The sequence below is a fragment of the Populus alba genome, chromosome 4, assembly GCF_005239225.2.
Source record: "Populus alba chromosome 4, ASM523922v2, whole genome shotgun sequence".
In the NCBI taxonomy this organism is placed as follows: Eukaryota; Viridiplantae; Streptophyta; class Magnoliopsida; order Malpighiales; family Salicaceae; genus Populus; species Populus alba.
The window spans coordinates 16,439,984-16,496,786 of NC_133287.1; the positions used below are offsets into that span (position 1 = coordinate 16,439,984).

At 35.2% G+C, this 56,803-nt stretch overlaps 5 protein-coding genes, 1 non-coding gene and 3 pseudogenes across 6 annotated transcripts; 3 read left to right on the forward strand and 6 right to left on the reverse strand.

The window, feature by feature from the left end:
- Positions 1-1,611: 1,611 nt before the first annotated feature.
- Positions 1,612-5,737, reverse strand: LOC118039797 (uncharacterized). Its single transcript, XM_035046592.2, has 11 exons — positions 5,579-5,737; positions 4,858-4,936; positions 4,661-4,747; positions 4,153-4,269; positions 3,568-3,993; positions 3,041-3,447; positions 2,863-2,962; positions 2,689-2,748; positions 2,526-2,612; positions 2,182-2,310; positions 1,612-1,994 (listed from the first exon to the last, which is right to left on the reverse strand). The coding sequence occupies exons 1-11, from the start codon at positions 5,614-5,616 to the stop codon at positions 1,695-1,697; spliced, it is 1,830 nt and encodes a 609-aa protein (XP_034902483.1). The 5' UTR covers positions 5,617-5,737; the 3' UTR covers positions 1,612-1,694.
- Positions 5,738-10,878: 5,141 nt separating this feature from the next.
- On the reverse strand, positions 10,879-11,708 carry LOC118039809 (probable E3 ubiquitin-protein ligase ARI2; annotated as a pseudogene).
- Positions 11,709-11,851: 143 nt separating this feature from the next.
- On the reverse strand, positions 11,852-13,161 carry LOC140955481 (probable E3 ubiquitin-protein ligase ARI1; annotated as a pseudogene).
- Positions 13,162-18,047: 4,886 nt separating this feature from the next.
- TRNAN-GUU (transfer RNA asparagine (anticodon GUU)) lies at positions 18,048-18,125 on the forward strand. Its single transcript has one exon. It is a non-coding gene; the product is annotated as a tRNA-Asn (tRNA).
- Positions 18,126-26,646: 8,521 nt separating this feature from the next.
- Positions 26,647-28,674, reverse strand: LOC118039807 (uncharacterized). The gene is made up of 6 exons (XM_035046598.2): positions 28,387-28,674; positions 28,123-28,261; positions 27,614-27,696; positions 27,350-27,484; positions 27,140-27,244; positions 26,647-26,877 (listed from the first exon to the last, which is right to left on the reverse strand). The coding sequence occupies exons 1-6, from the start codon at positions 28,591-28,593 to the stop codon at positions 26,752-26,754; spliced, it is 795 nt and encodes a 264-aa protein (XP_034902489.1). The 5' UTR covers positions 28,594-28,674; the 3' UTR covers positions 26,647-26,751.
- A 615-nt stretch (positions 28,675-29,289) lies between these two features.
- LOC118039806 (protein TIC 62, chloroplastic) lies at positions 29,290-33,159 on the reverse strand. Its single transcript, XM_035046597.2, has 13 exons — positions 32,903-33,159; positions 32,580-32,697; positions 32,427-32,499; positions 32,300-32,339; positions 31,990-32,166; positions 31,837-31,918; positions 31,683-31,755; positions 31,477-31,587; positions 30,981-31,124; positions 30,710-30,843; positions 30,157-30,354; positions 29,721-29,900; positions 29,290-29,580 (listed from the first exon to the last, which is right to left on the reverse strand). Exons 1-13 carry the CDS (start codon positions 33,075-33,077, stop codon positions 29,529-29,531), a joined length of 1,557 nt encoding a protein of 518 aa, XP_034902488.1. The 5' UTR covers positions 33,078-33,159; the 3' UTR covers positions 29,290-29,528.
- A 3,432-nt stretch (positions 33,160-36,591) lies between these two features.
- LOC118039793 (4-hydroxy-3-methylbut-2-enyl diphosphate reductase, chloroplastic-like) lies at positions 36,592-39,809 on the forward strand (annotated as a pseudogene).
- Positions 39,810-40,044: 235 nt separating this feature from the next.
- Positions 40,045-42,598, forward strand: LOC118039796 (transcription termination factor MTEF1, chloroplastic). Its single transcript, XM_035046591.2, has 2 exons — positions 40,045-41,762; positions 42,459-42,598. The coding sequence occupies exon 1, from the start codon at positions 40,913-40,915 to the stop codon at positions 41,753-41,755; it is 843 nt and encodes a 280-aa protein (XP_034902482.1). The 5' UTR covers positions 40,045-40,912; the 3' UTR covers positions 41,756-41,762; positions 42,459-42,598.
- On the reverse strand, positions 41,907-51,100 carry LOC118039792 (uncharacterized). The gene is made up of 23 exons (XM_035046590.2): positions 50,888-51,100; positions 50,441-50,772; positions 50,239-50,342; positions 49,863-49,931; positions 49,593-49,653; positions 49,246-49,385; positions 48,931-49,120; positions 48,257-48,318; positions 47,813-47,901; positions 46,717-46,789; positions 46,559-46,618; positions 46,151-46,297; positions 45,993-46,031; positions 45,838-45,875; positions 45,147-45,233; positions 44,885-45,050; positions 44,609-44,686; positions 44,199-44,335; positions 43,727-43,803; positions 43,490-43,559; positions 43,240-43,305; positions 42,549-42,696; positions 41,907-42,307 (listed from the first exon to the last, which is right to left on the reverse strand). The coding sequence occupies exons 1-22, from the start codon at positions 50,951-50,953 to the stop codon at positions 42,562-42,564; spliced, it is 2,286 nt and encodes a 761-aa protein (XP_034902481.1). The 5' UTR covers positions 50,954-51,100; the 3' UTR covers positions 41,907-42,307; positions 42,549-42,561.
- Positions 51,101-56,803: the final 5,703 nt, after the last annotated feature.

Consider the following 56,803-nt stretch of genomic DNA (forward strand, 5'->3'; position numbering starts at 1 on the left):
TATAATTTATGTTATACTTAATATTTGCATATTTGTTACTCTTGATTAAGACAAAGTGTGGTCAAGATTAAAACATAACACTTCCAATACAAGATAACTTAGTAATATCAAGTTTAAGAATTACTTACATAACTATCAAGTGAGTCTTTTCATAGATAGAAGTGAGCTCTGAATATAAAATTCTCTTATAAGTCAGTAGTTTATATGTCATCTAACAAGTATCTGCACACTAATTTTAGGTATCCTTCATACCGTAATTTATGAGAGTAACTATTTCCTTTTATAAAGGAAGGAACATAATATACATCAATCTTAACAACTCTAATCAATGTAAAATCTTAATAGAAAATTAAGCAGGGACATTTAGGAACAATGTTTTGATGCAATAAAAATTTTATAAGTATAACAACTTTATAATTTATTATACAAAACATTCTTATTCCACAGATTTTATATTTACTCTAGATTCATTAATCAAACATAATTGAATATTAAAGATAAAGAAAGCCCTTATTAATAACAAATAGAAAATTAAGCTAGAACATTTATAAACAATATTTTGATGCAATAAGAATTTCATAATTTATAACAATTTTATAATTTCTTATGCAAAGCATTTTTATTTCACAGACTTTATATTTACTCTAAATTCATTAATCAAATATAATTAAATATTAAAGATAAAAAAAACCGTATTAATAATAAATAGATTTTATATGAATAAAATAAGTACTACGTATAATCAATCGATTGACTATAAAATATATTCACTAACAATTGAGGCTTAAAAGGTAGAGTCAACAATGTAGCAGTTCCACAACCACGTAAACCATTTTGAACTTTGAAGTTGCAAATAAAAGAGTAAAGATAAATTAGTGTAGGTTTGGTATCATGATGCAATATATTTTTAAAAATATTTTTTTTCAGGTTTTTTAGTTGACATCAGCACATTAAAATCATTGAAAAACAGTAAAAAAAAACATCAATTTGATTGTTTTAAAGACAAACATACTTTTAAAAATATCTAAAAATAAAAATTACCACAATTTCCAACAAATTCTATTGCAACCACAAAGATTGCAACCAACATATATCTCATTCCATTATCCTTCCTCCAATAATTTAAGAGTTCACATTTAAGAAAAAATAATAATTAAAATAAAATAAAATAAAATAAGCACGGATAGAGATGGTGAAATGCCATTTGAAAAAGTATCAAGATACTTCTTGTAAAAAAAAAACCCTCTGCTGAGACATTCCCATTTCAAAATGGTACACAATATGGATAAATATTACACAAAGTAGAAACAACCATGCTATGAACTTTTGCTTCCTTTGCATCATGTAGATAAGAGAAGTGGAATGACAGACAGCCAAATCACAAGAATGCTGCTCTAAGAAGATTGCTGATCATACAAGCTCAAGCTATAGAGTATACTTTTTTTCTGATCTGGCCTTCAGTTTGATGGATTCAAAGCTCATTATCTTCAGCCCATTTGATCATCATTCTTCTTAGATAGACGCTTCAATTTGGTGTCTAAATCAACCTGGCACCACCTCGTGTGCCATAGATTTTAGTTATGAATACTCTGTCATTCCACATTATATATATATTGCAGACATAAGTTGAAGAACAGCACTGCTTCTTAGCTCCAGCTCGCGGAATCCCACCCTTGCTGATGGAAATGAGATAGCTAGGCTAATTCCTTGGAAAGGAGATAGCGAAACGAGAAGTTGTGAGGAATCCACTCAATTTTCTTGCCAAATTTTCTGTACTGACACTCCTGGATTCTTTTCTTCAAATAATTGGGCAGTAAATGCTCTATCATTTCCACCAGACCAGCAGGGCAAAGCTCCAGATCCTTAGCAAAAGACTCTACAATCTTCGAGAGGAGGAGTTTCTTTTCTTTATTTACAATGAATGTTGATTGGATGTATTCTTCCTTCGCAGCTTCCAGATCCTCATACACTCTCTTAGGAGTGTACGCTCTAACCTGAAGAATCGGAATTCATCACTTCAATAAGGAGCACAAGAAGGTATAGAAAGCTATAGGAGACATAATTTTTCATGTTTGTGTTACTTTGCAACAAATCATTTTATCAAAGCTCTGATGTCTAAGCTCCGTAGAGATATAAAACAGTATTTTTTTGCACTGCAAGATATGAATAGTGGGAACATACTGCAGGATCAGAATAACTTCCTGCACAAAGTGCAAAATATAAGCGAGGTTCGGGATGATCTATAGAATAAGCTTTCCTTCCATCTCCATTCTTGAATTTTGTCTTCGTAGAAAATAGCTGTCGCAGCCACTGCATCCAGATAAAAGCAACTCAGGTCCAGTCAAAGATAACATTCCTTGAATATTCCAATCACAAATGGATTGGGACTTGCAAAGGAATTGGATTTAAAAGGGACAACAGGCTTGCTATAACCATCATTATTGAGGCAGCCTTGGTTAAAACTGAAACCAAATCGTGCTAGCAGGCAATGTTGTTAAAAGAAAGTTTCAGGGAAGCAGATTTACCGGTCCTGGACGGAGCAACCGACATCCCAGAATGGAATTCTGTATCATGTCTACACTAACTGTATGACCCCCAACGTTGTATGCTGCCTGAAACATACAACAGCTTTTAAATGATGCTATTCATGCTTGCTTCCTTGAAGATGACCAGAGAAGTTTTTCTCACCTTGAGTATTAAGGACATCCTTTTCATATTATTCTGTGGAATGCCATATACTAAATATGCCTGCAGGGCAACACAATGCAGTGGATTGCATTAGCTCATAGACCAAAAGCAAAATCAGAAAAAGGAACAGGGTTGAATATTGACAATAACATAATTGGACCTTCAGAACCTTACATGCATCACAAGTGCGTTGTGAACATTGATCCAAAAAGCTAGCTTCTCATCATGTTTCATCTTTCTAGGATTAACCCTTTCTAGCCGACAGACAAGTGACCTGAAACAGGATTAAACCCTCATGGTATTAGACCATATGGTGAAAGTGCCTTTTATCAGCTATGGCCACTGGACTCACCTAAAATCTTGTAGCTTATGTTGAATATATCTCAGCTTTTGAGTATCTCTACAAATTCGTTGGACCTTGATCATTGAGCAGTATGGTCCACTGAATTCCTTGGAGGCTCCAACGTGGAAAGGGTTGTCAAGTGATGAATTGAAGGATGAATAGTTCCCATACTGTGGGCTCCATGTATCACCATGGCCTTGTGATGAAAACTCATTTGGTGATGAAGAGATTGAAATTTTGGAGGAAACACAATCAGGATTGATCAAAGGCGGGTCTGCAAGCTCACAAAATATGGTCGAGATTCTCCTGATCATCTCCTCGGAAAGCCAGTTCGGCGACTCTGGTACGTCATAGCGAATAGAGGTTCCAAGATAATCTGCTAGACTGATTGCATTTGCAGTATCATTCCGAGCTAGCTGAAAAGACAAGGACAGAGAACCGATAAATACAAAAAATTACTATTCTTTACCGAAGTTCAGTTGTTTAGGAACCTTGCTGGAATAATTGTTAGGAACAGTTCAATTCAATCAAGTTACCTCCAACATTGACAGTGGGAGAGAATGGCATGAGTCTACTGCTCTGGCTACTGATCGCGTTGTTGGAGAAGTTCCAATAGACCGCTGAGACATTGAGGAGTGACATCGATGAATGCTGGAATCTAGCAGTTTTTCCGGTCCCCGAGTGTCATTGCGTTCCTTGGTCAGTGAAGTAAGATGACTTGCATTATCAGCAGAATGGTCCTTATCCGACATTATATCATTCTCATTTCCAGCAACTGATGGAAACATTCCTTTATGTGTGTTTGAACTCATTTTGAATCTCTCATGGTCCCTTTCATCTTTGTTTGGCAGAAATGAAACTTGTTTTTCGAATGTTTTTCTGTATAGGGAGAGAAGATATCGTTCCAAATACACCACTTCCAATTCCAAAACTGCAATTTCCTTAACCAGTTCCTTAGCAGGCTGCAATTTCAGTAAAATGAATGTCACATTGCTTTTAGATGCAGCTAGGTAGAGCATTTAAATGAAAAAGCAGTGATTATAGTGCATAGAAGTAGGTGTGTGTGTGTATATGCATTAGCAAAATGCAACTTATTATGGATTTACAACAAGAAATTTTACCTTGGGGATTGACTTATCTGTCATGATATCATGGGAAAAGGGCCTACAATTTAGTGCCTTCTCCAAGGCACGGCGTACCAGAACCTGGTCCTGCAATCGGTCTTGAAGATCTAGGATCTGCATAAGAGAGGAAACAACTTGCAGTAAGTGAAAAGCTTGTTGCATTCTAAATATCACAAATAACAAGGGCTCCTCTCTGTTTTCCCTTTTCATTCTCAGCTGTGGACATTTAAGTATGAATCAGTGAAGTGTTTTTCTTGTGCAATGGTGAATTCTGTAAAACAAAAGTCGACATGGCTTCCTCTACAGATTGACCAACCATATTTCCGGTATAAACTTGACATGCGTGACATAAAGCTAAGAGCAAAGCGTCTGAAGAGTAGTCCTTGGAAAGTAGCTAATTTTACAGGGGAGAAATAGACAGGGTTCCTGAGCAACTAACAATGCAATCCTAAAAGCTTTGTACATAGTTTACACGGTTGCGAGGGGTTTCGATCAAGATAATCACCTCTTGCTTCAATGAACTTTGAGCCTCTGTGTTAGGAGATTGCCTCTTCTTGGCTTCAATGCCATCCTCAAGCTGTCTCATTTTCTTCTGTGAAACAAAATTAACAACCAAGCAAAGTTAACCTTAACAGAAGCAGAAATACCTGTAAACTAACGGCAGAGAATTTATTTTTAACTATCAAGCGGTAAGGGCTTTACCGATTTAAGGTGACAAAACTCTTCAAAGATGTTGTTTGGTTCTTGTCTATCAGCAACAACTTTCGTTTGAAATGGATCACTGACAATGAAAAGAGCAGAAATGGTCAAGACAGATATCAAAAGACATCAATGAAGCAGAAGTTCTTCTGTTTTTCCCCTAAAACATGGTGCATCAGCAGCTCAACATGAAAAAACCTGAACGAGTGTGTGAGACTTGATGATCATTCCCTGGCTAAAAAGAAAAATGCAGTTCATGGTTTCTAAGATCACTTGCAGTAAGAGCCATACAATTAACAGTTGCTGGTATCTGTCGGACCAAAAATGTAGAAAGTATGGGCATGAAGCTGCACCAGTAGTATTATTAAGTGACAAGAAGTGAAGGTTACCAACTGTTAGCCATTGCCAGAAACCATAATATACTATAACTTGAACTTCTAGGCTTCTACCGTAGCAGCAATTTAACACTCAGAATAAATGCGAGACAAAGAATTAGCAAGAAAAGTGTTCATAGCAGTACTTAAGAAAGAAAGCTACTTATTTGTTGGCTTAAAGATGTAAAGGTATGGACATGAAGCTGCATCAATATTAATGTTTAGAAACAGAAAATGTATCAGCTGCTGACCATCCACAGAAACCATTTCCTTTATGATTTCTAGCCCTAGCATTAGCGGGAAAAATAATGATTTTAATATTTAAGAAAACAAAAAAGCTACTTAAGTACCTGTTAGAATGCTTGTGCCTTGAAACTCTTACTTCCATGAAATTGAACTGTTTCAAAGTTGAACCAAGCCGACACTTCACTTCATGCACCGAGGCAAACAATTGCCTTTAGACCCCACGGTTGAGAATTTAGTGAGGTAGCATTAAATGCGTGGCAAATACTACCAGAAAGTATTGACAATAGTAAGTAAAGAAAAATACATTACTTGAAGGAAACATCCAAAAAACATTAAATTGTTGCAGAATGAACTGTGTTTACAAGTCACTGAACCACATTGTACGGAGAGAGACTTGTCTCGCAAATGGGTTCTTGTTTTTTCTTTTCAAAACTTGAGCTAAGATTAGTGGTCCAAAGAACCAAATCTGGGTTTTAAGCAGACCTGTCCAAGCCCCCCAAAGGCCAAAATACGCAGTTGTCCTGTTAATATGTAGCACGTAACTATAGCAAGTATGATGAACATGCCTATGGATAAGTGCTATGTATATATATAGTACAATGGTAGATAGTGCTTAAAAGGGTTGTCGTTTTTTGCTAGTCCCCTGTCTTAGAAAGCAATGCCACCTTTGAAGCTTTTGGCTATGGTGGGCTTTTTGCATTGCATGAAAAGAAGCAAATGATCAGTTCATGGCTTTACCTTATAAGAATTTAAAGGTGAAGGCAAAAGGTGCTTTATGAGGGAGAAGGAGACAAGAAACAAAGAGGGAACCTGACTTGTGATGTATATATAGCAAGAGTTCATGGGATTTGAGCTTCAACAAGATTTAAACTTTGCGCTTCATGTGGCTTTTATGCCATTTAACTTTGAAAGCGTGAAGACATTAATTAACAACAAATTAAGAGATCAAGACCCACTCATATAAAATATTCAAATTATTGTGTGATTACTGCCTCATCGATATTACTTAATGATTTTGATGTCGGAAACAATCAAGTACAGTGTCTCTTGCGTTCACAACAGTTGGATTTCAACCCATTCATCCCCTGATTCAAGTACTTGCAACAGGTGCAGAGATTATACTTTAGTAAAAGCTGGGAATTCTATCAAATATGAATCCAAGCTAGCGATCCTTCGTTGATGCTCATTGACTGTTGTCTTTATTTTTCCAATCATACGATGAGAGGGTGGCTAGCTAGGGCTACCACATTCTGCGCTAATGGAGACTAACACAGTGCTGCTGTTGGTCTTTTAAAACTAAAAAGAGAGAAGCATTTTCAAAAGGTGAAGGAACCTCAAAAGGGCTGAAAGGTAGAGGTCAAAGGGAAAGGAAATACAGCAGATTGTTTTGACATGAAATGAAGGTTTAGTGGGCTAACCATCGCCTACCTTTCTTCCAGTGCCTTGGATACAACCATACAATGCTCCTTTTGTCTGGTAAAATAAAAAATAAAAAAAAAACTTGATGGGGAAAGCTTCTTGCTTTTCATTTTGGGTAGAGTGCCATATAGATGATGATTAGGGGAATAAATAAATAAATAAATAAACAGAAGAAATTGGTTGAAAAAAAGAAAAATAGCAATGTTGAAAGATCTTCAACCCAAAAAAATGTCTTAACGGCTACTCTAGTGGTAATTGTTTTGAAGTGGCACGTTTAACTAGAGTTCCAGTACCTTTATTTTTTTTTTTTTTGAAAAATATTCGGGTCGATTTATATATAATTTAATTAAATTTTATAAATTTTAAAATTAAAAATGAGATAAACCACAAGTGATTAAGTTTCTTTATTTGATTAGTGATAAGTTAAAAACACATAAATAAACTAAGTTTTGTGTTAAAAATTGACTAATGCCTTATTGCATAAAAATAATTTTTTAAAAAAATTATTTGGGCTTTTTTAAAAATATTTTTTGATTTAAAAAGTATTAAATTACAATTTTTTTTATTTTGATATGTTAATATTAAAAATTAAAAATTTTTTAAATTTATTAATATATTTTCAAATAATATTTTTTTTCACCCGTGAGCTGCTATCCTACACGAGCCTAACCACATGGGATGTCAATGGGGTCTTTGACGACTCCCATGCAACTCTAGTCACGTGCAACCAATTTCACTTTTTCTTTTTTCTTTTTTCTTTTTCAAATTGTAAATGCGTGGGTTTTGTAATACCAATACTTATCTGGACTGATCGATTGCTCCTCTGACATGGATAAGAAGCCTGTGAGATTGACGAGAGGGGGTGCCGAAACCAACTCTTAGCAAATATAAAATGTATGAATACAAGATTTAAATGAAAAATAATTTTGAGGATGTTATAAAATATAAAGTGCTTAAGAATATGTTTTTTTTAGTAATTAAATTTATGGATTAATTATAAGTAACAAGATAGTTTATTTTTTATTGTTTATGAAACTTATAACTTTACGTAGAAACTGTGTAACCTACAAAACATAACTTTTTAAAGGGATTTTAGGACCGTTATGTTATATGACAAAGTTAGTGACTTTGAAATAAATTGTTACAATACTAAGAGAATGAGCATTTATTGTTAAAAATAATACTAAGAGAATGAACATTTATTGTTAAAAATAAAAATATTTATTTTGAGTTTTAATATAATAAATACTTTGAAATTAAAAAAAGTGTGTTTGTTGAGAATAAAAATTATAAATTTTTTATCTCTGTAATTTTAAAAATATTTTATATTCTTACAACCTTGTAGAAAAGATATTTTTTAAGGGTTTAGGAGGTCTTTATATATTTATAACACTTATTAGGGTTTATATCTCTCACATTAATTTTAATATGAGATAAAATATTTATGATGTTAACATTAATAAAGGATGAAAGAAGAATATTTATTAAACATTTTATTTTAAAAGTCAGAAGAATAAATAAATAAAGTTTTATAATCCAACACGGGGTCTATAATAATTTTATAACCCTTTGTACTTAGCACACTACCAAGTCCAAGATTAATAGATGTGGCAATAAGCAGCCAAGTCTAAGAATACCGGGTCTTGTAACTTGCCAGAGTCATACCCACTTAAACTTGATATGATGCCTAGTCCAAGAATAATAGGTCTGAAAGCTTGCTAGATCTTTATCTATTTGGGCTCAGTATGCTCACAAGTCTAAGAATGTTGGCTTGTCAAATCTATATTCACTTAAACTCGACTCGTAATCACGCTCAAAAGCATTGAACTTGGAAATAAACTAGACTTGTGTTATCTGAGCTTAATATTTTACCATACTTAAACATGTTAGATATGGATACAAGCTCCGTCAACCTATAAATGAATTATCACCCAATCTTCAAATCTTTTAAATAAACAATTAGATGTGTATGATTTATTTTTAACAAAGTGACAAAAATATCGGTACATTAAATTTCTAAAAAAAAAAAATCTACACTGGAACAAACAAGGAAGCTATAAATAATACATATGGCAGTTATGAAAAATGTATTTCCCGAGACTTTCTCTCGTTTGACTTGAGTAAAAAATGAGACAAATTAAATTACTACCAAAGCCAAGTTTCAAGGATATTCTTGTTAGACGACGTATCGCTCATCTTGCATCGAATGCCCTTTATTGTTCCTTTATCATTGGGCTACATGTCGTTCGTTTCAAAGAAGAGAACTTCTAAGTTTGCAGCCGCCGACGACGAATCATTAGATTCCAGACTACATGTCGTTGACGTGCTCTCACCTCCCTCGACATTTTCTTTTGCTTTACTTTTGAGAAACGCATCCCTCAACATTGAACAACATGTACCATTTTTTTTTTCTTATGAACCAGAGCTAGGTTTTGACCATGGATCGTATCTCAAGAAGTTTCTAATTTGGATCGAGGTGACGAGTCAACTTGGAAAATCCAATCATATAATCATAGATTATAAAAATGTTAAACTTTTCAAACAGGCCATCGTTTCCACAAAACTAACAAAAATCTCTCCGTCCAAGAGCTTTTGGAGTTGATGGAGAGCAGGTTTTATTATATTAATACTCGAGATTTGCAGAGCAATGTAAAATGAGAGGTTTCCGATCTGATTTAAGACAATAGCCTCGTTGTTGAGCAAGCCAAGCATCAATTTTCAAAGGAAACTGACAGACATGCTTCCTGGATTATCTAAAACGGTGGTAGTTGCATTTATTGCTTTTGTTTAGCCCGAAAGAAAACAAAAATCTCTACAAACTCCTAAGCACATTTGATTTAGTGTAAGATACAGCCATTAATTTGTAGGAACTAGCATCGGATCTCCAAAAGATGATGTTAGAAGGCAAGTCCATCTCCCTCCCCCTCTCTCTCTCTGTATATATATTTATTATACAATCTGTTGGTGTTTTCAACCAAATTTCACGTACTGGAATAAGAATTCTCTTTTAGTGTGCTAAGAAAAAAGATTGATATATTTACTAAAAAATGATGAAAATTTAACTCCTCGTGATTTTAGCCCTAACAAATCAGAGAAGAAGAAGAACACCCAGTAACCATCCAATGTTCTTGTGCCGTACCTCTGTAACAATGGATGGAAAATGTTCTCATTGGAGGGTAAGCTATAACTAGAGATAATGGGCTTCAAACAATTAACTAAACATAAAGTTCGAATCTTCATGTTAGGATTAGATAAACTGTAAGGCTGCCGCCATGCAGGAAGAGCCTCGTGGAATGGTATTATAGAAACCCAAAAACAGACACATGAAGAAAGCAGCCTGGTCAATGCCAATGATGAAGATCGAACAGCAAAAGGCATCTTCTGTTGGTTTTTGAGCCCTTTCTCACTTCCTGTTTTCTACGATTCTGATGGCGGATTAAAAGTTTTTCTTTCTCCAAAAACATTTAATAATAAAGGAGCTTTTTTTTCATCCATGGATGTCAGGCAGTGCAATTACTAACACTAAAGTAATCAGACGAAACCTCAGATTAGGGTTTGTATAACCCCATCGAACACAAGTTGTCTTGCTCTAGTATGGAAAACCCACAACCATAAGTACAAATGTAAATATCTAGTTGTAGAATGCATCTCTTGAAAGCTACCCGAGCCTCAATTAGCTTGCCAATACTGTGTCATAGTCTATACTGGCACACGCATAAGCCAAGATCTAAAGCATAAAAAGAAGGGCATAGATTATTGGAACTGCAATGGCTCCCTACTCCATGTCAACAACAATACAAGACCTCATTCTGCGTGCCACAAGAAAAGGTTCATTGCATAAAAGGTTTGAGATGTATAACTTCCGGAGATCAAGGATTTTCAACATATAAAAAATACCTACTCATAAGTAACTTCTGGCAACACTGAGATTCACAAAATTGGACGAATCCAATTTTGAATGGAATGATGCATTTGGAAGGTACCATCCAGGAAATGAGACTGCTATTGCAGTTGAAAACCTGAGATGCAAAAATCAAATGAAAAACTTTACATGGGCATAAAGGGCATTTATACCTACTTCTGATGCCTTTTCAAAGCCCTTCGCCTTGTAAGGAGCTATATGATGGGTGCCTAGATGAAGAGAACCCAACAAATCGCTCTCAATGCATTTATACCTCCAAAGTGCTTTGTTAGTTTATGAATTACAAGAGTTTTCATAAATATTCAAAGCCGTTGTGATCACAGTCACATTTTCTGACAGGTTAATTATCAATGATAACAGATAGATTGATGTAGTGCATCCTTATCTACATAACTTTATCCTGATTGAACTGCTGAAGGGCTCCTCCAGAAACATGGAGAGTTTCCCAACATTTGACTCAAGCTGCTGTTGCTGATCCTCAAATAGATTCTGTTAAATTTCCCTTTCCTTGTTTGTCATCTCATCCTTAAAAAACTCTTAACCAAACATGTTGAATGCAAACAGGTACGAATAAGACAGAACCCTCCTTGATCTGAAAAATCTGTTGAGTCCAGTAGTCACCCAGCTAAAATCTTTGCGTCTCAATTCCCTCTCTTGGGCAACTGACACCTTGCATGGGATTGACTCCCTCAGTTTACTTTCAAACTTAAGGGAATTTGTATGAGCTTTGTGGCGGTTATGATCTGTTTTGCCCTTTAAGTTTGTTTATCTCGGTCTTCTTTGTAGTGACCCACTATTCTTGACCAGGTGTGGTCTCTACCAGTAGCTCCACACACACCCAACTGTGACAGAAGACAAGGAGAGAGCAAAATATTTATGTGACCCAACTTCATTGAAAGATATATATATATATATATATATATATATATATATATAAAAGAATAAACAAGATGTTGCAAGAATGTGGAAAATCAGTAAAATGAATCCAGAAGAGATTGGCAGTGAACCATCCTGAGTCAAGCCCAACAATCCAAGCAGATAAAAGACAGCTAAGTCATGCCAGACCATGCTGCCAGGTTTATATGAGTATTATCAAGTTTAGCATTCAATAACTTGAGAACAAATTTTTAAAATCCACATCCCTGTGTTACAAATCATATGCATCTAATTCCTCTTCTTTTGGATAAATAAGCATCAACATGCAAATTTACACATTGGTGATAGAGAGACAGAGGAAAGAATTCTGACCAAAATGACTGCCATAGATACAGCTCATAAGGTTGCAGCCACCATTTTTCTCGACAGGTTTGGGGCCCTTTGGACAAGACTTTGTATGAACCGTGATCCAGTTAACAGTTTCAAATTCATCTCTGCACGTCTTGCTCCAGCGCTCCCATGTTAAGCATGAACAAGGCGAGTGTACTTCTGATAAGCAACTGAAAAAAAAAAACCCACATGAACATTCTACCTCGCAAAATTCATTGCCCTCAACTCATATAGCATTCCCACAATGACGAACGCTTGGGCACCATTTAACCATTTTATTGTCCTCAATATATGACTCAAAAAGAAAGTGAGCATATTTCTCTGCTAAATCAGGATGTCTTATACTAACTAAATTCCTGACAATAGCTTCATCGCAAAAAGCACTACATTTGTGTTCCATGCACCGGATGCACCTACTCTGACCCCCATTTATTTCAATAATGAAGTGTTTTGTTCCATCCTTCCAAAGGAAAAATCAGTAAAAGAGATTTAATAAGAAAAAGATGCTATAGAGAAAAGAAGCTCTAAAGAGTTTAATCATGATTGAAAATTAGCATTCGGTGTAGCCCCTAATAGTATGTCAATATACCACCAATACATTCATATACTGTCATCAGTTGCTAAAGTTCCAAATATAAGTTCGAAATGGTTTTACCAACAGGCAAGCTCAATTTTTGGATCCAGGTATGAGTATCTACAACCAAATTGCATACTAACTTTGAACAACACCTAACGTCTGAAATCAATGTATTTATAGAACCATGCACATCAGAAATGATATAATTACAGCTGTAAAGAGAAAATCACTCATTAAGAATGGGTGTAATGCTTACAATCATTGCAGAAACAATGGCCACATTCCATTCTTGTGACCTTATCACCAGATATATCCTCTATGCATAATCAAAAGTTATTGTAGAAGATGAAATCGGTGGCAAATCAATGTCGAGATGTTCAACAACAGTCACAACTGCTTCAGTAAACAAGGACGATTTTCCCTCCTCCACAAGCACAGCAAGTAGCTTGTAAACATCCAATTGATAACGGATCAACAATGTCTGTGCACGGTGTTCTTTTAGTGATAGCTGTTAGGTTTGTTAGGTGTGTTGCCATTTAATGTGCCTAACATTACCATTGACCAGCAGCCTTTGTTGAAGAAGATGGCAGCCACCATTGACTGCAGCTGCAGCTGCTGGAAAGAAGAAGAGAAGCCACCATTCCTGCTATAAATAGGCACTAAGTGTAGAGAGCAAAATGAGAGAGTTGAGAGAAAGAAATATGTGAGAAATGTAGGAGAGAGTGGGCTGCCAAGGCAGCCAGCAGTAGCTGTCATTGCAGCACTGAGAAGAGAGAAATAGAGTGAGGTTGAGAGTTGCTAAAGAGGAGATGATTCCTCCTCCTCTATTGTTGTAAATCTTGTTCTCTCCCTATATAATCAAATGACTTCTCCCGTGGATGTAGGCGGTTTGCCGAACCACGTTAAATATTGTGTCAGTGTGCTTGCCCTCCGATGAGCAATTATCAGTACATCACCGGTCGGAATTCCCTACAATTGGTATCAGAGCATATGGTTTAAGTGGTGTTTGATTTTTTGCTCAAAAATGAAAGTTGTCAAAATGTTGTTTTGACCATCCCACTCTGTAGAGGAGGCCGAGACGAAGCCACTGGTGAAAACGGCGTCAAAATCGGACGTCGGACATGGCCGCACTCTCCATCACTCTCCGGTGAGGTGGCGGGCCACGCGCACAGACGCGCCCCACGTGTCTTCTTCACCCGGATGAGTTGACCCGACCCGAATACCAGTTGACCCGACCCATGTGAACAGTACTATGCAAAGGATGACATCAGCATGATGCAAGGATGACATCAGAGTACACAGTCAGCAAGGAATTGACTAGTCAACATCCATGTCAGCATAGGGGGACCCACCTGCCACGTCATCAGCCGCGAGCCGAGCCACGACGAGCCGAGTGAGCCGAGCCTAATTGGAGCTGAGCCGAGCCGCGAGCCGAGGGATAGGATCCAGTGGAGCTGATCCTACGTGCAACCGGATCTGAAATTGAATCTGAGCCGTTGATCAGGCCAGAATTGTTTTGATCAAAACGTAGCCGTCTGATGTGCGATTTGGACGATTCAAGACATGTTTCCAGCTAATTTGATCATTCCGGATGCAATGGTATGGTCCGATCGTTGAGATTCGAGACCGAAAATGGCAGTGGTGAATTATTGAAGAGAGATTGCCCGATCAGGAGGCATCTGAAGGTCATCCTGGTGGTCGATGGAGATGAAGAAGAAGAAGGTGCACATGTTTACCCAATTACATGTGCTGAACTGTTAAATGGGAAAATTTTAATGCCTTGATGGAAGGCAAAATTGGGACACTCAGGACACCCAAGATGTGGACGATTTGAGGTGTAGAGTGAAAACTGATGAAGACCAATCTTGACGAATCTAAGCACTAGTAGTCTCGCCAGATGTTGAGAAATCAGGTATAAAACCGGGATACCCCAGATCACTTGTAAAGGAAAGCCGCAACAAAGCTAGCAAATGGTTGTATATACAAAAAGGCAGTACGGTGGATAGATACGTTCTAAGAAGTTCTGTCTAGGAGATTGGGTTTTAAGCGGGACCGTTGTGACCCCTCCAAATCTTTCCTGGGAACTTGCTTAGTTGAAGGATCATCCACACAGTACTATTTTTGTATATGTAACAGTTTGTAATGAAACTGTTGAAGACTAGCAGGATGATGGCACAAAGGAACAATTGGGTTCCGTATGAGCAAGGATCTGATGGAGTGGTGATTTCTCCAAAGAAGTTAGATTCAGTGACTGTGATTTCTCGAAGGGAGAATTGATGAAGACCCTGAAAATGGAAGAGAAATACAGCAAGGGGATAAAGATTGGCACCCTATTTTGACTTGGATAAATGTTGTGACAGGATGAGCTGCTGTCAAACATAAAAGCAAAGAATAGGGAGAAATCTGGAGAACCAAAATTGCACGAGAGCACACGGAGATTGTGCAGGAGTACCCGGAGGATCCAACGAGGTACTGTTATGAGACAATAGGTGCAAGGAGAAGAAGAGTTCCCAGATGAAGCTCAGAGCAGAGACTATGTGAAAAAGTTGTACAACAAGAAGTCTTTTGTGCTCTTGATGAAGGCAACAAGCGAGGACCTTTCCAGTGCATGCAAGGATGGAAAGATGAGCTGTTGTAGAAGCACCTAATTGAGGGGGTGCGAACGCCTATGATAAAAGGCGAAGACACCAAAGAGAGTTGGTGTGGGTGGAGCTGTCAAGCAGAAAGGGATAGAAGCTCCAAACATAGAAAATGAGATGGAAAACTGTGAAGAGTGCACCGCAACTTTCTCTTTCTATGTGATCAGTGGTAGTGATCTCTCCCAAGTCCACATGGTGGTAGAGAATCTTGGAGCCACTAGAAACATCCCCTATGAAGGAGAATGTGGCCGTCTCATGATGACGAGTATAGACACCTCAGATGGAAGGTGTGTGGGCTAAGATTAGAGACTTGGTTCAGACTGTCCCATGACGACAGGCGGAGACACCTCAGACAGAAGGTGTGAGGACCATGATATGAGTCCATGTTCAGACCGTCTCATGACGACATGCGAAGACACCTTAGACAGAAGGTGTGAGGACCATGATATGAGTCCAAGATCAGGTTGTCGCATGACAACGGGCGGAGACACCTCAGAGGAAGGTGTGGGCCACGATGTGAGCCCAGATCAAACCGTCGCATGACGACGAGCGGAGACACCTCAGAAGAAGGTGTGTGGGCCATAATAGAAGCCCTAGATTTAGACCGCCACATGACGACGAGTGGAGACACCTGAGGAGAAGGTGTGAGGGCCTGGATAGAAGCCCTAATTCAGAAACGCCCCAAAGCCGATGTGATGGCTAGATATGAGTGGACAAGTGTATAGCCAATGAAGTGACTATGATGAGTATGAAGACAAATGCAGGATTGACTTTCATGGATATTGCCCCCATGCTAAAGATCAAATGAGCTAGAAGACATTTGCCTTGAACAATAAAGTGGGTGACTTGTGGAGCATTAAGACGCGACTGCTATGAATGAGCAGAGGGCATGCGCAGGTTCCGGGAACAAGTTGACTCTTGTCAAGGTGGTGAGCTCGGAGATGACATTGTAATACTCAGGAGTATGAAGATTGATATGGATCAACCTGTAATGGGCTGCCCCCATAAAGTAAAGGTGGATAGCTACCGAACTCTGTTGAGACTAAGAGTGACTCATTGAGAAGTAAGGCGTGGTTCCTAAGGTGAACAGAGGGCAGACGCAACTCCTGGATGAGTAGACTCTTGGAAGAGTGGGGAGCTCGTGATCACATTTAAAATACTCAATGACTGTCGCACTTGGGAATAGTCAGTTTGAGGGGGTGTTGTAAGCCTTGATGTAAGGCTTGATAAATCATTCCGGGCCAAGCATGGTTGATATGCTTGAAGGGGAATGTTGTTCCAGAGACAAACGTTAAACACTCTTCAGATGAGATGTGACAAACCATCTGGTTGAAGTGAATCCTTTGGAGTGAGCAAAGGGGTGTTTGGTTGACTCTGGTGATTGAAAGGTTTGGCGAAGTACCTGTAAACTTGGCTTGCAGACGCTCTCTCGGAATGGTAAGTTTGGAAGAGCTGCAGGATGCAAAGATTGTGCTGAAGAAGCAAGAGGACCAATTGCCCATATAAATGTCAAAGGAGGTGATTGTTAGGTTTGTTAGGTGTGTTGCCATTTAATGTGCCTAACATTACCATTGACCAGCAGCCTTTGTTGAAGAAGATGGCAGCCACCATTGACTGCAGCTGCAGCTGCTGGAAAGAAGAAGAGAAGCCACCATTCCTGCATAAAATAGGCACTAAGTGTGAGAGAGCAAAATGAGAGAGTTGAGAGAAAAGAAATATGTGAGAAATGTAGGAGAGAGTGGGCTGCCAAGGCAGCCAGCAGTAGCTGTCATTGCAGCACTGAGAAGAGAGAAATAGAGTGAGGTTGAGAGTTGCTAAAGAGGAGATGATTCCTCCTCCTCTATTGTTGTAAATCTTGTTCTCTCCCTATATAATCAAATGACTTCTCCCGTGGATGTAGGCGGTTTGCCGAACCACGTTAAATATTGTGTCAGTGTGCTTGCCCTCCGATGAGCAATTATCAGTACATCACCGGTCGGAATTCCCTACAATAGCAACTCCATGACTCCGCAAATCTTCCCTCTAAATCAACAAATCCCAAATGAAAATATCAATAATCGAAATTACAAGAAGACAGTTCAAAAAGTGTGATCCTTTTTTGCTTTCAGAAGTTTACCTGTGTAGCCAAGAGGAACTCTTTTGTGATCACATGCAAGAAACCCAAAAAGGGTAACCAAAAAATTACTTACCACACTAAAAAATCCAACAACTATCTACACATAATCTTTCAATTTAACCATCCAACCAAGCTCGATAAAGTTACCAATCACCGTTAGAGCTCAATTAAGCTACTAATCACCATAGTCTACTTCCTTTAGATTCTTCCTCACAAAAAGTGGAGACAAAAAAAAAAAAAAAAAACGCTAACAAACCAAAAGGCTCAATAATTTAAGCACAAAAGCACCACCACAACTTAAAAACAATCAACAGCTTACACATAAAAAATACACAAAAACCATTCATAAAAAAGGCATAAAAATTCGGTCTTTTCACACTAAAAACTAAACAATTATTGGTGGCGTTACCATTTTAGACTTTTTGAATGCTATGCTCTAACTCTAAGAATTCAAGCACAAAAGGCAAACTCTCCCAGACTAACAAATACTAAATGCAGCAACTTCCTTTCTTTGTTCTTCTTGTTATGGAATTCCCCTTCCTCTCCTCTTGTTAGATACTACCAAAAGGTAGGATTAAGAATTCAACAACACTAAGTTATGTTAATTAATTTTGCTCCAGGCACCAGCAACAGTGCTGGAGTAGCTCAGTTTGGTTTAAGAGCGTTGTGGCTGTTAACCACAAGGTCGAAGGTTCAACCCCTTCCTCTAGCGTTTTAATTTAATTTTATTTATTATCCTTGAACTTAATCTTAATTTTCTATTTTTTAAAGGCACTTTGCATTTGTGAATAGCCAACTCATTCGATCCAACGAGTAATATAAACCCAACTGGATCTGGTCCAGACCCAATCATACTCGTTAAGATCCGATCCAGTCCAAAAAACAAGTAAGTACCTTGGTATATTGAGAGGCCGAAACAATTCTGTGTTGTCATCAAGCCGAGACCTCTGTTATGTGACCGGCTGGCTTTTTTTTTTTTTCTTTTAATAATATTAAGGCTTTGTTTGTTTGCAGGAAAAGTTGTTATTTTTTTTTAAAGTAAATTCTGAGAAAAGTGCATTCTTGAAAAGTGAATTCCGGAAAAGTATTTCCGATGTTTTGGTAGTGTTATGGAAAATGAACTAGAAAAACATTTTCCAGTGTTTGGTTATGTTACGGAAAATGAACTGGCTGAAAATAATTTATTAATAAATTAATTTTTTTTTTTCAATTTATCTAATATATATAAAATATTTAATCACTTACAATAAAAAAAATAAAATCTAAAAAGTATAATGATAATAATTTTTTTATTTATATCCTATATTCATAATACTCGTATTTTATAAAATATAACTATATATGTTATATTCATATTTATAGAGAAATAAGCTTGTAAAATATTTTTTACGTAGAACCTATTAATACATTTTTTTCAATTTTTAAAAGCTTAAATATAATTTATTTTTTTTCATATGAAGAAAGCCAAATTAGTTATGATTAAAAAGTAAGAGTTAGATATTTTAATATCCCCTTAAATATATATCAAATAAGCATTTATAAATAAAAATAAATAAATATCTTACATAAAATCTCTCTTTTTTGGACTTATATTAAAAGCAGCATAAAATATTAAGTTTTTGCTTCAAAATTCTAATACATATTAGTTCAAATTCACAAAACATAAACATACTAGACCGAATTAAAACAAGTAAAACATACTTGCCAATAAAAAACATGAAATATATAAATTTTTTTATCATAGGAAATCATCTAGCATTTAGGCCTGTAAATTAGCAAGTGTTGGTTTCACAAAATTTATGAACCCAAATTTTCCTCAAATTAGCATTTTTTTGCCAAAAATACTTTTGCCAACATTTCATTTTTGGACCAAGAATAATCAAAAATGCATCAACCAAAGGAGCGATCTCCTCAAAGGTTTCAAACTTTCATCACTTTTCTATATATAGTGGCTCATTAACACTCAAGTTTGATTTTTGCTTTAGGCTTTTGAATTGCAAGGCGCTACATCTCCAATAACTTTTTAGACAACTTTTTCAACACTATCATCTTCATCCGTTCGATATCTCTTCTTATGTTGCCTCTTTTGGGTATTAGATGAAGATGTCTCTTTACCTTTTGAAGATTCTTCATATTCTCCTTCATTTTCAAATCGATATAGATTGCACTCAATGTTTCTCTTCCAGGTTGATATCCAGCATATGATTTGGCATAATTTCCGGTTGGCCATGTCTTTTTCCCAACAACAATTGTCATTGCTTCATACATATCAAGTTTTTTGTTGAGATACTTGTCATGATTCAAATTGTGCATGTTCATAAAAATTAGAATTATATAATTTTCAGTTCCTTGTATAAAGTTTTGGAAACAAAAGTAAATGTAAAAATTACATAGAATACACTATTTTATCATACCGTTACTTCTTCATCATATACATCTTTCGAAATCGTAATCATCTTCAAACAATCATCCCAACCCAAAACCACTTTTATTTTTTAAGTTGGGTTATTATTCCCCATTCTTTTTTCACAGTTTTGAGATGATTCTCCACATGCTTCTGCTCGCATGGCAACGTTGAACTTTTGACTAATTTTTTGTAGCTACCTTTTGCAAAAGATTACTTTGCTTTGAAGGTGGAGTGGGAAAAGGCTTGTTTTCCTTTAGTGCTTCCTCGACTAATATATCATGTAGCATGTGAGACATAGGCTTAAACCATGTGAAGTGCTTAACCTTTGCATTTTTCATTCTTCCGCAGTATTCATTTCTACAAAAAAAAATTTCACAAATTTATACAAAATAAAATTATATAATATTTAGATTGAAACTAATTTTATACAAAAAAAAATATACAACTACTATTTAAAGAAGAACACATGAAATACATAATAAATTATAATGAAGTCAACAAATAATACAAATTATTTAACAAAGACAATACAAAACTCAAGAAAGACATAATAAAAACAAACACATATAATTAACACTCAATTACTAGTTTCTTTGAGTGTTATAATCATTCCACATGGTTGATGCAATCATTTCTTTTTTTGTTATCCACTCCCTATTCTCTTCTCTCTCCTCTCGTTGGCTTAAGCTGATTGTTCTTCTAATTGGTTCACTTTTCGAACATATTTCTTCCATAAGAAAGTCATAGGGATCAACTCCCATTATGTGATTATGAATAATACAGCATGCAAGCACAACATTCATTTGTGTTTCATAAGACCAAAAAGGTTTTTCATCAATTGATCTAAACCGACTCTTCAAAATACCAAACCCTCGCTCAATAACGGTTTGTAATGAAGAGTGTCGAAGATTAAATAACTCCTTTTCATTTTCCGGTGAATGTTCTGTAAATTCATTCAAGTGTATCGAACTCCACGAAAATGAGTAATGATTCCTTTTCAAATACATAACAGCATCACCAAAGATAATATTTCTCTATAAATAAAAATAAAACCTATTATTATCTTTATCTAATTAGACAATTTACATGTTCATTGCATATTTGTAAATTATTTAATTTATACCTTCTGGAATTTTTAGTCCACTAGGTCTTGAGTGCATCACCTAAAAACCCGAGAATCATGTGCATTTTCCTTCCCATCCAGCTAAAACATATATATAAACTTCAAATCAAAAGTTATAGTTGCTAAAACATTTTGTGTTGTTTCCCTCTTTTCGACCCGAAAACTTCCTTGAATGTCAACAGGAACATTTGCAGGAACAGTTTGGGTACCATCAATTGCTCCCACACAATCCTATATATAAACATGAAAAAAAATAATTCTATAACCATTTTCTTCTAGATGTATTAAATTAATGCCTATATAAAAAAATATTGATATTGTTATCATACCTTAAAATAAGGATAGAATCTGCGATTATTCATTATCTCCGCGGAAACTGTATCCCCTGGGTCTTGATAAGGTGTTTGTATAACTTAAGAAACTGCTTTTAATACAATTCTAAAGTAACGATGGATAGTTTCAACAGACCTATAGTATATACCACTAATAAAAACAAATCTTTGGTTTCGACCTATAATTTGTAAGAACACAATTACTTGCTCCCTAATAGACACATTTTGAGTTGATCGTAATAGGTTACGACTTGTGAGAACATCACACAAATTATAAAACACAATTGGTTTCATACGAATTTGTTCGACGCAATGTCTATCACCTCGATTCAAAATGCTATCAATATAGAATTCTCGTTGAGCAATTGCATTTATACGTGGTTCTCTTGGTATATAAATTCTACTTCTTTCACGTTCAATAATAGCTACTCCTGCAGCTATAACAGTTACAGCTGCTCTCATATATGTTGCATGATTAATCTTACTATCCATGATAAGAAAGTGAAGTTTTCTGATAATGAAACCTAAAAAGTATGGAGAAATAAACATTCAAAAAGCATATCAAATACTTACACAATTAATATAAGAAATTATGATCAAACTAACACAATCAATATATTTGGATAGCTAGAAATACTTGTAATTCTAGATGTCATGTTTAGTTCAATTACATAGTTTAGATGTCATTGAAAATAAAAGCAGAAACAATTAGAAGCAAAAAATGGAACCCAAAGCTGACAGGTCAGAGAAAAAAACAGGGGGATCGACATACATGCATTACATAAATGACAGAATAAATGCAAAAAATGGCAAAGTAAGGAGTGATTGCACGGTGACAACTTCCCAAGCAAGTTCTGCCAACAACAAATTAGTCAAAATATTCGTTGCAAACTTTGAGAGACAGAAGGAAGGAGAATTGGCAGCTATTTCTTCATGAAAAAACTGGCTAACAGTACACGAAAGATATTGCATGAGAGTTGTTGAAAAGGCAAAGATCAGTTGCTGTTCATGCAAAAGAAACACTAAATATTTGGTGATGTATATGATCAGGTGATAATTAACGGGTCAAAGGCGAATGAAATCCATGCTTTTCTATTCGTTGATGGCCATTCCTGCTGTTAGAAAATGATTCCAAGCCTTCACAGGTAAAAGCATGACAGTACAAAATTGGTACTAAGAGAGAGACAGCAGGAGATCACTCAGCCGCGAGGCCACACCAACAAATGCCTCTCTACAACTCTTTTAACAAAAATTATAAATAATAGAAACCAACTCCTCTCAGAAAATCCAGGTTTTATCTCTAGCTCTAATTCTCAAGAAAAAAATAAGGAAAAAAACAGAAAAAGTAATTTCTTCTCTAGTTCTAGCATTAAAAATCACCAAAAGGCCAATCTAGGAAAAAAAATCTCAGACTTTCGTGGACCAAAAAAGCTTCGTATCCTCACACAAATTATATTGTACAAAGAGCAGAAATGAGAATTACATGGACATCTTGGCACGGAGCAAGATGACGATGACACACCAGCAAGAAAAATGAGGCCACCGTGGCCTCTGGCAACAGGATGAGGGTGGCACGTAAGCACAAGAAAAAGGAGAAAAGAAGGAGGCATTGCAGACCATGCAAAACATATTTTGAGGAGATGATCGATGAACACAGTAGGCTGCTAGTATGAAACGAAGGCAGGCGTTGGATTTAGACAAATAAAACCACCTGGCATGACATCAAAAGAAATTTTGACTTTAACTGCAACTAAAACGCCTACTATCCGGAGACTGATATACTGTTTTGCCTCACTCTCACTGGGAACTTCAAGACTGGCTTTCTCACGGACAAGATTGCTACTAGGATTTGACTCAAAGGAGATTATTAAAGGCTTTCTTACTCACTGCCTTACTGGAAAGACTTTTTATTTTCTTTTCTGTTTTTTCAACGCACACTCTGTATAAGAACGTGTTGGAGAATTGAGTAAATGAAGCAATTAAAAACAGACAAGTTGCTGGAAAAGGTTGGCTAAACAGGAGTTTTATCCTTGACTCATCTTAAGTTTTATCCTTGGCTAAACACGAGATTTTGTAATCAACATTCCACATCTTGCCTGCCTCTCTGCTGACTCATCTAAAGTTTTAAACTGAATTAAGAAAAAACCCATCCTCGCCGCCCCCTCATCCTCATTTTCCTCTCTTGAGATAGACCCTATTTACTTGGAGCAGCAGCCAAAAAACCCATCCCCGCCATTCAGTTTTTGCCCACCATCTTTATCATTTCCCCCTACCCATCCTATTATAAATGTCTTTCACCAATTTTAGCTTTGATTTGACCCCTTCTTGATGGGAGATCGAGAGCATGAATATAAAGCCATGCTCTCTCTTCTAAGACCAATACCCAGAAACCAATACCCAGAAAGAATGAAGAAGTGTTGTGGAGTAGAAATGTGGCGATGGGAAAAGTTAAAGATTGATATAAGATTATCAAACACACACATTAAACAAGCAAGATTTGAGATCCTATACAAAACAGAGCAGGGAATTATTCTGATTTTTTCCCAAGAATTAACAAGCTCACAAGATTTCACAATCACAATTAATATAGAACAGGGGGAAAAAAAGACAGATAATAATAGAAATATTTGAGAAAAATAATTACCTGAAGATGAAGATGATTCTTTGTTCCAATAATAAGATATAAGAAAGGGAGATTTAACAGCCACGCTAATTTTTTGAAGAGATTAGTTGTCGCTGAGAAGGAGTGATTTGTTTCCGTAAATGAAAAAAGGAAAGGAAAGTGTTTTTCCAAGAATAAAAAGCGGAAAAACACTTTCCTAATATTAAAGTTAATATTTTTCTTTGACCAGAATTTAAATTTCTTTGACTAACTTTCCATGTATTTGCCAAACATTGGAAAGTGAGGAAAATGGTTTCCAAGAAAGTGAATTCCTAGAAACAAACATGGCCTCAATATAACTATAAAAGCGTGATTTTTTTACTGTTCACATCATTGTTCACCATCTCATTTAATACCATGAATTACAATAGTATATTTTTAAAAAAATTATTTTGGTTTTCAAACTTTTTTTTTTTTTGCTCAATTCATCCTTTTTTTAACTTACATTATATCTCAATTGCATATATTTTTTTGAGTGAGGGTTTGATTGAAAGATAGATGACTGTAGTGAAAAAATAAGGTAAAATAGATGGCAGGTTTGTAAATGATTTAAAAAATTCATTTTTATCTCTCATTTTTTTAAGTTTTTTGTTAATTGGTCCCCATAAATTTTAAAGAATACATTTTGGTATCAAATTTTATTTTTCTCATTTTTATTTCTTTTTTGATGGAGGGGAGAGAGAGAGGTTGCTGGATTTTGGCTTAGAGAAAAAAAGTTTGTGTTGGGAAAGATTTAGACCACCAAAACGATCGATTTTTATGTCAATTGATTCTATATGATAAGGGGGGTATGATTAGATATTCTTTTACCTTGAAAACACCTAAAAAACATATCTCAGTTTAGGAAGATTTTTGTTTCGGGTTTTGGATCGGTTATTTTTGTTTGTTTTTTTTGGGAGGCTATGGATTGGTTTGATAGGTTCCTATGGTATTTTAGGTCAAAATCGAGTTGAAATGGATTTTTGGGTCAAAAAAACAAATAACCCGGACTTTGATTTCCTTAAGTTTTAACCTAAGGAAAACCCATATGTTAGGAGACTACACGTGAAATTTTAACTTGATCCAATGATCTGGTCGATAATTATGTTTGATAGCATAAAACTAGCTAGTATTGAAATTATAGCTCAAACCTGTTCTTGGACCCAACTTCAAGCACATCATTCTCTCTCGTCCAAATAAATTAGAAATCCTACCATATATCGTTGGAAGGGTAAAGATATATAATTTCCAACTCAACTAGAAATGAAATGAAAATCCCTATAAAGCTCAAGATATTGACTGAAAAGGAGCCTAAGGCCTAGTGTGACAATTTATCCCTTTTTAACTCTAGACTTTGCTCATTACATTTTTCTTTGACCCTGTTCAATTTAAACTTTATAATAGGTCCAATTGGTGACATCAGTTGAATCATATCATTTTTCATTTCAATATTTATATTAAATTTTCTAATTTTTCTTTCCATTGAAACTTGTTACTGATTTTGTCAATGTTTTGAATTTTAAACTAAAATTCAAAATTTTCATTTTAACTTTAACAATACTTTTAAATTTATTTACGCAGGCCATCTCCTCAATTACATATCACATCTATTATTATCATCATCTATCTGTTATTTCCCTTCTTATGTTTTCGTTACTCATCAGGATGTTACTACTTTTTGTCCTACATTTATGTGGGGTTTTACACAAATGGTTACAATAAATAAGAGAATAACTATTTATTTTTAAAAACAAGAGTGTTTATTCTTAGTTTTGATATGATAAATACTCTAGAATTAAGAAGGAGTTTTCATTGATAATAGAGATTGTAAACCCTGAACCTGGACGATTCATGTTATATTTATAAACAATCAATCTTGTCTCTTTTTGTGCAATGAAGGGTTCAAAAGTCAGTTTATTATGATAACATTAATGATGAATAAATATCCATTGCATTATTAATGAGATAAAAATATAGTAGGCTACTGAGAGATTTTTTATATATCTAGGGATATAAAAAGAGTATGATCCAAAACAAATTGGATCAGTAAAAATATCTCAAGTAAGGCACGTGAGGTCCTAGAACATTAGTCTTGGAGGGCCAGGATTAGGTTGCATGGTTGAGCTCGAGAGGTGCCCAAAAATGAGCTCAAACGCTGCACTCAAGCAAATAGGTAATAGGCGCTACGCCAAGGCTAAGCTCATAGGCGTCAAGCTCTTCCGCAGGACTGAGTTCATGATAGTTAGGCTCTTCCTCCACACTGAGCGAATAGAAGCTAGGCTCTTCTTCTTAGTTGAGCCAACTGAGTCCATTAGAATTTGTCTCTTCCCCCAAGCCGAGACCATAACGGTAGACTTCCTTCATGTTGTACACTTGTACCTATTAAACTAAGCTCTTCTCCCAAACTAAGCTCAAAAGGGCTAGGCTCTTCCCTGAAGCTAAGCCTATGACATTAGGCTGTTCACTCAAGCTAAGCCCATTAAAATTGAGCTTTTCTTCTTCTAGGTTAAGCTTATAACATTTAACTTTTCCTTAAGAATGCGGCCATAGACAATTGGGCCAAACATGTTACCCGAAACAATTGGTTCTTGGATCTTCCAAGGTTTTTTAGTCTCTTTCAAATTTGAGATTATCACTTTCTATAAGAAGCAAAACACGTCGTCTTGGCAGCATGAGGTAAATGGTCAATGGAGGCGGCATTTGTGACAACTGACAAAGCATCCACCAAGATTCAAGAATACTGACCTCAAGTTCCATATATGTTGCATAAAACTATAATTTAATGTCAAGTGGATACACAAGCAAATAATCAGCATGTGGAAGTTACAACCATTGCTAAGAATTTTCATCTATGTTGGTTCGAAAAATAAAATCTTCTCCCTCTAATTCTTCTTGAAATAGACAAATGGATGGTTTTTCATTCTTTCCACTAGACCCTTCGTCACTTGATGATCTCTTCCCCTGAAAATGTTGATTTATCAAATATAAAACAAGAAGAAATATAACACAAATCAGAAACATGTCACAAAGGGAGAGAAGCGGCAAATTGTGGAAGCGTTGAATCATTAAACAGTTAAATTCTTGGCATATCTAGAATAGCACCCTGCCTCATAAATCATACATATTAAGTGAACTCGTTGTAGAAAAACACCTGCATGCCTTACACGATAAGAACATAGATTGTCTACAGGACACAATTAAGAGCGAAAATCCCAGGACTTGCCTTCCTCAAGACATAGAAAAAGTAGTGAAATCCATCACCAAAAGTGCTCCACTCTACAGACCAAGTGAAGTCCGGAGCATCAAATAAAGGACGCCTAAAATGTGGCTGCATAAGATGGATTTCAAGTAAGAATAATGGTGCATACAACACCCACCAGTGAGTCCCCAACACCCAAAAAGAAAAAGGCAATTCTGTGTTTGTTAGTCCAACCTGGCCAAAAGAGATCGAGATAAAAATGCCATCTGGTTTCAGAACCCTGTGAACTCCTTCAAGCATTGCCTTCACTTGGGCTACTGTTTCAGGCCTTGGATTCCATGGGTCACCACTGTTGACGAATAATACATCCTTCAAAGTATGGAGAAATAGAGTAAATAAACACACACAATGTCATTAAAATCCCAGACAAGGACCAGAAGGAATAATAATCTGATCAATAAAATGTCAAGCTGAAGTTCCAACATATTGTCTCTTTACCATGGTTCCTTTCTCAATAACCACATCAAAACATTCGTCATTAAAGGGCAGGTCTAGCATGTCAGCTTCCAGCACTTTTATTTCTGATGATTGAGGGGACAAAGAAAGAAAAGCTTAGAACACCACTGCATTTTTGAAAAACAACTTCTTGTTACCACACACAGAATTCCCCCCTTCTTATCTACTAACATGTTTCACAAAGTTTATCATAGATACATTGAAACAAGTTTGGTTTTACTTGAACAACCCAAACAAGCTAATCAGATGATTTAAAATCCAGCAATTCATCATCAGTTGGTAGGAAGTAGAGACCAACAAATCTTTGATTCCTACATCTCCACAAGTTTCTTTAATTGTGTTGCATCAAAAGATTATTTCATGAACTGAATTCAACTTTCCACCATAAATTGCAGGCTACCATTCATTGTATCCTAGCAGCAAATTGCATAATTAAAAGAACTACTATTCAACGTTATGATGGCATAAACAACTACAAAGGAGAAGCAAACCTTTATACCCCTTAGCTTCCAACCGTTTCTGCATCTTCTCGACTGCAACAGCGGACAAATCAATGCAAGTAACCTCAGTAATTCCATCTCTGTACATTTCTTCACACAACTGTGAATTCCCACAACCAAGCTCCAACACCTTCAATGAACCATTCAAACTTTCTTATCGCAAAAACAAGCACAGTAAAACAAAAATTCATGAAAGTAAAAAATAAATAAAAGAACCTAACAGCAACAAGCAAGAGAGAAAGAGAGAGTGACTACAGAGGAGGTTGGAGGGATGTGGGCTTGAATAAGATGGCGAAAATGAGAGTAATCTTTGAACCATTCGTAATGTTCCTCCTTAGAGAATCTCTCGTTCCAGTAGTGAGGATCCTGGTAAGCCAGAGCAGTAGAGGGAGGCTCGGTGGTCGGCTTTCGCGACCCTTCCATTTCAGGGTTTCTCAGCTTAGGCTCGCTTTCTTCTTGCATTCTTCCTCTTCTTCCACAGTACAGAAACCCTGAACCCTAAATGCTTGGGCCTCGATATAACGAGTCCATCTTGTTTTTAGAACCGATCTTCTTTAAAAACGACCGTTTTACAGCGAACCAATCAAACGTCTAGTTTATCTAGAGAATGGTTGCCTCGTTCAACCTCTTATGTTTCATAAATTATTTTGCTAAAAACTATTATAAATTATTTTTTTTATATTTAATACGGTACATACTAATAAATACTTAGATACTATTATATTATTTATGATTTATTAAAAAAAAAATAAAAATATATTATAACTTAGCTAATAATAAACAATGAATAACTAGCTGAGCGAATTAACTACTCGAATAAATTTATTTTCAGTTTAATATTTAAAGGATATTTGAAAGTGTAGTAGGATTTTTTTTTTAGTGATTTTTACTAAGAAAAGTATTAAATAATATTTTTTTATTATTTTTTAAAAATTATTTTTAATATCAATTAACAAAACGATTCTAAAACATTAAAAAAATTAATTAAAAAAAAAATTAAACCATATTTTGGAGCATAACCTTGTAGAATTTGCTGCTGTAATTGGCCATTTAATAGAAGCAAACATTAGAGCCAGATAACACAACCAGTTAACCACAAGCAAAATCTTTTTGAGGCCTTTCATGAATGAATTGTACTTGTAAGTTCTGTCCATGAAATTACACAAGAAAGATGTCAAACTGTCGGATTGATTTTGCTGAGTTTACGTTAAATTGGTCAGGAGAATAATCATGATACAGTTAATAAGAAAAACATTACAAGTAGCATTTATTATGAAATCATAGAAAAGGATTCCGTAATTTCTGTTGCTAGCCTCTTCATAGGTTGCAAGTAAAAATGCTGCAGGAATTCTCCAATGAAATGTCATTGGTGATACTTAGCTCTGCAATATAACATTCTATAGCTTCAGTGATGGCGTTGGAGATGCTGGAGGCTTTAGGTCTTCATACCTTGAGATGAAAGAAACAGAGAAACTCAATGGCATAAGAGAAAAAAAAAAAGTGGCTTTACGAAATGACTAACCTCTCTAGATAACCATTACCACATGAAGTTTGATGGAAAATAAGTGGAAATCAGAAATCAAGCTTACATGGTATAGGGTGATTGTGGTTTTTGATTCGGCTCTGTATGATGTTGCTTGTCGATTGCTGCTGCCGTTGGAGGCGCACGGTTACCTGTCTCGGGCACCGCATTTGTGGAGGATGTTGGTATGACTGATCCCACTGGTGCAGTCGGAGACGGTGATGTGGGGGGTTTGAGATCAGCATATCTGAAAAAGCAATTAGGAGGACATAAATGACATGGGAAGATGAAATCATGAATTTGATACCTAGCATTATTTTTTTAGCAGAATGAGAAACTTGCACAGTTGAAGACTACGTGAGAGAATAAAACTTGGGTGCTCAATTCTCATTATATATCAAAAACATGTTTTGTGTGCCAGATGCAATGGCCAATCATTACATGAAGTAGCAGGAGCAGGAGCAGGAGCAGGAACAGTAAGTACTAAAAGAAGGCTTACGTACGCAGCATAAGGAGAAAGAGGCCTGGTTGTCTTCGTTTCTACTGGACCTGGTTTTGTTTCAGCTACGCCAGGTGCTGGCATTGGTGGAGTATCTTGAGTAGCAGGCTTTGATACTGCTTCTAATGGACTAGCACTTTCTTTCTTGCCACTACTGGGTTGAGTTGGAGTGGGAGAAGTAGGTGGTTTCAGATCATCGTAACTGTCGATAACAGTAACACAATCGCATAACTTAGCAGCAGCAAAAACATAAACTTTTTGGACTGAATGCAAGTTCATTTTGTCAAATGTTGTATTCCATAAGGAGCAAATTTTTTTTTTTAATCAAATTACAGACTCTATGATAATGGTCAGATTCAAGGCCCTCAACTTTTGGCTTTATCCCTCTCAATAGAAGGCCTGCATGTGACCTTCAAAGATCAGGAAAGAGCTTTACATGACTGGCCTTGCGGTTGACTTTTACAAGAACCTAACATGGAACTCATTGCAGCTACAACAAATAACAGTTCTTGATGTAGCTGCTCAAACAAGGTGGGAACATGTTAGATTGGACTTACGCGGTATAAGGAGAGAGTGGCCTTGTCACCATAGCTTTTGCCTGGGCAGGTTCCTTTTGAGAAGGAGAGCTCGGAGCCTTAGGTTCAACAATCTTAGGAGGCACAGGCTTGGGCACATCTGCTGCTTCTGGTTCCTGAGAACACAATATCATCACCTACTCGCTGTTTTTTTTCCTTGCTTTTTTATAAGATGCAGAGAAAGAAAAGAAAAGAAAAATACTAGAGCTTCGGTAAATAGGGTTGCACTATGCTTGCTACATTCAAATTATACCTTTGGTTCAACACGTTGAGATGGTATTTTTGCGAGGAGCTCATCCATAGGAGTCAATGGTGCAGTTGTCTCTGCAATTACTTCAACCACTTTACAATATGAAAGCCCACGGTTATTGGCCATAAATGCCATAAGTTCTGCAACCTGCAATATTGGGACTGCCTTTTGTAATTCCTTACTTTCTAGCATGCACCATAATTTTGGCCAGTAACTGGTAGGTTTTACATGAGATCACACCCACCATGCCACGAGGGAGGAGTAAAATGAAACATAAATTTTGCTAGCAGTCTAGAGATATAAGCTGCTTGATAAAAAAAATTTGATGGACAGAAATGGGTCCTGGCCTGAAGCAGAAAAGGTAGGTAATGTCTTTACAACCTCCCTCAAAATCTGTTCTAAAGCCTGAAGTTTAGGTTATTTTCCTTGCAGTCAGGTGGGAAATACGTCCACAAAGAAAGTTAAAGAATCTCTAATGTAAAATTTTAATGAACCGCACCTGAAGATTCGACACCAGGCCACCAAACAGGGTATCTTCCTCTGAAAGGGTGATGTTATGAGTTTCCTTGAAAGCATCAGTAGGCCTCTCCATTCCACCAGGTCTTACTATCTGAAGAGAATCTATAAATAATTAAGTTCAACCTAATATAAACTAGTATACTCATATAACCTGTGTGTCCATTTAATGCATTTGCAGGTTCTTACAGTGTAAGGAACGCCACTTGCTATGAGTGCTTCTTCTGCTTTCCTCTTCCAAATTAGGACTCCCCAAAACAAACTTAGCAGAAAAAAATGAAGGAAAATCAGCATTTTTCACCTACTCACTTGCTAATTCTCCTCCCCAAATCACTAAACTTACTTTAGAATAGCAGCAGGAAATCCGACTTTGTTCGTTCCCAATGATGAAACCATAATAAAATGGTTAACCTTTGCAGCAGTTGCTGCAAACAAGAACAACACTCATTTTTCTAAAACAAAACGCTTTAAGCTGTCAAACAGATGTCTTTTTTACCTGCATCAACGAGGTTTTTAGTAGCCAGATAGTCAACCCGATAAGGCCCTGTAACATCAAACACCTCCTTCTCACCGGCACCAATGCAGCAAAGAAGCACAGATGCATCGCCTAATGCCGGTCCAATCTGATTTGGTTTCTCCAAATCACATTCCACAATATCAAGCCTTTCCACAGCTGGGCTAAAGACCAGAGTATATCTGTTATAATGCAGATGTTGGAGGCCTTCTTCTCTAAATGAAAATGATTTAATTTTTTTTCACCACCTTCTTAGTTTCTTTCAGTGTTCAAGTAAATTAGAAATGCTTACGCTGGGATCCTTCAACATCAAGCTTCATTTCCATAACACTCTGAAAATGGATTCCTCATTTAGTAAACATGCTTTGAAGGAAAAACAAATGCAGTAAATCGACTCCTTTGAACTCTGAAATCTATACCTGCACAAGAGCTTCTGCTTTCTGGGCACTCCTGACGCCAGCTCTAACCCGAAATCCAAGCTTGAGAAGCTCCCTGAAGCAAATTCAAATGTCAAGGAATACCTGTAAACCAATCACCAAACTGCAAAAAAAAATTGAGCACCAGAAAATTACCTCACTGCTCTTGAGCCAACTCTACCAGTAGCACCAGCAACAAATGCAACATTCTCATCTTTTGTTTCCACTTCCTTTGAATCTGCCTCAACTGCCCCAGACCTAAATTTCGCAGCAACTTGAAAAAAAAAAAACATGAATATCAGTAAAAAAAAAAAAAAAAATCCTCAATGCCATTCAAAGGAACTGAAACCCATCTCTCCATTTATGACATTGACGATCAAGATCATAACTAAGAGCAATGAGAAAATCACAAAGAACCCATTTCAAGAAAAAAAGAAAGATAACGAATGAAGCTAGGCATGTTCTTGTTATGTATGTACCTGAAGCTTGAGCTTTGAAATCAAGAATTTTGAGCTTTCTTGAAAGCGGGAACTTATTGAAATGAGGAAACTTGAGGAGCTGACCGTGTATATAAGATTTCTCAATGAACCCACACTTGGTTAAAGAAGTCGGTATGGTGGTTATAGCTGATGACTGCAGGCAACCACCCTCCATCTTCAGGGAATAGTATTAGTGCTGTTGCAATCCTGCCTCAGTTCTTGAACTGAAAATTTAAGAGACGGACACACAAGTGGTTTTAATTATCTTTTGTTTCTCGTTTTCAGTTTGGCAGTTGTGGCAATCTCCACTCCATGTGGATATGATGGGTCCCAGTGGAATGTTCCATGGTTTGATTATGGCCATTGACTATTTGGTACTTCTTTTTTTCCTGTTATTTTATCGCCTGTAAATAAATGTATTTTGCAAGACTTTATAATAGTGTGATGCAGGAAAGTATTAAAGTAGATTTGTCTTCACAATAGTAAATAATAATGGTTATTTTTCAAAATATTTTTTATTTTAAAAATATATTAAAATAATATTTTTTTTATTTTTAAAAAATTATTTTTAAAATCAGCATATCAAAATATTCAAAAACATAAAAAATATATTAATTTAAAACAAAAACAATTAAAAAAATTTAAAATTTTTTGAAAAACCTTTTTTAATTGCAATGTCAAACACTTCTAAATATGTTTGGTTAGGAAAGTAATTGTTGATCAATTGTGAAATGTGGATTGAATATAATAATTATCATGAATTTATTGTATCTTAATTAATTTTGTTTATAATAGAATTGAACACAATTTTTATTTCATTATTTTTGTAAATGGAAAACAATATAATATGAACACATTTTCCAGTTTTATGGGTCAGAAAAATGTTTTATAAATTTTAAGAAATGAACTTTTTATTTTTCTTTTGGAGTAGAAAAACAAGAGAAGGAGAAGAAAACTAAAAAAGAAAAAGCAAAATTGTTTTGTGTTACTAAATAGTGCGTAAATGCCTCCTAATATTATTGAATATATTCGTGGATGATAATTTTCAAAAGGTTTAACTATTATTATTAATTATTAACAAATGGTGTTAATTACTATTGTTCATTTTAATATTGCTTTTTTAAAAATTTATTATTTTAATTTAATCATCTAATATTTAATTTGTTGGGATTGAACTTGATTTGTTTCTACTTACTTTAATTATTTTAGTCTCATGATTCGAGTTATAAGTTTTATGAGTTATTTTTTTTTTCAATATTAATTTCATCTTTTAACATTTAATTTGTGTGAATTGACCTTTATGATTTGTTTGGAATTACTTTTTATGAGGTTATCAAAACCTCATGACTAAGGTCGAAAATTTGTAAGGTTAACTCGGTTGACTCAGTTCTTTTTTTTTTAATTGATTTTTTTTTAATTTTATCATTCAACATTTTATTAATCGAGAATTAAGATTTTTAATTTGTTTTAATCTGTTTTCTATAAACTTATCTCGGTCTAATGACCCGAGTCATAGGTTTGATGAGTTGACTCGAATAATTTCTTAGTCTTTTTTTAAATTGATTTTTTTTCAATTTCAACTTTTAATATTGGATTGATTTGAAATTGTGCTTCATACTTTGTTTTAATTAGCTTTTTATAAGGTCATTTCAGTCTCATGATTGCGGGCACGAGTTTGGTAGGTTAACTTGGGTCATCTTATCAGTTTGCTTCCTATGTGATTATTCTAGTCTCATGTCCCATGTCATAGGTTTGGCAAGTTAATTCGAGTTAACTCGAGTTATTTTTTGTGTCTGTTTTTTAATTGATTTTTTTTCAATTTCATCATTCAACATTGGTTGAATAAGAATTGAGTTTTATATTTTGTTTTAATTTTTTTTATATGAAGTTATCCCAATTTCATAACTCAAGTCACATATTCGATAAGTTAAACCTTGATCAATCAAATATGTTATTGTTTCAGTATTTTTTTTAAAAAAAATTATCTTAAATTTATTTATTTTAGTAAAACTATTTTTTTACAGATCATCTAAATTATCTTTGAACCTATTAAATTAACCATTTATATCATGTCAACCCCACATGATTTTTTTTCTTTTTATTAAAAAAATATTAACAATGCCTATATATATATATATATATATATATATATATATATATATATATATATATATACCCGTAGTCTAAAATTGTAGAAAAGACTATAATCCAGTTTGAAGTATTTCTTATTGTTGTGATCTCACGAGAGATGGCACTCAATACGTGTTCTCCTTGCAGGAGATTCGGGGTTTGTGTTAGATTAAAAAAACTTTTTATTTTTTTTTCTCTTTTGAAAGACACAGATATAATATTTTATCTTGCAGACATTCCATAAAAAACGTAGATCTCTTTTAAACACAGCTCCCTGTCGGGAAAGTCATCCAGTTGGAGGATTTGGCTAAAACTTCAAAGAGATTTTGCGTCACCAACCTCTCTTTGAATCAGAAATAAATGAATAAAAAAATATGAGGTCTTTTTCTACATTTTACATACACATATTTCTTTCATATCAAATAAAATATGTATGGCATAATTTCTTTCTAACCCTTCTGCTTAACGAAAAGTCAATCAATTTCCTGTTCTCCACGTTTCATCTTTCATACATCACACAGAGCTAATTTTTCTTATTTCATGTTTAATATCATAAATCTCAATTCAGATTTATCAAAATTATATACAGAGAGTAGATCCTCAGAAAATATATTTATTGAGAGGGGTAATTATAAATCTTAAATGGGACTAGTTTCATCTTTTTAAAAAATATAAATATATCCGAGTAAAAAAAATAAAATTATATACCGAGAGTCAAGGTAATTCTCACTTAAATATTCACAGTTATGAAAAATGTAAGGTTCCGTTAGATGCATATTCAGGTCACCCAGCTACGAAAGAAATGGAGTGGAAAAGCTGGGGGTGAGAGAAAAAAAATTAATTGATCGAATAAATCAAACCGATAATAAAAATTAATTATATATATAATAATAATAATAATAATAATAATAATAAATAATAATAATAATAATAATAATAAAAAACTTCATTTGATTTGATTTTTTTTTGGTTTAAAACTAAATCAAAACAAAAAAAATACTCATTTCTAAGAAAAGCTTTTTCAAGAAAACTGAATTTGACAATGAAACGAATATATGACAAAAACAAAATTCAAAAACCGAATTTAATACATAAATTTGAAGGGAATTTGTACAAATTAAAAGTTGTTTAGAACTAATTATTTATTATAATTAAATTGTGTTTGATTTGAATTCAATTTATAAATAAATTTAATTTACATGTTTAGAAAAATAAAATTCAATTCATTTTATTTTCTATATTATTCTTATTATTTTTTATTTTATTTTTTCAAAGATATTGAAAAAATAAAAAGGCTAGATAGATTTTTTTAAAATTATTTATAATATTAATTTTTTTATTTTTATGATTTAGAGATTAAATTTATTTTTTATTAAAATCTTTAAATTAAACTTTATTCAAAGGGTAAAAAACATGCTGTGTAACTTTTTTTTCTGTTGTCAACCACGTGTTTTGACTTACAGACTTAACCATAAAATGCCGATACCTGCCCACAAAACGACAATCCAAACCCTCCCTCCAAAATTTAAAAAACATAAAACTCAAGAAATAGAAGAACCCGAAAACAGCATGGATGATGATGGATCGCGAGATCGTGTAGGCTTTACCATAAATCCTCTCTATTATAAAAGCGCACCACCGGTGCACACTCCACACTCTTCGCTAACGTACGCCACTCTCACTCTCACCAATCTCCACCATGGCTATCTCACTCCAACTCTGCCGCGTACCTCTCCGCTCCTACTTTTCCTCCGACAATCGCGTACCTCCCCGCCGCCGTATAACCACCGTGTTTGTCCGCTGCACCGGCGGTGATGGCTCAACTTCTTCAGACTCTTCGGAGTCTGGATTTGACGCCAAAGTGTTCAGACATAACCTGACAAGAGGCAAGAATTATAATCGCAGAGGCTTTGGTCACAAAGAAGAGACTCTTAAACTCATGAATCGCGAGTACACCAGTAAGTTATCTTAAGAAAAATAAAATCTGAACAATTAATTAAAGGACGTGCAAGACCTGAATTGCGAGTGATTGTTTTTGGAATTTTGAATTTGTAGGTGATATAATAGAGATGTTGAAGGAGAATGGAAATCAGTATACATGGGGAAATGTTACAGTCAAATTAGCAGAAGCTTATGGATTTTGCTGGGGAGTAGAGCGAGCTGTTCAGATTGCTTACGAAGCCAGAAAACAGTTTCCAGATGAGAAGATTTGGATTACTAATGAGATTATTCACAATCCGACTGTTAATAAGGTGTTATAAGTCTTCAATTCTTCTTTTTTTCCTTTTAATTTGGTTAATCCGAGCAGTATAGAGCTGAATTGAGGCAGTGAAGCTATTTTTGATAAAAAAAAAATGTTTCTTGTGATTCCATGTTTTAGGAATAAATTGTGAATGGTTAGTGATGGTGCTGTGTTTTATTGTTGTGGCAGCGGTTAGAGGAGATGGAAGTTGAAAACCTTCCTGTTGAGGAAGGGAAGAAACGGTTTGAAGTTGTAAATGGTGGTGATGTCGTGATTTTGCCTGCTTTTGGAGCGGCGGTGGATGAGATGTTTACTTTGAGCAACCAAAATATACAAATTGTTGATACAACTTGCCCTTGGGTGTCTAAGGTATGTTTGAGATGGGGTTTTTATCTGTAAGATTAGTTTATTGCTTGTAATTCTTTGGTTTTCTATGTCGATTATATGTGTGTATTTTGATGACATATGTATTATGACTTGAAATTTTGTGAAGGTTTGGAATGCTGTTGAGAAGCAGAAGAAGGGAGACTATACTTCAATTATTCATGGGAAATATGCTCATGAGGAAACTGTAGCAACTGCTTGTGAAGAATATGAAAGAGGTATGCTCCAAATAATAGCGGTGGCTAGTTTCCTTTCTTCTTTTAGTATATTAGAAAATCCTAGAATGTTCTTTCAGCATGTTAATCACGACTCTCAAGAATATAGGAAGTGCTGCGCATTATCCTTTTTTCTTTTTTTTTCTTTTTTTAAAAATGCAAAAATTCTGAGAAGTTTGTACGTGATTCAGGCAATGTATGCGTGTGATTAAGTTCTTGGGGGTGGAATTAATGGATCTAGCTCAACCAGAGAGGAATTTCTGGAGGTAAAGCTTTTGTTTTAAATTTAATTTATTTTATCGGATACTACACAAAATTCTAAGATATTCGTTGGCTTGCTTGCAGAAATTTAAGAATGCAGTTTCCAAGGGGTTTGATCCTGACAGCTACCTGGTTAAAGTTGGCATTGCAAATCAAACTACAATGCTCAAGGGAGAAACAGAAGAGATTGGTAAGTTTTAGTTATGCTAAGCCATTCTATCTTTTCCTCGGAAATTGCCACCATTGATACTCAATTGATTGATTTTCCTATACTTGACAGGGAAATTGGTCGAGAGGACCATGATGCGCAAGTATGGAGTGGAAAATATAAATGATCACTTCATAAGCTTCAACACCATTTGTGATGCTACTCAGGTGATTCTTTCTTCTATTCTGATGATTCTACTTGTTCAGCTTTTCATTAGAGTTCTGCGAAAATCTTAGCATTTGATGGTCTTATCTGGCTTACTTCTTTTTACTATTTATGGAATTGAAATTCAAAGGGTGCTTTTCCTATCCCCTTCTCCATCTATAACCATATCATAATTTCAAGATTGGCCAGCATTTAAACACTTCGAACCTTGACTTTCCCTTTTCTGAAGGAGAAGAGGTTAGAGACAAGGAAAGAATGTTACAAATTAACTAAAAGCAAAGTTTCTTTTATGATAATTGTTTTGGTTCATGTTTTTTTATCTGATATTTACACAAGCTTCGATCTTTTGTTCAATGTGCAGGTGCGACAGGATGCAATGTATAATCTGGTGGAGGAAAAGTTGGACCTTATGTTGGTCGTTGGTGGTTGGAACTCAAGTAACACCTCCCACCTTCAAGAAATTGCTGAGCTCCGTGGAATTCCTTCATACTGGATTGACAGTGAACAGAGGATAGGCCCAGGAAACAGAATAGCTTATAAGTTGAATGTAAGTGCAACTGCTCGTAATTCCCTTTCTTTAACCAAATTTATTTCTCATTTCATTTGACTTCTTATTTATTTATCCCTGGATAGCATGGGGAGTTGGTTGAGAAAGAGAACTGGCTTCCAGAAGGTCCCATTACAATTGGTGTGACATCAGGTGCCTCTACACCAGACAAGGTAATTATGCTGCAATCGTCCTTTCTCCATCTGTTGCTTTTGTAATTTTTATTTTTTTCTTCCGTTGACACGCGATTTTGCTTCCAAACTTTGAGATGACGGCATTATAGGATTCCCATTCCTGCAAACCATGTGAATCGTCACGTTTCCTGTTGTGCTAAATGTTATTTATATCACATACCTGGTGTTGGATGTTTGTAAAAAAGCTAATATTATTTATCATCTAAATCAATTTCTATCAGGTTGTTGGAGAAGCCCTTGTCAAGGTGCTCGGCATCAGCGGCGAGGAAGGCTCGCAGCTAGCATGAGTTGAATCGGTGTATATATACAGAAGCATTTGAGAGCGCCAGGCAGATAATCTATCGTTTAACACAGGATCAATGTATCAGCAAAAAGAGGTTAGCAAAGATCCATATATATATTACCTTTCCATGAACTTGAGTTCTTGAGTCGAGCTCACAACGTTAGCCATATATATAGAGGTTGCAGTGGTAAAACAGTGCCGAGTGAAGCCTCTTAACGACTATTCTTCTTCCACAAGGAGGAGACCTCTTACGTGATAATATAACATATTTTTGTTTATTTGTGAAGTTGGGGTTTGAGTTTGATAGTTTTGGAGTAAGGAGATGTGGTTTGAGAAAATGGGGTTGAACAGAGATGGGTCTGGGTTTCCATTAATGGAAGTTTTGCAGCTCTTTTGCCCCCAAAATATATTTAATTGGCGAACATAATGAAAAAGTTTTACACAAGTTGTTTTCATTAAAAATCATTAAAAAAAATAAAATGATTTCATTGTTTACTTAGTTTGAAGAAGATCAACAAACCATAATCTCCACAAGCCTCTCCCATACTACTATTCTAACTTCTGTATCTGCTTGTTCCCTCTCCCCATCAGATCCCACAAGCTTTAAAGAAAAACAAAAGCTTCAACTTTGGGGAAAGAACAAAATGACTTATCGATGAAAATCTGGACACAGTTTTTCTATTTATCCAATGAACAGAAACGTGCTGTCCTGTCATAAATGATGAAGCTGATAAGAACCAGCAATCACAAAATCCCAAGTAACCTTGACCTCAATGGCCTTTCTTCAGGGGTAAATTCAAAGGATTCATACACTACAATACCAGGGTTGCTGGAATGGAATAGCAGGATCATTTAAAAAGCAGGAAGGTTGGATTGACTCTCGTATTTCCATTTCTCTGTTAGCCAAGCAATATAACTAGATGGATAACAATCCGTCCATTCTTCCTCCCCCTCCCCCTCCTCCTCCCACTTTACCCATCCATCTTCAGGCTATTCATCCGTCCGAGTAACATATAGCCTAAATATGTTAGTGTTTGATCTCTTTAATTACTAGATGAGGTTGGAAAGTGGTTTGGGGACATTTTGCCATCAAGCTGTTGGTGCCGGAAAACTCACTGTGAAAGGAAGGGTGGCAGAGATCTAAATCAAATTGCTTTAGATATTTGTGTAAGAAACAAAACGATGAAACCAGAGAGTTAGTTATTAAGGTTAGGGGTTCATGACATGTAGCTATAGGCCACCGGTTTTTCTCTTATGTACCTAATAGAAGAGAAAAAACAGTGGCCTCCTTATCTTCTCGTAATCCAAATAACAGCCATACAAAACTCTCACTCACTTTCGGTTTCAGTTAGTTAACTCGCTCCCAAAAACCCCCAGAACCATGCTTTACTCTCTCTCCCTGCCATCCTCCTCTCCCTCCTATCCACCGGCGAAACCCCTTAAACCCCGTCATCTCTCTCCCTCTCCCCACCCTTCCCATTATATCAAATTCCGCACAGCTCACCATGAAAACCTCAGGTACCTCAAAGCCATTGGTGTTATTGGTCCCAACAGCAAGTCTCGCCAATTCCCTACCCCTGATGCCATATCTCACATCCTTGCCACCCTCAAATTTTTTGAGTCCAAAGGCTTTTTGGAGACCGACTTTGCCAGGCTCACATTTCTATGCCCGGAACTTTTATCTCTCAACTTTGACATCACTGACGTTGAGCCTGTGTTCCAATTCTTGACCGACGATTTACATGCTTCTGTTCAAGAATCGAGGGGTTTGGTCATCAAGTGCCCTCGACTACTCTTCTCTGATGTGGAATATTTCCTTAGGCCTACTCTTAATTACCTGAGGCAATTAGGGGTGAATAAGTTAAATGTTCCTAGTAATTTGAATGCGCATCTTTTGAACATCCGCGTAGAGCAAATGCAAGTGAGGTTCGAGTTTTTAAGAAGCATAGGTTTTTCACATGATGAGGCTGTAAATATTTGTGGAAGATTGCCTGCAATATTTGGGTACAGCATTGAAAACAATCTCAGACCCAAAGTTGAGTACTTAGTGGATGAGATGAAGAGGAGTTTGGATGAGCTGAAGGAGTTTCCTCAATATTTTGCTTTCAGTTTGGAAAAGAAGATAATGCCAAGGCACTTGCATCTGAAGAGAAGGAATGTCAAGATCAAATTGAACAGGATGCTGTTGTGGAGTGATGGAAGATTCTATGGAAAATGGAAATGATGATTTGGTATGCAATTTCAGAACTTGTTCTTGGTTGCGCTTTAGGCCAATTTACTGCCTCTTGTCACTTCATGAATGCGTAGAGTTCATATTTTTCTAGTTTTCGCATTCACATGTAGATAAATCCTCAAACATGCAAGTATTACCTGGATAATCATAAGAAGGAACGATTAAATTAAATAACTTTGGTTTTCTGGAGATCATAGGATAGTAATGCAGAATGAAGGGCAGAAATTCTGTGAAAAACCAAATCGATCAGAGTTCATCTGCTTTGGCCTTCCAATTTCAATAGAGATATGATACAATACGGGGTGTCAAGTAGTGCAGTTACCGTGAAACTTCCTCCTGTAAACTAAATTTTGCATTAAATCCCCAGAGGCCTCGTTGTATGCATACATGAGGACATCATATTTGTCAAACAATTGATCGATTCACTGGATCAGTGTTATCATCTTCATATGGCGTGACCCAGATTTCATCCAATGTAAGGTCAAATCAATTTCCTAGCTGTTGATCCTTTCAAGAACTTCTGGCTTTTGTTTTTTCCCAGCCCTGCACACATGGAAAAAAATATGCAAGTCCTAGGTGAATAGCAGAATTGAGATTTCTATCAATTATGTACTCTTAAATGCTACGCTAGTTCTGTACCCTGCTGCAATTTATCTTGCTAATGCATGGCAACCAATCCATCTATGCTATGCAGAAAGGAATACTGGCTTGCAGGCAACCAAGTCTGTCTCCATCTTCTTGAATAAAACATCTATTTTAATACAGGTTTGAAAAAAGTGCTTACCTCAAACCAACATTCAGATCTGTTTTGTTAGCAATTCAATGTCAGCTCCAACTTCAGCAATTTTGGCTTCTTTAGAAGCCTTGGCCGTTTTCGCCACATTCTCAACGTCAAAGTCCAAAGCGATTCTTTTCACCAGACCATCAAGCATCTGTGTTGGGAATAAATCAAAATTTAACTAAATAAACAGTAGGCAGTCTGCAAGAACTCCTATAGTCTGATATATGAAGCAACGAAGTTCACCTTGATATCTGTTTTTCAACAATGCAAGTGTACAGCTCTCACTATTAAAACTCCACAAGTAACTGGTCTTAACTAACTGCACTCTTTTAAAATCTTCATTTCTCTTAACATGTTATCTTACTCGAAATTCAAAGTTCATAATTCATGTTAATTGCCTCGTTGGATGAGTAAGAGAAAATGTAGTAGATAAGCAATAAACATTATGAAGACTGTAAACATTTTGAAATTCATTTACTACATATTGCAGATCAAGATGCTACCATGGTATACAAGAAAAATATCATTTCATCATGACATACACAAACAAATAAAAGGTTTATTTGGAAAAAAAACCCTTTCTCAATCAATTTGCTAATATTTGACAAAGGGAAAAAAATGCCAGCTGCATTAAAAAAAATCAGAAAGTTTGAAAAGTAATTCAATGAGTTTACGTAGAGAGGGTGAGATATACCAGCGATCCAATGGCAACTAAAGCCCGGAATTTCGAGTCAACTTCGATATTTTCCTCTTCCACAATCTGTAGGGAAGAAATAACACCTATTTGTCAAGATCGGTAACTCTGCATCTATGACCCTTCTCTGAAAATCCCAATGGAATGCTACATAGCCATTCATCATATTGCAATCTAGAATAAAATCAGGATAGAACATGCAAAGCATGACCATTTCCAAAAGGGTTGGAAATAAATGAGTAAAACATACCTCAAGAGCTGCTGAAAGAACTTGTGATTGACCTTCATGATCTTTCTTTTCAATCAACAGCACAGCATAACTGTGAAAACAAATTGCAGCATAGACAGAGGAAGGGCAAAGATATGTGCGTCAATACTAATAAAAGAATAAAAACAATATTATAAATCTATGAACTGACGTGGTAAGTTATTAAAACTGCAAGTGGGGAAAAATTGTGTTAAGGTATACAGATGAGAAAATGCTCACTTGAGTATCATGGTAGCATAAGACAACTGCAAGTTCTTATTAGGAGATGAATAACAACTTGAAAAAGCATCAAGAATCTGCAACATCAGTAAAAAAAAAAAAAAAAAAAGAAAAAAGAAATTATTGCAGCACATGCAATTGAAAAACAAACATGTGAGTGCAAAGTTCTCAGTATGACAAGTTGCAACAAGGTTATGACATACACAGATCCATAAAGCCAGTGATCAATTGAACAAAGGCCAAGAAGCATATAAGTTTATAACTCTTAATGCCTAGCAGCCCATTATAATACCAGATGCCACATTAAGGCCACAGGTCTCTAAAGAAATAACAATTCAGGGTCTTTAACGACAATGCTTATCCAGGCCTTTAGGTCCAAATCATCCCCTGGGTAACGGGTCAGGGTCACTTGTCACTGGTTATTTTTATCAAGTTCCTATATGTAACTTTGATCCAAGAAAAAATTTTTTACCTCACTGCGATGCTTTTGAAGCCAGTAATGATAGCGCAAATTCTTGAAAAGATTAGTCACAACACGGGTGCCCGTTAAAAGGTTTGGAGGAAGTGGAGGATTTGTTACCACTCTCTTGATCATTTCCATCAACGTATCTGACAGCAAATATTGTCCATAGTAAACATCAAACCTAAACAAAATTCTATTACAATCATAACTAAAATTTGTTCCACAATTAAAACTAGCACATTTGCAGAATCATTTCATATCAGGACAACCTACACCAGAATCACTAGCCATCTTTCCTCATCATCCACTCCATCCAAGATTTAGTCAGTAAAAATAAGATCAGAAAAAAGAAAGATAATATTTTTTTATGCAATCAGGTTTCTCAACTAGAACAAAAATAGAGTTACATCTCAAGGTACCGTTTTCATCTTCAACGTTCTTGAGAAGGACTGTTGCCCCATCTGGGTGTAGAACAAGCATCCTCAAAATATCGATAACTGAAACAAAATAATAGACTCAAGTGAGCAGAGTTTATGTACTCATGTATACAGAAGGAAAAAACTCAACAGTGGTAACAAAGCGAGAATCAATGTTATGTATAGCATTTTACATGAGTGGCATGCATATATTAACTGCTATTTTTGAAGAATTTTCAAAATATCCTGGGAGGTTCACAATCAAGAGCATGTACTGACCTGGAAATATCATAGCCAGAGGCCAAGATTTTAGGAGTTTAAGCAGCAAAGCAATGTCAGCATCTGCAAATTTACTAGTGTGATAATGTGATGTGTCCTTCAAAATTTTTACAACTGCACTCAATCTTGATATCTCAAGCTCCGACAAAGACAGGTTCTTTTTGTCCTTCAAAATGTTAACAGTATAAATTCAAGAAACGAATATAAGAAAATTAACATCAAATTGATGAAACAGAAAACCAATAATTGTAAAATAACCTACAGAATCAGAAAGCAAAGAATTGTTGAACTCTGTAAGCTTTTTCAGGATCCCTTCAAATTGAGCCACGTCAAAAACAAGCATTCCTTTCTGGAAATGAAATGGTAAAAAATTAAGAATTGAAAAGACCAGTAGCAAAATTCTATTTAACTAAACTCAGCATCACAAAAAAATTAAGACAATCAATACATAAAGAGTATTTAATCTGAAAAGAGTTGAGCAATAATGTGCTCCAAACAGTTAATATAATATCATCAAATTTCATTGGAGGACTGATTTAGCTATTCTGCATCCTGTCTAGTTTGTATCTGACCTACCTAGTTCTACCTATTCCTTTCTAAAAGTACCCAAACCCTAATTAATGAAAAGCACAAAATTAATGCATATAAAATAACGCTCATCTATCATCAAGAAGCAAACTACCAGAGGCTTCCTAAGTTCTAAGCTAGAAGCTATTTGGGCAGGTAAGTCGTGAAACACTGCCAACAGGATAAAAGATACAAGTCTAGCATAGTGCATAAAGTTTTCTTAGTTGAATAGAGTTGTAGACAACAATAAGGGTAGAAATTGATAAAATAATAAATGCAAAATGCTATAATCCCTAAAAATAAAACCCATGATTACCTAAGATTCCTAAATTGGCAGTATAGAAATACAACACAAACCTTTCAAATAAGAGCCTTTACAAGCATACCTTGGGAACATGTTTGAAACTCGGTTTCACTGAAACCTCTGTTGCATAAACAAGAAAGATCATAAATTCAGGCCATGCTTTACGAAATTAGCTAAATCCCAAGGTAAATGCTAAGATAAATATTAAGTTGTTTTTTCAGGTCAATGTATACATACCAGACATGCTAGAAGATCCTCCGGGTATATAAGCATTTGCTGAAATATTAAAAAAGAAGAAGAAGAAATTCACATCATATGAAAACAGAGTTGGGGACTGCACACCTTACCAGTTACAGATAGCTACATGTATCATACCATAATGAAATTATACTTACAGCCAGTGTATGGGTCACGGAATGATGAATTAAGTGCAACGCCACCTTGGCCAGAATTTTGGAGTATAAACTCTACAATCTGTTGACGATAGGCAAGAGGAAGATTCTCCTTGAGAAGCCACTTGTCAGCAGTCGGATATGGATTATCTGGAAACATCTCAACCACTTATCTCAGTATGCCTAATACATTTTCTGTACGCATATAATTAAGTCACACATTCTACAACTGTTATTCTAAAAACAACATAGAAATACACTCAGTTAAGCATTTTGAGTTGCTTTCTTAGTTAAGCATTTTTTCCCAAGAGATTCTCTCCAAGAACCAAAAGTAAGGAATAAAAGAACTCTCAGAGAAAACAAGGCCATCCACAACCATTAAAAGGCAGAAAAGTTGGGGAAGAAATTTACCAGATAGATTGTATGGCAACTTACGAATAGGCTCTCCATCACCAATATCAACATCAAACACTGATAACAAGATTATATAACAATCAAGATAAAAGTAAGGTAAATTTCAAAGGAGAAAGGAAAATGAGGCTTAGAGCAGCTGATAACTAGATGCTGACCATAATCATATTCAATTCCATCAAGAACAGGCCGCTTCATGCCATCATCTGGTCCGTCAACAACTTCTCCAATCTGAAAATGGATGAGAGATAACAAAACATGAGCAATACGACAATAAAAAGAAATAAATTTCCAGAAGTAACAAGAGAAAAGAAGCACAATCTGTCAACCAAGGCATCCCCTAAGTCGTCCTTCCTTCTCATTGCAACGACATCAAATCCATTCCTTCATGATACATACATAATTGGAGAAGCTAAAGCCACCAGATAGTTTTAATTCTCCTTGGAGAAGATATATGATTATGACCATATGTGGTTGCTTAAAACCCACTGTACTTAACAACTCAATTGCTTCTAGAAACTTCATTTCCTTGTGTTTGTTCTCATCTTTGAAAGATGACAACACCTTAAAACACCATGGTCATTCATTCCTTAATCACATAATGGAAGGGGCATCAAATCCATGAACTTCATGATACATACATAATGGGAGAAGCTAAAGCCACCAGTTAGTTTTAATTCTCCTTGGAGAAGATACATGTTTACAACCATTTGTGATTGCTTAAAACCCACATTACTTAACAACTCAATTGCTTCTAGAAACTTCATTTCCTAGTGTTTGTTCTCATCTTCAAAAGATGAAATCACCTTAAACCACTAAGGTCATTCATTCCTTCATCACATAATGGAATGGATTTTTCAATTAATCAGTCAATGACCACCATATGAATTGCATCTGTCTAAATCAATGTCATGCATGGAAATATCATGTGAAAACAAATGAGATAAACAAAGGGGGCTGAGAACATAAATTGAAGCAAAGGATGTTTATTTGTCGAAGAATAAATTATTTTATATAGCACAGGAATATTATATACTACAAGAAAAGAAAATTCTTCATAGTACAAATAAGCATGAATTCTTTTCAAATTGAGAATGCACAGCATCAACTCAATTTAGCTTGGGTAGAATGTATACGGACAATGCTTTCTGAGCAAAAAGGAACATGAACAGCATAGACATAAATATGCCTTGAATGATAAAATGAGCACGGAAGAACTTGCTGGAAAAACAGTAAGATGAAACTAATTGTTACTTTATCCCACTTCTGTTCCCTCAAATTCCAAGCATATGCTACACCGTTGTCCCCTTCTCTGACGATTTTGGTCTGCCCATCACTGGTTCCTGATCATAAGATAATTACAATACATTACTTAATTAGCAATTTCCAACAGAGATTAGGCAACATTTCCACCCATAACTCGCACAAAATACACTGAATTTAATATAACTAGGTAGAAACACAGTCAGGTACCACCAGAATTTTATTTTCTTGTCACTGATGCAATTATCCAGACACTGGTATTGACTTATATATTGATTGATACAAGTAAAGGCCATGGCTCTGCAATTTTAAGTCCAGCGCAATTGTCTGCTATTCACAATTGATTTTCATGACAACTAGCCATAGCTTCATCAAAAAATAGAATTTCCAAGATAATTAAGATAAATGTTTCTGGAGGGTCTATTGAAGCCACACCTGGAATCTGTAAAGCCTCAAGGCCTGGTAAATCTTCCAATTTCAATCCCCCAACCCTCTTCCTGACAGAAACAATTTGCAACATGAATCAGCATTGACAAGCATTATAAAGAAACCGACATTAGCATGATCCAGAAGGAGAATCAACTTCCACACATCATAAAACTATGAAAAGAAGTGCAGGAATACATATATTTCAAGAATTAATGAGCTCGGAAATTCTATTAATCATGAAATAGACTGAGATTTGCTAGAAGTAGACATATTTTTTCTTAGTCTTTTTGGAGCTTCACAGCTAACAAATTCAAACTTAGGCTGTAAGTTAGTAGATATATCATGAAATAGACTGAGAATTGCTAGAAGTAGATATATTTTTTCTTAGTTTTTTTAGCTGTTTCACAGTTAAAAAAAATTCAACTTTGCTAGAAATGGATACATTTCTTTCTTAGTCTTTTTGGTGCTTCACAGTTAACAAACTCAAACTTAGGCTGTAAGTTAGTAGATATATCATTGTGGTTCACAGCTCACAATTACCCATTAAGTAACTAACATACCATACAAACAACAACAGAAACTCATTAAACATTGATCCAAGACAGTATAGAAGTCCACATTTTAACAATAGAAAGTGCAGAAGTATGCATGACTTGCTGGCAAATAATGCATGAATATACCTGCTTAATTTGTATTGAGAAAGTTGGGAAACATATGAGTCAAGATCTACTGGGTCCGCAATCCTCTCCTGATGTGAAGTCCAAATACGTACTACTCCATCTGAGCATGCTGTCACAATATCACCATTTTCCAAGAATTTGACATCCCAAACACAACCAGGATGCTCTATGCTCTGAACACAGACTCCATCTGCAACATGAAAATGATTTCACAAGTAAATAACATTTCAAAGACATGATCAATTCGGTTGCAATGCCCAAATCCCCAGCATCTGAGATTACATGAGTAGAAGAACAACCAATAGAAGCAGTCACCTTTCCAAATCTTTGCTGACCAATCTTCACTACCACTAACAATTAGTCCAGACACATGTGAATCAACTGAATAGACAATCGAAGCATGGCCAACCATCTCCATCAATACTTGGCCAGTTAAAGCCCATAATCTGATGGAGCTGTTGCAATGAAAATACTATAGCAGTCAACGGCCATTTATGCAAAAGACAATGAGGGTTGTTCATTAAAAATGAATAACGAAGGAAGTCTAGGGAATCCTTATTTATAAACTGCAATAACTTTGGCACTATCCATCATCTCCTAAGCCAAACATAAAGCAGAACCATTGCATTATAAAACAGAAATAAATGAAACTGACTGCTCACCCATCATGTGATGCAGAAAGAATACCCACTCCATGCATCTTTGCTATGCCTCTTACTGTATCTACAGAGTTCACAAGTATAAGCCAAATTGAGCCTAAATTAGAATATTGACCAACAAGCCATCTTATTTCTTGGTACAGAGAACAGATATTGAACAAAGTGGGGCTGCAAAATTCTCCAAAACCATTTCATTATTTAAAGGTAAACATAAACGTACAACAGATGAGCAACAAGGCATGTGGGAAAAGAAGAGCAGGGGGCAAACCCAACCTGAGTGCCCTGCAAAAGTGTGTAAGCATGTCCTCCCTTTCCAAAGTTTTAAAGTTGTGTCAGTTGAACCTGCATTGTCATGGAAAGAAAAGTCAAGTTGTTGGTTTAGTGTTTGGCACACAAAAACCAAACCATTGAATCGATGTATTTGAATATGAAATGGAGAACGATTACGAGTTCGAATTAATAATGGAAAGATTAGGAAAAACACTTCCAACACACAGATACAGGCCAGCACAGATCATAAAACTAAAATTTTAATCCTGAATGAAGAGGTGAGGGACCCCGAGCGAATGCGTCTTCTAAACCCGCACTCATATTTTTCACTCAAGGTAATGTAACTAAGATTCCACAAAAAGATAGGCAGAAAATATACCTGTAACAAGCTCGCCGGACGGCAGCTTAATAATCGCTTGGATCGCAGACTTATGAGCCTCCCAAGACTCAACAACTTTACCTTTCCTCCATCTCCTCAAAGAACTACAACAACAAAAGGAATCCATAATAATCACAAAAAAAGAAAAGGCCAAAATTTAGATCATCTATCAAGGCGAAGACACACAAAATAATAAGCTTACCAATCAATGGAGGACGAAACAATATCTTCATCATCCAAAACAACACCGGTAACTTGCAATTGATGACCACTCAAGCTATGGACTTTCTCTCCATTACTCAAATTCCAAACAAAAACCATCGTATCCATTCCACCAGACACGATCGCGCCTTCTGAGAACACTTCATTCGGCGGAATCCACGCCAATGGTCCCACAAAACTCGAATGCCCTAGCAGAGTTTTTGATAATTCAAACTTGCGTTTGTCAGTTGGGTCGGGCACCCAGTACCTCACCGTTTTGTCCCTCGATGACGTCGCTATTCCCGCATTTCCGCAAACACAAATCCCGCGTGCCTGCGAGTGAGTAGATAAGTTAATCAAACGGACTTAATTTTAATTATATATATATATATATATATATATATATAGAGAGAGAGAGAGAGAGAGGGCGGGAGGGAGGGGTTGCTACGTCGTCTTCGTGACCGCGAAGCTCGTGGCTTAACTGATAAATTTTTAAGTCGATTTCCATGTCCATGATTTTGAGAGAGTTTTTAGAGAGCGGAGGTTTTATAGTTTAGAAGTAGAGGGAGAAGCAATTTGCCGTGTTGGACGATGAAGGGATCATGTCTTCATAAGCTTCCTGACTTCCGTTGGAAGTCAGAAGAAAGTGAATTCTGGTTTGGGTTCGTTGTGTTTTGACTTTCTTAAGTCCTTAAAGTTTTAATTTATTTCTACTTTGGTTCCTAAACTTCTTCGTTATTTCTTGCTTTTAATGGCAAGGCATTTTTGAAATAGATTTCACGCTCCAAAACTTAAGTTGTTTCCTTGAGATTTAAATATTTATGACCTTGATTATTATCTTAAGAATATTTTAAATATTTAATTAAAATAACATAAGAGGCGACTTAAAATTTGATCGTGTTTATTTATTATGTTTTATGATGCTTTGGATTTTATACATCAATAAATTTTTTTTGTTATGTCCTTGTATTTGTATTTAATTAAATTATTTCTATATTATTATGTATCTTATTATCACATTGCTGGTGGTATAGGTAATTAATGACATTATTATTATTATTATAGCAAAAAACTAAATGGTTTGAGGAAATTATTGTAGATCTAGAGAGTTTTTATTATGGATTGTAATAATAGTTTCACTTTCAATTTCTCATCTTTTCGCAAGTGGATAAATATTTCTTTGACTTTTTTCCACAAGAGTATTCGGGTTTTTTCAATTTCAAAGTATAGTCAAATAACGCTTTTAGCATCAGAAAAGAAAAGAAAAAACTTTGCTTTTGAGGGTATTTTGGTATTTTCACATAGATATTTTGTGTAATTAAGAAGACTTATGTTATTCAAAATTCCAGCACTACTAATAATAGTGATATTATAACTTGGCATGTTGGATTAAGAAATATTAAGCAAGATCGATTCCATAGATTCTCAAGAGTTGGTCTTTTAGGACCACTTACATAAAAGGAATAGCTCATCTGTGAGTATTGCCTTGCTGAAAAAGCAACTAAATTATCATTTGACAAAGCTAAAATAACAAGTAATTCATTACAGCTTATTCATTCAGACATTTATGACCTAATGAATGTGAGGGCATGACATGGTGCAAATTATTTCATCACATTTATAAATGATTTCACACGATTTGGTCATGTTTATTTGATCTTATATAATTTTAAAGCATTGGATTGCTTTATTCGATACACTAATATGATGAAGAATAAACTAAGTGAAAAATCAAAGCTTTAAGAACCGATCAAGGACATAATATCTATTTGAACCATTTAATATTTTTTTTTTTGTGATGAAAAAAGTATAACTCAACAGCTAATTATTCCTTATACTCTACAACAAAATGGTGTAGCAAAAGAAATGAATAAAACCCTATTTAACATGGTTAGGTTAATGATATCGTACGCTAACTTATCAATTTTCTTTAAGGAGATGCATTGTTGACTGCTACCTACATGCTTAATTGTGTTTCCCCATATGAATTATGGAATAACGAAAAACCTAATCTAGGTTATTTGCATCTATAGGGATGTTCACCTTATATTCACAATAATTCTTATAAATATGGGAAACTTGGTCTTAGGGGGAATAAGTGTATCTTTATGAGATAATTTGAACATTCTAAATGATTTGTTTTTATTGGTGAAAAAGCTGATGAAAGAATGACAGAGATTTAATCACGTGATGTTGTATTCTTAGAAAAGAATTTTCCAATGAAAAGTGAGGTTAATAAATATTTTCAATTATGTGAAATGAAAAATCTAGATTATGACATAACAAGCCATTCAGTAGAGGATTTAGAGGAAACGCTTAACCCTCTTTGAAACAGTGGGAGTGACATTTTGTTTATTTATACTCGTATGAAGAAATATTACAAGCAATCTCAACCTCGTAGAAGCATTCGTGAACTAAATCCTTGTCATTGATTTGAGATTGAGGGGGGAGTGTTCATGATTGCTCCACAAGATGATGAAGAGCTTAAAAACATTCAATTATGCTATGTCTGGTCATAAAGTAAGAGAATGGATTAAAGCTATGAAAGAAGAAATGAAGTCAATGAAAACTAATCAAGTATGAGATTTTGTTGATTTACTATCAGGACGAAAATCCATAGAAAATAAATGGGTTCTTAAAATTAAACATAAGATGGATGGATCAATAGAATGTTATAAGGCTTGACTAGTAGTGAAAGGTTACACTTAAGAAGAGGGAATTGATATGAAGATACATTTTCACAAGTTGTGAGAATTACTTCAGTTTGCCTCATTTTAGCTATAGTCACACATATGGACCTAGAGTTATACCGAATAGATGTTAGAACTGAATTTCTCAATGGAAAACTAAATGGGAAAATCTATATGAATCAGCCTTTATAATTCAAGACTAAAAGAAAAGAGCGCAAAATTTACAAGCTTAAAAGATCCATATATGGTCTTAAGCAAGCTTCTAGACAATGGAATATCAAATTTGATCAAGCTACCCTTAAAGATGGTTTTACAATGGTGGAAGAAGACCATTGCATGTATTTAAAACGTTCTAATAATAGTTTTATAATATTGTCCTTATATGTTGATGACATCTTAATAACTAGAAATAGCAAAAAGATGATTAATATTACTAAAAGGTGTTTATCATCAAACTTTAAAATGAAAGACATGTGTGAGGCCAGCTATGTTCCTGGTGTGAAAATCATAAGAGATCGTGCTAAAAGGCTTTCGGGTTTAACTCAAGAAACTTATATAAAAAAGATGTTATAGTGCAATCACATGCAAGATAGCAAACCAATGGACACCCTTGTTGATAAGAGCTTGAGCTTGAGCCGTGATATGTGTCTCAAGACTTTAGAAGAAAAGGAAAAAAAAATGTTTGGAGTACTTTATGTTGGTGTCATCGGTAGTTTGATGAATGTAATTATGTGCACATATCTCGATATATGTTATGCCGTTGGATTGGTTAGCTGATATTAATCAAACCTTAGTTAGAAACACTTGATGGCAGTTAAAAGGATTCTATGATATCTAAAAGGAACTTCAAATTACATGCTGTGTTACCGAGGAAAAAAAGACTTACAATTGATTGTTACTTTAATGTTGATTGGGGAGGAGATATCAACCAATCTAAATCAACTTCGGGATATGCTTTCTTGCTTAATGATAGTGCAATACTATGAAGGAGCATGAAACAATCTTGCATAACCTTATCTACTATAAAGGTTGGGTATGTAACTTGTTCCGTAGCAGCACAAGATGCTGTTTGGTTAAAAAAAATTTCTATATCATTTCAAAATTATCAAATCAACATCAGACCCAGTGACAATTTACTTTGATACCACTACTACAGTAGCTGTGGCCAAAGATCCAAAATACCATGAAAAAACCAAACACATCAAGATGACATATATCACTGCATTAGAAAAGCAATTATTGAACAAGACGTGATCCTAAAATACATTTCTATAAATTCTATGGTTGCAAACCCACTCACAAAACCAATAGCAAGGGATGTATTTGTTAGACATGTGAGATACCTAGCCTATATAGAATGTAATTGGCAATATAACTAGTTTTAAGGATCATACGAAGGCTTACAGTGATTAAGTAATGAATAAATGTCATTAGTGTATCATCTTATTCATTATTTGTTTTATGGAATATATTGTGAGTATCGTATAATACAATTTGTTAAAGTATGTCGATAAACTAAGATTGACCCACTCACATGAGCAATCACCTCTAACGCTTATAAGGTGAGTAAAGATGAGACTATTTGAGTTTTCATGTTCAATAAATGATTTGGGTGTAGTGAGAGCAATTTTAACTCAAAGTAATTATTGAGAAGTCACCTTGGCTGGGATCAATATAAGGTTCTTAAATAAAATAATCGACATGAATGAATTCTCACCATTCATGTGTCTATTATGATTAAAATTGAGTATGAAATTATTCATCTACCACTAATGACAATGAGCAAATAAGAATTTTTTATTTAAAGTCTATGTTTTTTTACGACAAGACTAAGACTTGTATGATGCATTTCTTTAATAAGAAGAGCAACAACATACACTCTTTGCATTAAAAAAAAAAAAATTTAGTAAGCTCCACTATAACATGTATTTCATATTACATGTGTTGACAACCATTATAGGAATAAAAAATGGATCCCTGCTTCTTTATGAGTCTTGGAGATCATGTCTAAGATCTCAAAATCTTAGTCTTTGTGACTTTTAACTATATTATGAGGTGATGTGTAAATGATCACTACCTTAGGAGTATATCTTATGGTCATTGAATGACTCAACTTAAAGGAATACTCATGAGAAAGCAAGTTAATTCAGATCTAATTGATATAAGAGCGAAAGAAAATGTAATTTTAATTCTACACCTATTACTTGTATTCACCAATCGAGATTATATCACTCAAATATATTTGATATAATTTAGAATACTTGTAATTGTAAGGATAGATTGAGTATAGAATTGTTGAGGGATTGAATTATATTCGGTCATGTGTAACTAAAAATGCTTGGGGTATAGTAGTACACTTTTAAGGAGTAACATGTCTCTTATATGGCCTATATTATATTTATATATTATAGCTCTTTTTATTTATGTACTTCAAGTCACGCAATCCATTCATCAAGTATGAGATTCTTGTGCAAGTTTGAAATATAATGTATTAGATAGATCCAGTCCTTCATGGTCGAGTTGGAGATGCTGGTTATTGGGTTAGACCTAGTTCATCCATAAAGAATGGGCTTGGTCCAAATATTTAGAGGAGTTACTAAAAGAAATAATCGTTTCCTCTACTTATATATATGTAGAAACATAACCCATTAAAAGATGCAAGTTTTACTTTGAACTCATATGGTTTTTTTTTTTCTTCTCCCATCTTTAACTTTTAGAATTAACTTAACAAGATTTATAAAAACATTCGTACTATGAAATATTATTTTGGTTCTAATAATTAAAATGATACTAAATAATTGATCTAAAAATAAGAAAGTGAATTATCACATTATCAATAATTTTCTTTTAAATCTACATATTCCACATTTTAGAATTTATCTCAATGGAGAGGAAGTGGAAGGTTGATGAATCTAACATGCCCCAAATGCTTTCAAGGATCCTAGGGATCCCCTCTGGCTTGCTCTTTTCCCAGAAGGAACAGATTTCATGTAATTTCTTTGTCTCTCCTTTTCCTTTTTGAATGTTCTGACAAGACTTAATGTTCCCCATATTTCCACAGTTATCAACACAATGCATTGAATTATTCAAGATTAGGTGTTTGCCTTTTTTAAGATTGAGTTATGTTATGCAGTGGCAGACATGTATAAGAAGTCAAAAGTATGCAACCAAGCATGGCTGGACCATCCTGAACAATATGCTGCTTCCAAAGACAAAAGGCTTTTATGTTAATTACTATTTTTACTCCATGCTCTACGGCTAAAATCTATTACTGCATGTGTTCTCTGCAGCTCTTTTTTATGCTTCTTAAAACTTGAAACCACTTCTTCGATTAAGGAAAATGTTGATAAATTAATAAAGCTACAGAAGGAGAATATTGAAAGGCATTAATTTGGACACTCAACTCGTCCTTATTTTTTCTTTTTTTCTTAATCATTATTGCAAGGATCAAATGATGTTGTATTAATTGTATTCGTTGTGCATAGAAGAAATAAATGCACCTGAGCTCCAATAGTATAAAACGTGAAGGCTGAGCTTGCTCAAGTACTGATAATTCCCTGGCTGACTGAATTGCTAGTCAGTCGTCGCCAGGGATGTGATATTTACATTCCAGCTGAAGGACCTATTACTTTCTGATTTTTATTCGCAAGGCCATTTCCCTCATCAAGGAACCG

Coding starts and splice junctions, on each gene's coding strand:
- LOC118039797 (XM_035046592.2), bottom strand. CDS start 5,616: ATGGAAGTAAGAGTTTCAAGGCACAAGCATTCTAACAG. Junction 4,748..4,857: donor AGTTTTGTCACCTTAAATCG/GTAAAGCCCTTA, acceptor TTTGTTTCACAG/AAGAAAATGAGACAGCTTGA. Junction 2,749..2,862: donor ACAACGCACTTGTGATGCAT/GTAAGGTTCTGA, acceptor GTTGCCCTGCAG/GCATATTTAGTATATGGCAT.
- LOC118039807 (XM_035046598.2), bottom strand. CDS start 28,593: ATGCAAGAAGAAAGCGAGCCTAAGCTGAGAAACCCTGAAATGGAAGGG. Junction 27,697..28,122: donor GGAAGCTAAGGGGTATAAAG/GTTTGCTTCTCC, acceptor CTCAATCATCAG/AAATAAAAGTGCTGGAAGCT. Junction 26,878..27,139: donor TTTTCTATGTCTTGAGGAAG/GCAAGTCCTGGG, acceptor CAACATTTTCAG/GGGAAGAGATCATCAAGTGA.
- LOC118039806 (XM_035046597.2), bottom strand. CDS start 33,077: ATGGAGGGTGGTTGCCTGCAGTCATCAGCTATAACCACCATACCGACT. Junction 30,844..30,980: donor CTCAACGTGTTGAACCAAAG/GTATAATTTGAA, acceptor TTGTGTTCTCAG/GAACCAGAAGCAGCAGATGT. Junction 29,901..30,156: donor CCTCTTTCTCCTTATGCTGC/GTACGTAAGCCT, acceptor TTGCTTTTTCAG/ATATGCTGATCTCAAACCCC.
- LOC118039796 (XM_035046591.2), top strand. CDS start 40,913: ATGCTTTACTCTCTCTCCCTGCCATCCTCCTCTCCCTCCTATCCACCG.
- LOC118039792 (XM_035046590.2), bottom strand. CDS start 50,953: ATGGACATGGAAATCGACTTAAAAATTTATCAGTTAAGCCACGAGCTT. Junction 43,804..44,198: donor TTCAAAAGCATCGCAGTGAG/GTAAAAAATTTT, acceptor CTGATGTTGCAG/ATTCTTGATGCTTTTTCAAG. Junction 43,560..43,726: donor TATGCTACCATGATACTCAA/GTGAGCATTTTC, acceptor TTGTTTTCACAG/TTATGCTGTGCTGTTGATTG.